The sequence below is a fragment of the Tinamus guttatus genome, unplaced genomic scaffold, assembly GCF_059628265.1.
Source record: "Tinamus guttatus ecotype Peru unplaced genomic scaffold, ASM5962826v1 Tinamus_guttatus_pri_ptg000002l, whole genome shotgun sequence".
Taxonomy (NCBI): Eukaryota; Metazoa; Chordata; class Aves; order Tinamiformes; family Tinamidae; genus Tinamus; species Tinamus guttatus.
This window is the reverse complement of record NW_028288536.1, coordinates 57,884-110,598: the sequence shown is the minus strand read 5'-3', so window position 1 is coordinate 110,598 and position 52,715 is coordinate 57,884. Positions and strand designations below refer to the sequence as shown.

Sequence of the window (52,715 nt, the reverse complement as noted above, 5' to 3'; positions counted from 1 at the left end):
GACTGGTAATATTGCTGGAATATTATTACTGTTTTATCTGCTGGAAAAGGCAGGCTTTCACCAAAGAGGAAAAGAGCTGCAGTGACCTCTGTTGATGGAATTAAGCAAATGTAGTTAGAATCAAAAAATCCTTTTAAATCCTCTTTTGAAATTAGGATTAAATTAGACCAAAGGCAAAAATGGCTTTCAGGTTGCATATGATAAAAGAATACTTTCCAAAATACACTGAAATCAATGTCCTCATCATGGTGGCTGTTTTATGAAAACTATTTTTTGAAGATTTGTTCTTCTCCCATGCGGGATTAAAACTAAAATAATCTCTTTACAAATGATATAAAGATACATAGGCATAACAGACTAGCAGAGATGTGGGTTTTTTTAGGTGATATCCTGCATTCCAGTTGTTTATATCACCAAAGAAAAACATCTCCCTCCTACGTATTGCGTGATCTGAATTTAGCGAGTAGTGCATCGCACCAGGCTGACACGCTGTTCTCTTGGACATATGAGGCAAAGAGGGTTTTCAGTTGGTGGGCTGCCTATTTTAGAGAGGAGTGTCTAGGAATTGTCATGGCTTTATGACCAAGAACTTGGAACACTTATTTATGTGCCAGTTCTGACCCAGGAAAATCATTAAACACGCAAATACCCGCCAAAAATCTGGACCTTAATGCTCAACTTCAAGGCTAGGAGCAGTGTCAGTAAACAAAAATATTTAAGCATTGATCATGTGCAGTTAAAGTTACTGAAATCAATAAGAAACCTTCCATTAAGACCTAACTATTTTGTTGGAAATGAGGGAATTATGTCCTAATTTTCTTCAGACTTAACTCTTTGCTTAGGATTAATCAGTGTTAAGCAGAGACATTAATGAGGATGAGGGCTTTGTATTGTCAAAGCTATTTTATGCTTCGATGCTGTCCTGTAAATTACTGGTACCCATGGTGCATGGCTCTTCTAGGAGCCACGGAAGCACAGACTAATGCACTTTTCTCTTATATTCAGTATTACAGAAGGTTGGACCATGACCACAAGGCTGCGTGTGTTCCCAGATCAAGCATTTTAGCTTGTTAACAACTACAGCAGACCCAAAGTGTTTTTATTTTGAGTATACCTTTCAGAACCAGTGTTGACCTTCTGATTCTAAACCACATCAGAAGAACAGATTACTCATAAATGAGACACATTACTCATAAATTAACACATGGTATGGACTATAGCACACTCACTAAGGCCTTGCTCAGAAAAATTAGTGGAAGTTTAAGGAGGGAAGGAAAGCCAAATTCATCCTGATTTGTCAGGAATAGGAAAGACTAAGCGAGCTGGGCCTGTTTAGCCTGGAGAAGACTGAGAGGGGATCTGATCAATATGTACAAACACCTGGGGGGAGAATGTAAAAAGAATCGGCCAAACTCTTCTCAGTGGTGGCCAGTGACAGGACAAGGGGTAATGGGTACAAGTTGAAACACAGGAGGTTCCGTCTCCACATGAGGAAGAACTTCTTTCCTGTGAGGGTGACTGAGCCCTGGAACAGGCTGCCCAGAGAGTTTGTGGAGTCTCCTTCTCTGGAGATCTTCCAACCCCGCCTGGATGCCACCCTGTGCCACGTGCTCTGGGTGCCCCTGCTGGAGCAGGGGAATTGGATTAGATGGTCTCTGGAGGTCCCTTCCAACCTTAAGCATTCTGTGATTCTGTGACATTATTGACTGCTTGTTAGATATGTGCCTGCTACGTAGTCTAAGAAAATAAAGATACAGAAGAAAAACAAGGTTTCTAAATCAATCTTACTTTAGGTATGTGATACTATAAATATTACCACATTTTGTACTAAGGTCAGAAGAAAACCAAATTCTCTAGTTTCTTATCTGAGGACTTTATGCTACTAGGCATCAAGGAAGTATTGCTGTATCTTCCACATAAAATTAATCATCCTGACAAACATCTGCATGGACTCCTGGGAAAATTCTATCTGTTTTTTTCCCTCTATACAGGCATGTGCCTGACTGTTTTTTTCTTGATTGTCAGTCTGGAAAACACATCGGTATACGTAGCATCCTATGAAGACTTCTACATTTCAAATGTCTCTAGCTACCCAATCTTCCAAAGATATCCCAAGAAGAGGCTCTATTTGCAGAATTTATACATTAAATTCATTCTATATTAGAATGGCATATAGAATCATTCTACATAAAGAACAAGTGTGTTCTACCAAGCTAAACTTGTGGTAGGGCTTTTTTTTTTCTTTTCTTTTTTTTTTAGGTTACCTAACATTATTCTAAACTCCACATTTGCCAAATTTCATATTGCTGCAACTTTTGCACTGACATCCGAATTCACCTATGTTCTGATAGCAATGTTGAAATCGAGCCCCAGTGCCACCTTTATTACTCTACCACCTCAGGCATGGTTTAGCAAGCAGATTATGACTCAGAAGGAATCAAAATACCTTATTGTCATTCTTCGATTGTTCATTCTTATCACTAATTATTCAAGCTTTAGATTTTAGGTTTTTTTCCAGTTTACTCTTGCACTACAATTATGAACAAGTTCCTGAGTAGTTATTTATACAACAGTCTTTAGAGGTCAGCTCTTTTGGCTTATCTTAGGGGAAAGAAAGGAAAAAGTCAGCAGTCATCTTTTTTTACATCTGGAAAAGTATCTTTTTTCATGCAATTATAACTCAAACTGTTTGACAGGAATTTGCTCAAAGTTAAAGAATATCTTTGGATCGAGATTAAAAATGGAAAATTACATCTTCAAAGATGTACTTTTCTTTAAATTACTAGTATGTGAAAACTGTTTTGGAACTTTAATTGCTGCTACAGACTTACTACAAAATAAACTTCGCAATAAACCCTGGCTGATCCTTATCTACAACCAAAAATCTCCACACTGGCAAGAATAATATAGGGTGAAATCCTGTTTGGATTTGGAACTTTTTGCCACTGAGTTCAACAAGGCAGGAGTTCCTCTTTCAAACATCTCTAAACTTCTCCTCCTCTGTGTATATAGGGATTATTTGGATCTTGCAATAATTGCTAGCTGGGTCAATTGCTTGATTTTTTACAGTGGGCAGGCTTACATACTTTCTGGTTTTGGCATCACACAGAAGAATGTGGGCATGATTTCTCAGAGTAAACTGGACAGTTCAAACCCAGAGTTTGACTGACCTCCTGAGTTAGAAGTCAACATCTTTGCTTAATGCCAGCTCTGAACTGTGACAATTATGCCCATTTCCAAAAGTTGCATCTGAACCTGCCACTCTTTTGACCATTCTGGTTATGGCAGTTTGCATCTCTTTGCTCAGTCCCATTTTAGCATGTCTAAGGTGGGCACACCTGCGGGAGGGTGTATACCAGGAGACAACTTTTTGTCAAAAGCTCCCAGACTAGGAACCACAACAAAATTGTTAGGTAAAATCCCCTCTAATGCGTGCCCCCTATCTCTTGTTACATGAGAGGTCACTTAGAGAAGAGATGGGAAATGTGCACAGTTGCAAGGTTGCTCCTTGCAACCAAAACTCAAATTCCTTCTTGAGTTAATCATGGGTTAATCAGGAAAAGAGGCATGAGAGAGATAGACAGTGAAGGAGAGGGGACCTCATTCAGCTGTGCCTGTTATTTTAACCGCAGCAGAAAAAATAAAGGGTTGGAGTCTGCCACATCTGACTTCAAACGTGAATGCAGCCTGTTAATCCTTGGGTCCTTTCATACGTAAGAGTTAGGATCTACAGAGTGACTGAAGGAGTCTATGCTGCGATGCAATAGTCAAACCCCTTGAAGGGCCTGCTGATAGTCAGCAGCCCTGCGTGGGGCCCTAAGTGACAAGCTGGGGCACAGATGCCTAAACTTAGGACTGATGAACCATGATGAAAATAAAATTATGACTGCCTTTTCTTAGTGAGTTGGAAGGCTTTGTTTAAATTTTGGTGTTTCCATGGAAAACCACATTTTTCGTGATGCTAGGTCTCAACTAACAAGCAGTTGTTAAAAGCTTGACACTTTTATTAGCACTGTTTCTGGATACTTGCATTTGCTTTAAAAACGCAAGTTCCACACCCAGCATCTGTATCAGTGTCTGTATGATCATTGTCATTTTGCTGCTGTTTTCTAAGCTATCCACAAATAGAGAAGTGAATTTGTTTATCCCTGTGTATGTAGAGATGATAATCTCTTTTGCCTTACCATTAGAAGCTTTCTTCATTCTGGTTTTTCAGCAATGCATTCAAGATTCTTTCCTCCTCCTATAGATGGAGTGTCACCCTGGAGAAGTCCAGAAAATGCTGATAATTGTGATGATAATTAGCAAGAACATAATTACCCCACCTTCCTTTTCCGTGATGTAATGTTCCAAGAAAGTCTATTGCACAAGAAAACAATCAGAAGCAGGTTCAAATACAAGGAAATGGATATAATCTTCTAAATAAAGTAATGTTATCCTGACACGGCTTCCGTGAGTACACTGGCTTGTTGTAGACATCACAAGACACTTTCCCATTTCTCCTCCCTTTCCTGAGATTTCCATAACAGCAGAAAAGATTTCACCACACACTTACCAATCAATACTTCTCTTTATATTATCATATATAGAAGAATATTCTCAAAGCTATTTATAAAACAATACCTCCAGAGAACATTTATTCATGTCAATGTCTTATATAATCCTGTTTTAGATGACAAAGTACTTGTTCTTCTTTGAATGTCCATGATCATGAAGGTAGAATAGGAAAGACTATGATACTGGATTTTAGAGTTTATTTTCAGATCACTTCCTAGGTTTTTTTTTTTTTTTTTTTTTTTTTTCCTAGCATGGGCCAGGGTCTATGCTCCAGCCTATGTGGGCTGTGGGCTTTTTTATTTATTTTTTATTTTTTTTAAACAGCCAGTTCTCTGATAAAGTATGCTTAGATTTTGATCCTTGTATGTAAGATCAAACACTTTATAACTTGTAAATGTTTTGTATTAAGTCACAAACTTTTATATATGTATATATACACGCATATATATACACAGTTGAATGGTTCAAAAATACAGGAGCAATTTTCAATTGAGATATCTGTGTTCATGAAAAAAGAGAAGAATCCTTTAAAATGTAGGAGGGCTAATAGAGGTAATTACATAAAAGTTATAGTAAATATAAATAAAATTATACACACAGACACACATATATATGTTAGCATATATCTTCATATGTATATGTGTATATGAAATGACAAAGAGACTGGCTAGTAGATCATGCAGAAGCAGTGAACTTGTTTTCTACCTAACTATAATTACTATGCCTGCGCAACTGAACACAGAGTATAGGTAGATGCAGAGGTTATGAGAGTCAAACTGCTACTGATGACCTCAAGAAGGATTCCATGGAGGTCACAGTAAATGACTGCTCTGTGAAAAGTTTCATCAGATCTTTCCAGTGGTGTAAGTTACATCTGTCTCGTGTCTAAAAGTTAGTCACTGAAGTCAACTAGAGTCATTCTACTGAGACAAATAAATTTGCCGTCTTCTTCATGCTAATATTCTGTGCATATATCATGCTGTGATTCTGTGATTCTGTGAAAACACCTTGTTTATGGATCCTGACTGGCACCAAGCTGACCCCAGACAAGATGGAGCCGATCCTTTTCATGTACAATTTCAAAACTTCATTCCTCTGATTCTCTTTAGTATCAGGCCCCATATAGCTTCAAGGTCATGCTGGACGTATGTGTGCAGAATTATAGACAAGGACCTAGAAGTTTATAACCAAGGGCAGTCTACTCACTGAGGCAGCCGAGCAGATGGCATAGATCAGGCTCCTTTCTCCTCAATCAGGACTTCTCACCTTATCTTGTGACCCAAATTGTAGGAGTCATTGTATGTTTGCAGCTGTATCTCACCAAATCCTTCTGAGGAGCTGCTGTGTGGAATTCCTCCACTCTTATGTCTTTAGCAGCAATTGTGAACACTTAAATGTGTCTGTGCACTTAAGTTTGAACTGATGAATTATGTGTTTTTTCCTGAAATTCAGAAAGAGTTAGCTAGATAAAAAAATTATTTGCTATTCACTTACATTTTTGACTATGTGTTTATAGAACCTTAAACAAAAGTTATCTTCTAACTCTCATAGTTTTACTGTCTATGTTCTCCCCATCACACTTTATATAGCATAGTACAGGGTGGAATTTTCTAGGATATTTCTTCTTCTTCTTTATGCTCGTGTTTGAATGCCTCTACCTTTCCATGTTTATCCCTCTGGTTAAGTGTCCTCTTTTGCTTCCTTTGTGTCATGAACACAAAGCCAGAACTCAGATACAAAGAAGTCAATTTGCATTCATTTATTTCCTGATGCTCACTTTTCCAAGGAAAGTATTACGTGAAGAGGTAAAGAAAGTTTACTTTTACACATGACCTTGGAACAATACTAAACTGGACTAACCTCTCTTGAAAACAAGATGTGGGTAACATTCTGGGTGAAACCTAAAGTCAAACTCCCACCAAGCCATGTGGAAAACCTGTGTTCACACCTTCTGCCTGCTGCTCATTCAACCAATCAGCTGAGATCAACATTTAAAGATTCTGCAAGGGATTATTAACCCTCTGCAAAGAAAACACAACGACATCAGAGTTATAAGTAATGGCTAATTAACTCCAGCAAATACTGGATAGAGAGAAATAAGAAGTAAAGGAAAAAATGCCAAAGAGAAACAAGACACAGGCAAACTTAAGCCACCAAAAAGAAGTAAAAATTCATCAATGCTTCAAATGTGTTCTGTACCCTAAGGGGAAGTTATACATGGTATACACAAAATATACACAAAACGTTTCCTCACGAACGTCTGCATACACTGCACTAGTACACAAGCAGTTAGTTCTTCGGCTAAGGATGGCAGCAATTCACCAGGTGCCCTATAGTTCAACTCAGCCACATCTGCAAAGCACCTACTTGGGCTGCTTCTGCTTCAGCTGGACAGGCAGCCTTTTCCTTGGCTTCCATGGGATATGTGCAGCATCATCCAAGACAGGAAATCATCTTCGAGGGCTGCAGAGGAGACAAGTTAGTGTTTTGTGTGATTCCTATAGGATGGTTCTTCCCCTTGGCTCTAGGATAAGGAGCTGCTGCTCAGCTGTGTCTGTATTTGTAGATCGCAGCTGCTCCCCAGGATAAAAAAAAGACAGGCAAGAGGCAATCAGAAACCAGGGGAAAGGTGAGAAAGGGACTATAGGATAAGCTCCCTGTACTTTTCACATATGCATAACAATTCCATCTACGATTTATAAAATGAACTGCAACATTTACTGCAGGATGATGCTTTATACGGCACTTCAACAGATGTTTCTAAACGCCTTTGATGGTCTGAGTCCTCCTATAAAAGCTCTTATCAAGGGCCTACATCTAACTGGCAGTGCTGGTGCAGGGCAGCTCATCACAGTGAAAGTAGAATCAGATTTTAAGCTGTGCTTGTGAATTGAACACAAGAGCACAGAAGAAAGCTCCTAGGCCAGAGTAACTTGTCATTAAAGGAGAGAGAAGCTGGGAATTAGGCATTTGTCTCAAAATAGCACACATCTTGGAAACATTTTTGCTTTCTTTAGAACTACTTGAAAAGCAATGTAACTTTTTTAATGACTTTTTTTTTGGTGGAAAAAAACCCAATAGCTTAGCATTTTTGAAAGGATCATATGTTCTACAAACTTCTGCCATCAATCTACTGATAAAGGAGAAGTGGGAAATATAGCTCATCAGAGAGTCTACTGGAACTCTAGGGCTAGATGACCCTACGCCTTGTCCTTTATAGCGTTTAGACCCTTATCATTAAAATTTGCCAGAGTTGTAATTGTTGGTTATAACACTAAAGCATGCTACTCAGTTACCAAGTCCAACACATGAATTCATAGGCAAACATTTAAACGTACATTTATAAACATCTAAAACATACATTTATAAATGTTTAAAAGCAGGGAAATTTCTTATTGTCTCTTAAGATACCACTGTAAGGCTGAAAGAAGAGACATTGTCTTAGCCGTTAAACTGTTTTTTGGAAAAAAAATAAGAAGTTAAACATTTAAATAAGTATTTCTGCATTCTTGGCAGTGACAGGTACTAAAGTTGGGAACGGTGGCTATTTTTGACGCCCAGTGTGAGGACATGGCCTCAAAAATCAGTCAATGCCTAAGCGCCCTGGTGCAGAATGAGCTAAAGAAGGAATTTACAGTTTAAACATTAAACATGTTGCTTAGCTAATAAACAATGAGATTGTTTTAAACCTTAAGGGAAGGAAACCGGTCTGTCATCCCTAGTTCTGGGTTTCTGGCCAATGTGCCCAACAAAGTCATTTTACAGTGATATGGTAACCCCCTGAGACATAAGTAAAGAAAGAAAGCAAAAACAGCACAAGAACCTCCAAGTCACCTCCTCGTGATTTTCTGTGTTGCTTTGAATTGAATAAGCAAAGTTATAATTCAAGGAATGGCAAAAATTAACTCAATGGGTTATTAGCCTTTCTGGGATGTAATTGTTCACCTGGAGCCTGAGACATTGCATAGTCCTCCTGCAATAGCTCATGGTGAGTCCCTTTCTCCTTCTGGGTAATACTTAATTCCAATGCCCTGCAGCATTGCAAAAACCTCTCTGCTATTTGACGCGTATGGCATAAAATGGGCTGACAGAATTTCCTGGCTGAACCTGTTAGAGCTGCTTGCTCACGCTGACCTGTGTCTGTGTACACATAGCATGGCTAGGGAAGGCCCTAGGAGAAGTCGTTGAGAAAGTGTGCATGTAGGTGCAATTACTCCATTACTCTGCTAACCAGATGGGCTGCTCCCTTGGGAAGGTGGCTGCCCATAAGCCACAGAGAGAGTCTATTTTTATTTTTTTTCCTTCCTTGGTGCCCCACACTTGTAATCGTGTAGTCTCCTACCACTGCCACTCCTTGAGCTCTGCCAAACTAGGCAGCCGACAGTATCTGTGTCCTCATCCTCAGCCCTTTCTGATTTAAAACCAAAGCTTGTGTGGACACAACGGTTAGCACAGTAAGAGCCATAAAATGGTTCACTAAAGTTCAGATCTGCACAACTAAATTGCTGTCATTAAAGTGAATGTATGAGGGAGATATAAAACCTCTAGTAGATGTGGTTTATGGTGAATGTTGCTAGGCAGCCTTGGAAAAGCCTATGGAAAAAGACATCTTCAATGGTCTATTGACTTCATATAATAAATCGTTTGATAGCCGAGGTATTCTTTCACTAATTAATGGATTTAGAGACAAGGTACACGATCAAGGTGACTACGTAGTCCTAATAAAGAGCATGCTACCCCTAACTGAAGAAATATTTTGAGAAATATTTGCTAAAATAATGTGCAAAGTGAGTGCCCCACTTCCCTCCTTCAAATTATAAACACCTATCAATCAAACATGCTTATAGCTTCTAATTCTCAAATCCTCAGTGCGGGAGATATTTTTAAACGAGTGAATAGCACATATCACCTCTTTGCTGTCTATTCTCTCATAACATTTTGAACATACTGGCTGTAAGTGTCATGGGCACACATCCCCTGTATTCCCATGCGATTCTAGACTAAACTTCTAGAGGAAGAAAACCTTTGTGTCCCTTTTAATGGATGGGTAGGAAGAAGAATGACATTTATAGGTTTCTTTTGAACCAGGAACAGAGATTTTGCAATGCTGCTATTCGGACTATGTCAGAGAAAATTCAAGCAGGAAGCAACTTAAAAGCTCCACTGCATTATATCTCCATTAAAACAAAATGCCAGCATTAGAATGACATTTTTTCCATTTGCTGAAAATGTCTATCAAAGCAAAACATCAGTGAAAATTACAGACAAATATCTATTAATATACCCATGAAAAAATATTTCTTCAATCATTTTTTTAAATCATATAACTAGTGAGCAGCTATGACATTATTCCTAGAGGATTCATTTATTGAAACATTCACTATGGCATTTTCCAGAAAAGTTTCCTTGGTATCAAGGAAAGGTCAGAAATTTAAAAATGCAAATATGATTACAGATCACATGCTTTTTAGAGAGTCTCTAAAATGGGGTTGAATTTATGATACAGTGAAAATTCTCATTTGTTTAAATCGGTATATATATATTGTTTTAATTGTGAAATTTGAGTTATCATCTCCATGATAATAAGAATAGATCTTTTCCTAGTATATAGATAAAGCTGTATGAATATTAACTGATGACATAGAAGCCTGCAACGCCAAGCCTTGCCTACAATGAAAAGGTTACCATCCTTGGCAGTGTTCAAGAAACATGTAGAAGAGGCATGTAGGGACACGGTTTAGCAGGCATGGTGGGGATGGGTTTATGGTTGGGCATGATGATCTTGGACGGTCTTTTCCAACTATAAGGATTCTCTGATTCTCTGGTTTTATGTCTACTATAGGGAAGATTAAACTGTCATAACTTTTGATGAGTCATGACACCCATATTAACGACCTGCCAAGATGTCCAGTGTGATTAGGGACAGCTCTTTCCCAAACAGAAATTTGTAGGTGTCCTGAACAATTCCTTGCTCTGGTAGCAATTAGAAGCAGCAATCAATAAATAGATTAAAACATAGACTGAATTATGTGAGTTACCATCCTAATGTACAAAGTGACATGCCCTTTGTGACACGATGTGCCATTAGCGCTGGGTCTTGTAGACCATGCCAAGCTGAGGGCGGGCACCAGAGGGATGACACAAGTGGCGTGGTACAGAGTGGGTGCTGTGACATTGCCAGGAATCCCACTGGAAAGTCCTCTCTGGATTGTTTGCAGCCCAGTGAGGGCTGTGTTCCTGCCACATGATTTGGGCGAAGCAGAGCTGATGGGAATATTATGCTCCCCTCTACTCCCTCCACTAAATCTCCTCCAGTCTTGCAAGGCCTTACACCAGTGGTCAATCCCTTTGACTCTTTGGGGATCTGGAGAGGCAGAGACTCAACTGCACGAGACTGGTAGCAACCATGAGCTGCAAATGATGTATGAGACCCTGCAATAGTTTCCACATCTCATATTGTGGTGGCCCACACCACTTCTAGTTCCAAAGAGCACTGAAGTCAAATATGGTCCAATCTCCTCCTGGGTCATATTGTGCAAAAAGGGAAATCCCATTCAAAAGCTGGATGTTTTAATTTTCAAAATCTATCTATATAACAGATTTTTTTAAAAAATCTATTTTGGTTTAACAATAAACATGATGAATTTAGTAATTTTTTCTTTATTGCTGCTCACTCCAGTTTTCTTCAGTCTCCCATTCATTTTGTCTCTGTGTCAATGTATTTATTTGCTATTTCCAATTCCACCACTGCCAGAATTAATGTCAGGATAAATGATGTCATTTCTTCATCTTATTTTTCTTTCCATTTACCAAATTCTCTTTTTCGTATTTTTTTTTTAAATCTGTTACCCAAATCGACAGAAATATCAGGGCTGGAAGGATTCCTGTTCTATGTGCCCTACAGTTTTGTTTTGTTTTGTTTTGTTTTTGGGGGTGGGGGGTGGGGGACAAATGATTGCAAATGCACCTGAACATTGCAAGGTATTGATGATGCCTGGAGGAATGGACCATATTTCTGTGTTAGGGGCTAGGAGATACTTTTGCCTATAAACACATGACCTGGGTATCAAAGTGTCTGTCTGGCTTTACTGATACACAGAAACTGCATTATCCGAGAAGAAAAACTAGCAGTAGCAGAGCAAAAAAAAGATCATTTTTTTTTTTTCCCATGAGAAGCGTCCTTCCTTCTTTTAAACACGTTAGAACTTTTCTCTCCAAAAGCTTCTTTTCACACCACGGACAAACCAAAACACCGGGCCAGCTGTTCAAGATTTCTAAATGTTGACCTAGTGGCTAGCAAACCTGCTGGGAAATCAGACTGGGTGCAGTTCCTGTTCTATAGCATATTACTTTTGTGACAGTTGCATAGACTTCCCCACCATAGAAGGGGATTATTAGGTCACGGGACACTATACAAATAATTATACTTCCAATAGCTTTGGTAAGCTTGATCTTACCATTGATTTTTCATTGATATCCATTGGGGATAATGCTTGTGCCACTGTAATATCCTGAAGCTCCAGAGCAGATGGCTAGAGAGGATCTCTATCATTCCTAGGATGTTCATGTATAGAAACGTTCCTAACAATATTCTTCAGAAAGGGTTTCTTCACCTGAAGGAAAGGTCATAAAATTGAACATTAAAGTTTCATTACAAACCATATGATTATCGATGGAGTTAAATTTATGATTTAGAGTTTGGCTTGTGTGTAAGAGAGAAGGCTGCATCCTTCACTGAAAGGCTGGATTTTTCTTCTAGTGTTCTGACAGATATTTTCAGGAATCAAGGATTCTTCTTGCATCTTTTTATTTTATTTTATTTTCATTTAAGAAGAATTTTCTCAGAGTTGACCAGGTTCAACTGTTGCTGAATACTGTTGAGAAATTCAAACTTTCTCTGAATTTATTTGTAAATGAAATACAGGAAAATCTTTTATTGGTATTAAATTTTAAAATTTAAACCATGAAAATCTTAGACTTAAAACACTGTTTTCAGGTTGTGGTGTTAATGGCAGCTACAAATATTCAGCTAATTGACTCCCTCCAAAACAGCAGGCATTTGTTTGTTAGTCTCTATCATTTATAGAGAAAAAAAACAAATCAAAACAAAAAGGAGAGCTCTTGCCACTGGCTTTCCTTTCACTTTAAGCAACATATTGTCATGCATTATACGGTTTGCTATACAGGTGTGCAGAATGGCATGCTATAAAGATTTTATTGGTTTGAACTTTGAAACACTGTATTACTCTTCAGTGGTGAAGTCGGGAGAAAATCACGGCTGTGAGCCTGCAAGAGTTGATGCTCAGCACTCTGACTAAATTCTGGCATCACTGAAACGAGTGACAAATTCCCATTGCCAAATAGAATTTTTCCAAACATGTTTGATACAGGCAACATATCTCTATGTGTGTGTGTTTGTATATGAATATGTGTTCATTTATTTACACATATGCATTTTTTTTCAGTGTGCTTTATAAGTCTCTAAGTAAACAATTTAACTCTTAATTAACAGGAAGAGGACATTGCCTGTTTTATTTGACAGAGGTAATACCCATATACCAAGAATACGTATCACACGCAAGCACGCGTATGTTTGTATTGATGCAGAGTGTCGTCTTTAAGTTCTCTAAGTTAAGAGAATCTATACAGCAGGAGCAGAATCTTCTCTTTCCTATATTTGATAGAGGCAGTGTGTGTATATATATGCATATACTTGTAAGCGTGCACATTCTCTACGTATAGAGCGCAGTAACTCTGTAAATTCTATAAACGCACACATGCATACAGGTGTGTGAACAAGCCTAGATACGATCGCCTGTAAAGCCATCCGGGGCGCTGCACGAACCTCCTCGGGCTGTTTTTACACCCGGCGGAGCCCGCGGCTCCGCGGCTCTTCGCGCAGCGCAGCCCTCCGCGCACGGGCGCGCAGCGCGGCCCGGCTGCGGCCCCCGGAGCCCCGCGCTCGCGGCGCGCGGGGCGGGCGCGGAGCCCCCGCCGGGGGCGGCCCGCGGGGGGCCGGGGCCGGCGCTCGGGCAAGTCACCGGGCGGGAGGCGGAGCCGGCGGCGGCCGCAGGTGCCCGCGGCGGCGGGATGGGCGCGGGGCCGTAGGGCGAGCGCGGCGGGGGCGCCATGGGCGGCAGCGGCCCCCGGCTGCCGGCCGCGGCTCTGCTGGCGCTGGCGGCGGCGCTCGGCGCGGCCCGGGCGGCCGAGGCGCGGGCCACGGCCGAGAGCCGCCTGCCCGACGCGGCGACGATGGGCGCCGATGTCGGCGGCACGGCGGCGAGCGGCGGCGGCAGCGCGCTCGAGGAGACGCGGCTGCACGTCTTCACGCTGGACTACCCGCACGTGCAGATCCCCTTCGAGATCACCCTCTGGATCCTGCTCGCCTCCCTCGCCAAGATCGGTGAGCGGCCGCCCCGGCGGCGGGACCCCGTGCGGGGAGGGCGGCGGAGGCTCCCCCTGCCCCGCGGGGACCGGGAAAAGGCGCTTTCCCTGCCCGGGAAGGGCAGAGCGAGCGAGGGGACGGGGGGTCGCTTTTGCTGCCCCTAAAGCGAAGCATCCGCGCCGCACTCGAGGTTTCGGCGAGTGCGGGGCGGACTCTTCCCCGCTGTCACTCGAGCACTGTTTTCTTCGTCTTAAAATAACGCCGGGTATCATGACAGCTCCATAACATAGCAGCGGATCGATGGGAAGAAAATATTAATGAGGGAAGAGTAAGCGTCTGCGCTGTGATTTCCCACTAGTCACTTGTGCGCTGTGAAACTAAAAAAAAAAAAAAATGCAGAACTGAATGAGAATAAGAAAGGCCACTTATTCCCTCATGTGGAAAATATTTGTATTGCATAGTTGCATTTTGTTCATTTTGTGTGCAGTGTTTTTAATTGGTTCTCTACATCCCAGACTGAAAGGATGGGTCCTATATAGTGATCTAAAGAAAATCAGATAAAGGCATACCAGCTATAGGTATAAAAATCAGTAAAAATCTCCATATGTGGCGACCATTGGACATTAACTAATAGATAACTTCAAGAAAAAAGCCGTGGGGAGTAAAGAAAAACACTTGGACGAAATATGAAAACTTTGCCTCCCGGTTGTGCCATTTAAATGTGTCACCTTCTGGCTAGGGGTCAGGTAGTTCTGATTCTGCCTTAAACACATGCTTGAAACTCACCTCCAATCACCGCCAGTGCTGAGGTCGAGGGTGATATGCCTTTCCCAAGTAACTGCTTATAGCTTCATTGCCATCTACAGAAATACTGCATGTTGCATCCTGTAAGGATGCAGATAACTTTATGTGTTAAAGATGCATTAAGATTTACCTATTTAGTCTTGAGTATGTATTTAGGCATTTGCAGAATCAGGATGGAGTTCGTATATGAAATACCCACATTGTTATAGCCAGAACATATAAAAGTATTATTAAGAATTAATCTTGGCCAAACTAAAATAATGTGCTAAAATTGCCCTAGGTTCTGAGTTCAGGTATTATAGCAAGACCAATGAAATGGATTTGTTTTATAAGACATTTCAGTGAAGCCATTTAAAACACCCCAACATACAGGCAGTATACTGCTTCTGTGGGACTGCAAGCATTCTAACCATCACAATGATTTCCTAGGGCATAGGCATCTACAAAGTGAGAAAGACAACTTGGCTACCTTCATTTTCCAAGCTAACTGTAGTAGAACAAATAAGCAAACTTATTTGAATATGGAGAATAGGTGAATAAGGAGAAATGTGTTTTATTTTTAGACCCTTTCAGTTATACCAAGCAAGAATGGGTGTTGTTAATGCAGGGCATTATCTCGCTTGTTTTAAGTGTGCACTAAGCACTAAGGGCCAGATCCAAGAGAGGCCCTAGGTGCGGCAGTGCTGAGCTTCACCACACCTCACTGCAGGGGCCCTGACTCCAAGACTGCAATTAGGAACGCCCAGTTCTTACTCCTGGAGCTCCTTTGGTGCTTCCTTATCCCGCGCCTGCGTCAGGCACACCTTCCCAGGACAGGCTCTCATTGCTCCCAGGGCACATTCCCACAGTGTTAATTTTTTTGCTCGTTTGTGCCCTCTCTTATATTAAAGATGGCCCAGATAGATAGTTCCCTAACCACCGAGATGTAGAAATATTGGTTCTGCCGCATCCTTCTCCTATGCAATCAACAGGATGGAGGGGGCTTCGCAGTCTGTCTCATGATGCGTAGGCTTGGGATAGGCCTGGGATTCTCTGACGTGTTTCCTCACAGTTTCGTGCTGGGCAGTGTAGGCAGCTTGTCCATGTCATGCCAAGGCGGCATGAAATCCATGAGGAGACTCTTGCACTACCCAGCAAACTTAGGTGCTTAGTCTGGCATTGCAAATTCCTTTCTGGGGCTAGGTGCTGGACATGTACACATTCATGTACACTGCAGACCTGCATGAATTTAGCCCTCAATCCTTTTCAACTGCAAGGATTTCAAAGGCATGGTCAAATTTATTAATACTTCTTGCAGTGTATGAAGAATCCTAAAGACAAATATATTACAAGAATTTTTTATAACTTGATTGGAAGATTTTTTGACAAATACATTTCATTTAATATGAAACATATAGTTTCATGTGAAATGAAACAAATATAGTTTCATTGAAGCAGAAATGTTCCAAAGATATACTAATTTTGCCAGAGTATTTATCTGATATTTTTCTCAGAACTTGGCTGTGATAGGGTCACAGTAGGCCCAGCTTAGAGAGAGCAAGAAAGAGAGTGTGAGACAGAAAACATGCAGCTAGTTGTCAAGGAAAACTTAAACATTTTGACAAGGCAGATCTTCATGAAGACATTAAAAGACAGTGCTTTTTATTCCCACACAGAACAAAAAACATTTTGAAACCTCAAAAGATGCCTTGAAAAGAATTATTGCTTTCTGACTATCTCTAGTTATTTATTATCTGGTGTGGTGATGCTATAAGATCTGTTATCAATACACTGATGGACTCTACCAGCATACAGGTGGGATTCAGTGTACTTAAAATATGCCATGGTGTCTAGACAGTGAGACAGTGAGAGTTTTGCTTAATCCTTATGCTACTAAATTTACAAAATATTGCCTAACTCATCCATGTTCCCATGGCTCCTACCTTTAATCACAAATGCATGATTAGAAATGCTTCTTCTGGAAACATGAGCCAACATCCTTCCTACAGTTCCCTCCTGAAAAAAAAAAAACTTGAATTGTTCAGCACCATATCTCTGAAAATACCCTTGGAAAACTCACTTATAATCAAAGTGTATCTGACAGTGACATTAGGAGCGATACTATTGAATTTTACCTCAGAAGTAGGAGAGCAGGACTCTAGGGACTTCTAAATTGAGAATTATTGCATTTGCACTTTAGGCAAGTGCCCTCATGCCCAAAGGCTATCTTCCATGCTGGCTGAAACTGGATCACTGTGTAGTCAGAGGCCAAGAACCAGCGGTCAGAGGATCTGAAAGCAGCTGTGGTCCCGGGTCAGATTCAGCAGCGGTCAGAGCACTCACGTGGTGCGGGGAATCCACTCCCATGCATCCGTGTTCCCAGCCCAGGTCTGCTTTCCCTCCAGCCTTGCAGGGCTCCTGGCCACAGGTCTGTGGATCCAACAGAGAGGGACCATGGCTCTCATTCTACAGGGCATCACTTAATGTGCACTGGCTTCTACTAGTTTCTTAAAGAGGGAGCCACAGCTCACCCCTTAATATTACCTGTGAATGCCTTTTATGAAGGCAGGCAGGTTTTTTTTAGGAGTTTTGGTGCAGATTGCATGGATAAAAAACACACACCTTCGCAGAAGCCTTGCCATTACCTTTACAGGTAAGGTAAAGCCCCAAAGACTCTGAGAGGGTACGAAACTTTCCAAATAGTGTTTTTTAAAGAAGTAAAGGAAACAATTGATTTTTTATTTTATTTTCATTATCAGCGTTTCATTGTTTAGAACTGTTTGGGGTGCTTCTCTTTCCGTGAAAACAGAAGTTTTCTCTACCCAGAGAGGTCATGGACTCTCCTTCTCTGGCGATCTTCAAAATCCACCTGGATGCAACCCTGTGTCATGTGCTCTGGGTGTCCCTGTTTGAGCAGGGGGTTGGACTACATGATCTTTAGATGCCCCTTCCAACCTCAAACATTCTGTGATTCTGTGATTCTGCGAAAAACTGCGTTAATAAAAATCCCCTCTTCTTCAATTTTATTGAGAAAATGATTTAATATACTATGGAAAGGCTTCTAAAAACTTTTAGCAAAGCCTGCTTATCTACTCAGGAGAAACTTCAGTCAGTGTGGGAAATTTTGGCCTCCTGCCACAGCAAAAACGAATACAAGTCATAAAATATTTATGTGAAAGTGGATGAAAGATGAAGAGTCAAGTCTCCAAATGTAAAATCTCCCGTCTTCAGGATTGCTACCTCTTCTATACAGCCAAGCGAATATTGGTGATTCCTGTTTGGAAGGATGATGGAAATTTGGCAGTCCTTCTAAGAAGTCACAAAGGCTGTGTTTATAAGTATTAAAAAGACAGTCTGTATTCATCCATAAAGGAAAAATACAGCTCAAGCTACTTACTTTAAAAACTGTAATAGTTATAGAATCTGTATGTGAAAAGCTCTCCCCTCCATCCGTCCTAATAATTTTTTTCCTAATTATAAGATGAGTCTTTATCTCTCCTGGAAAAAAACTACGATGAAAGGAGAATTAACAAAATAGATGTTACAAGATACAAAAGACCAAAGTTGGGAAATATGGTATGAAATACCCTGTATGCACTTATTTAACTGTTTCGACTACGGCTATGATTTTTACTGAAATAGTTTTACTGAAATAGATGTCCGTTATTGCCACACCCAGTGTTTCTGTGTGGCTCTCATTTAAAATAATTAAAATGCTTTTTAGTTAGTCAGGAATTGTAGGATCTTGTGGGTGTGGACAGTTTTCTATATAATTATGTGGGCTAAATATAGATAAGGAGGAGCCTGGAAAAGATTGTCATCTCCAGGACCTGAAATGTGACCTTGGTGCACAAGGTTGACCATTCCTTTAGACTGCTCAGAGTAACTTTCTTTAGATTTTTTTCCCTCTAATTACAAAAGTCATGCTCATTTTAGCAATTAAAAATCAACCTCTAAAATTAATTGGAATGTTCAAATCAAATCTGCACAGTTTACAGATTTTTTTTAGATTGTGCTCTGTTCTACAATTAAGCCATTCAGAATCTTTTTTATTGTGTCAATACTTTGTACAGTTCTTTAGTAGACATTACTGATGCTACCATAATTCATATAATACAGAGCAAAGGACATAATAAGACACAAGTTTCCATCACTTAATAGAAAATATGCAGCTTTGGAGGCTCCACTGAAGTTAAAAAAAATGATGGGTTTGTAGGAAGGTCACAGAGGAAGTGGGTCAGTGGGTGCTGGTCACATTCCTGTACCTTTGAGAAAAGACACCTAAAAACAAAATTATTGTACTTTTAAAATTCCATTGTGAAGCTGTGAATGAAGGCAGGAGTAGTTAATATGTTTTTTTCCCCCTATATAGATGTAATCTGCACAAGAAAAGTCTTTGGGGAATATCTTTCTGGAGGACTCCATGTTGCAGAAATAAAAAGCTTTTGCAAACAGAGCCTTTGCAACCAATTGCTCCAGCTAGCCTAGCTATTAGCAGGAAAGGACTGTTCACTCAATTAGCTGAACTAACGACCCTAACTGGTAAATTTATCTTGACTTATTGTTCATTTCAGTCTTTGCAACGAAAATGCCCTTGCCCTTTGATTACTGTTTGTTCACCATAGAGAGTAATATAGCAGAATCCAGCATAGTCTTTTGGATTCTGTACAAATAACTATTTCACTTTCTTGTATTTGAATTTCCTTTGAAGGCTTCCATCTCTATCACAAGTTGCCCTCCATAGTACCTGAAAGCTGTCTTCTTATTCTGGTTGGATTGCTTCTTGGTGGGATTATTTTTGGAGCACAGGAGAAGTCCCCACCTGTAATGAACAGTGATGTTTTTTTCTTATATCTTTTACCACCAATTGTACTCGACGCTGGATATTTTATGCCAACTCGCCTTTTCTTTGAGAACTTTGGTACCATATTCTGGTATGCTGTGGTAGGCACGCTCTGGAATGCCATTGGCATTGGGATTTCACTTTTTGGAATTTGCCAGATCAGTGCGTTTGGCTTGACTGATATCACATTGCTGCAGAATTTGCTTTTTGGCAGCCTCATTTCAGCTGTGGATCCTGTGGCTGTGTTAGCTGTTTTTGAAAATATTCATGTCAATGAGCAGCTTTACATCCTGGTGTTTGGAGAATCTTTGCTGAATGACGCTATAACTGTGGTAAGTTACTCGATAAATGATAAAAATTGTTTGCATGCCACTGTGCTATATGTCTTTAATTTTTAGAGTTTGCTAAAAGAAGGAAGTTAGTGAGTGCTAATGTGCTTATGCAATCCTCTAAACTTTAGACTAGAAACTACAGTCATTCAGGCTACACCAGATTAATGTGTAATGGTAGCATATTACCTCTAGTCATTTTGTTACCTGATCTCTTTAGTTTCGATACCTTTGGGTTCTGTTGCTTCAGTAATTTTAGACTAGAAGTTTTTCTCGCCTTAAGAGATAAAATGGCCAGCGTGGATGGCCATTCTGCACATGGATGTACAGCCCCTGGATGTACATAGGAAGCCTGAGTGAATCTGTGAAATGCTACAAGCCCAATGCCCAGCTGATGCTGACCTTCTGCATGTTCCTGTCCATTTGGAATTGCATGGAGAGCACCAACATGGAGAGCTCAGGTTACAGTTGAGATAGGACAGCCACCTGGAGGTAGTCTTTTTTAATCATTAACCAGCTAAGCTGGGCTTGTGGTGCTGACCTGAGGACAACAATCTGCAAATTTCATTAACACTCCCAGTGCCCCCTGTTTGTACCTGGTGACACCATGTCTGGAACGTTACTCCCATTTATCCATACCTTACTTGAAGTCCTGGATGTGTTGACTATGTCCTGTCATACTTTCTGTTTTATGAGCCATGTAAATCCAGTTTTTCATATGCCACAAAGATTTGTGAGCTGGGTCCATACCTTTCCTGTCTCTGTCTCTGGATTCTTGCTGGCTGTCCATGCAGAATTGTTCTTAAATTTGCATACTTTCTATGACTTTTCTTGACTAACTTTAATGTGTATATCCCACCCACTTACTCTGAGTTGATCATTTCTTTCTTCTGCTTCTTTGCAAACACTGCTTTTTTTTTCCCACTTAAGCTTCACACTTCATCTGATTCTGTTGTTATTCAGCAAACGGAAACACATCTTCTCTTATAGGCTTGTCGTAAAGACTAGCTTTTCTCATTAGTTTAGTGCTGAAACTGCCTGTCATTCCTATACTGGTATTTAATCCAGTGCTGAAAAACATTTGGTGTAAGGGTGTAAATACTGAGGTGCAATTGGCCTCATGGTTCAGCTATGGCTGTGTCCATCTCTCTTAATGACCACTCATGGAGTGGGGTTTTTTCAGCTAACTTTTTTTCTCAGGTGTGAGGCAGAAGATATTTTGTCTTAATATAAAGCACCTTCTTTGTGGATTTTCCCAAACAATTTTTTTTGTGACCACAGAATCAATCACTTTTTACCTTAGAAGAGCAATTAGTCTAGCAAAATTTCCAAGCAAAACACTGTGTTTTGATAATGTAACTATTTGTGCATGCCCTTGCCTGAGGAAGGATTGCTTCAAACTGCATTTTTTTAGGCATTGTCATGTATCAATAACCATGATACACTTCTTTCCTATAGGCATCATCATTGCCTTCTTGTAAATATAGTCCCTTCTCTCAGAATTTATGGCCAGATGCACTGACCTGGGGGGACATTCTGAAGAGTCTGTTGCACCAATCCTGCGTATATTTGTGAGGGAATAAAAGGAATCTGGAGTATGTTTGATCTTACTTCCAGGCTACCGCATAGAAGTAGTACTTGGCAGAAGATCAAGTGGTTGCCACATGCTAAGGATTGGTTTGCTAATGTCTCCTTGTTATGATTTTGCACACCTGTAATCATGTGATTTTACTTAAAATGCAACCTGAGCAGTCACAAATTCCCTGTGGATTAAAAGACCTTGCCTTCCTGCCTGTTGTGGTGCTGCTGGGCCAGTTTTCTCGGTTATGGCTTCAGTAGGATGTGGGTGCAGCATGGGAAGGGAGCTGAAGTTGGACCGGCAGTCAGCAGAAAGCTGCTCAGTTTCTCACCCTCAAACACTTGGCCACCACATCGTCCAAAACACAGAGGCTATCAGATGTGCAGTGCAGAATGACATGGCTTCAGTAAACATACTTTCTAAATAGTTTAATCCCTTCTTCCTGCTATACTGCTCACTGTACCTTTCCATTCCTAGTGAAAGCTTTTATTAGGAAAGCATTGTCATCTAGAAGTTGCCTTTCAGCAAACTTGCTACCATACTTTCATTTTACAGATAAAGCAACGTTTGCCTTGCCAGGAATTCGGGCTCTGCTGCACTTCTCTTATGAATAATCTGACTTCATCATTGTTGCATCCTTCATGCAGTCATTCAGGATTGAGACACTTCATGATATGTCTGTACATTTGTATGACGTGTTTCACCCACTGATGGAATTTTGGAGGTTGAATGAGGACAAAGTTTGCTAGTCAGACATAATACTTCTAGTTTGGGCTTGATGCTTTACCAAAAGACTACTTCAGTGATAACTAGCACAAAGGTCTTGATTGGCAGGATCAGAGCTGAAGTTGAGTGTTAGTAGCTCAAATTCCATTGCTGGGCTTAAGATCACAGTGAGGGAGCCAATGTCATTATAATAATATTATTCCCATGTTAGAAAACATTACAGCATTTCTCTGTATAATGCCTCTTCTAAAATCATTATTTTTGAGTACTTTAAAGCAATGTCAGAAATAAAAGCTAATAAGTGAAAACAGGTGAAAATAAGCAATTAGTGTCTAAGAAGAGCAGAGACACTTTGACAAAACATTGAAAGAATATTGGTGACTCTATATTCTGTGGTGTAAACTTCAGGGAGTTCAGCTAAAGGACACTGAATAAATGCAGATCTTGAACTTTAAAAAAAAATCTCATACCAAATGCATTACAAAATATGATGAGTGCTTCTGTTAACACACCTAAAAGCTTAAAGAGTTGTTAAACTGTAAAACTTTAAAAACCTTTAGCACAAAAGGGAAATGAACCTGATTATGATCTGATTTACACTAGTGTACATAAAGAACAATAGGAACATGATTAAATCATGTTCATGACATGCTGTAGTCCTTGTTTCTAGTGTGGCAGTCTGGTTTTGAACCCAGGTACAAAGGAGAACATTGTTTTTCTGCTTTCAGATAACTTATGGCATGGCAGCACGCTAAAGGTTTATGGAGCAGTCCGTGCAGAAGTAACAGCTTTATTATAGCTATCTGCAGGGTGAACAGTCCTCTGTGAAGATGAGAGGATGTTATAGAAAGACTGCTGCTTGAACAGGTCAAAACTGTATTTTTCTTTATAAGCAGCTCTCATTGGCCTTATTTCAAAAAAAATCCTATATATTTATACAGTTTCTTTTAAAATATAAATAAGGCTATTTAACTCCACTTAGACAAAGTAATCATCTTCCTTAATACGTTCCAAATGATCCTTCTGCAAGGTCAAATTCTGGAGGTGTCTTGAAGAAACAAAACTGTGGTGTAGTCACAACTGCCAAGAAGTGATTCAGGGAAACTGCTCTGCTTGCTTGACACAAAGAATAGTACTTGTCTGCAGGCTGTGATTCATGGAGCCTTGGGAGTCTGTGAACTGAAGGGTCTTTGTGAAGTGACCAACATGAGCAGAGCTATTGTCAATTGGCTTTATTTTGATATATTTTCCCCATGTAAATTCATGACAGCTTGAAAACCATTGGACCCTACAGTGAAACTTTCCAGTCATTCACAGGACAAGTTAACAAGGGATGACGCAAAGTAAGACGGGATCTGTCTCACCGCAGAAAGGTGAATGGGTTTTCACAGGTGAACACTGAGACTTTCCCGGGTGGACCTGTCATGAATCCATCATTCTTATGAAATAAATAACTCTGGCTCCTGCTCTTTGACCCTACTGGGTTTGATTTGACCTTTTTTTTTTTCATGCTTGCACTATATTTTTTTCTCCTCTTTCTCATTTCTTTCTTTTCACTTAGCCCAAAGGACCCATAATAAACCATATTTTCATATTTATTAATTTTTAGTGAGGACTTCTACCTGTGTAAGACCTCCACATTTTGTACAGGAAGAGCTCTACAACTTTCTTTTTTTTTTTCTGTCATGTAAGAGAGAACTAGACTGCTAACTTGACAAATCTTTTCCACTCACTGTTCAATATGTACATGTTGGCACAATGCAAGTACCGATAAAACATTGCTATCTCATTAACATTTCTGAGGGAGGAACTTGTTTGGTTTACTAAGAATTTCAGAAGGAAAGCAAAAGTTTAACTTCTGTAAGCTTTCCGAGCTGACCAGTGTGGTGTTTATTAAGAACATCACTGCTGGGTTGGTCTGTGAACCTGATTTTCATTTCTGGTGTTTATGAGTTCTGACAGGAAGAGGTGCACATGACCAAGCTTTCATGTGTCCAAGGGGACTCTGTAGCCCTCATGGTATCACATGGCTGGGGCATGTGGGCATCATCCAGCAAAACTTAAATCTCCCTGGTAGATCTGCAGTTGAGAGAGTTCGTTAAGAGTAAACTGATTTCACTGCTGAATGTATTGTCATAACTAGAACATTGGATATTACAGAAATGTGGACTTTGCATAATTTTCTGTAATATGGAAAGGACTGTTCGGCCAAGAAAACTTAAGTCCTTAAAGTTAGTCCTTAAACCATTGGACTCCTAATAGCTAGTATATCAGAGAAAAAAAATGCTCCATGCATGCCTTGTTTCTTGCACTACGTCTTGGGGCAGCCTCTGTGCACTATCCATGTGCCAAATAGATCTACGGTCTGATCACTACTTCACCTCTTGGTGTCTCATAGCTCCAACACATGTCAAAGTAATCTGATTTTTCACTGATTATTACTGAAGAAATTAGAGTTTGTAAATGAATGAGTTTAGATAGAGTTTTGACTAGGAATTTGAATCAGCCAGGTAAGGATTCTGTTCATGACTGTACTTCTGGCCTGCAGAATGATACCTCAGTATTCTGTCCCCACCTGCAAACATGAGAATAATGGTATTTACCCCTTTTTTTGTGAATCTCCCTAATATTTATGGATGACAAATGATATGCCAGAGGTACACATCATATCTCAAAATTGAGTTCAAGGTAGATATAGAAATACAAAGTCCAACATTGAAATGGAGGAACACAATGACACAAAATTAAGAAAAGTTCAGAAACATAACATGCTTTCTTTTTCCCATAGGTCCTGTACAATTTGTTCAAGTCTTTCTGCCAGATGCGCACAATTAAGGTTGTTGACATATTCGCTGGGATTGCTAACTTCTTTATAGTGGGGATCGGTGGAGTATTGATTGGAATCCTTTTGGGATTTGTAGCAGCATTTACCACCCGTTTCACCCATAAAATCCGAGTGATTGAGCCACTTTTTGTCTTCCTGTACAGTTATTTGTCATATATAACAGCTGAAATGTTTCATCTCTCAGGCATCATGGCGTAAGTACCCAAAACTTTGGTAATAATAGTACCCAAATAAGAATGCCAAAGGGAATTGCAGAGAGGACCAGATTTTGCAAACTTTGCCATATGGCGTGGTTCCATCGTGCATGGCAGTGAAGCTGGCTTGAGGATTTCCGGCCTCTCCCCTACTGTTCCCATCCCATTGTCTCCGCTTGCCACCACACCAGCTGTGTCACTAAAACTGTGCATGGCATCACACCATAAACCATATCTTTCAAACGTTCCAAGTTAAAAATAATCCCTTGCATTTTTGGTGGTGTTATTTTTAACCCAGGTCGGTTCTATGACCTGTGTCCTGGTCTGACCCCACAACTAGTCATATAGACATGACTGAGGGGGTGATGAATAATGATGTGGGGGTAGCAGTGGTTGGGAGAGAGTGGGACTGGTAGCTAGGATATTTCATGAGCTGGCTTTGCTACTGGGCCAGTGTATTGTGAAACTACATCTTCCCTTAGACACGTGAGCAGCCACCAAGTACCACGCAAGGAAGGCGATGCAAAACTGCTGCTGGATTACAAGTGCAGTGGGGATGGGATGAATGTAAGATTTGCAGAATCTAGTTCTAGTTCTAGTGTTGCAACCCTTTAGCTTAGCTTCCTGATACATGTGCCTGTGTTTTGTAATGCTTTCTGTAGACACAAATATATATGAAAATATATTATTATTATCACTTCTAACAGATAAAAATATTATGTTTTCTGACTCCTCGACTTCCACAGTCTGTTATTTTAGGATGCTTTTACTGTAACAACCTCAATTTTAGAAAGAGCTTTTATGATACTTGATATACTTAAATGGTTTTCTCAGGTTGCAAGCATTATTTTTAAAGGTAAACCTTCTTTAATATCTTTGTATTGTTCTAGTGGAAAATATGGGTAATTTAGGCATTAGAATCCTAGCTTTTTCTGAAAGCGCAGATGTTACTTCTTAGTTTCTCTAATATTTGATAATACCCTCTCAGTAATATAATATCTTTTACCATGGCCATGTCAATTTAAGGGTTTCTGGAACCAAGAAGCAGTTCAAAAGGGACCATACAGCTGATGATTCACTAGAATAGAAATAGAAATATGCCACAAAAAGGAAGAGTTTAGTACTTTAATATAAGTTAAGAGCTAAAGATTGCATGGCTTGCTTCCTCTGATATGAGCCTAAATAAAGTAACATATGCATCCACTGTGACCGAGTTCATAGATGTGCCATCTCTTTCCCTAGTATCTATTCATAGCATTTGTGTGGTTTCTAGTTTCCTCCTCTTCTTAAGTCAAACGTCCTTGACATCCTATGATCAAGTACTTAAAGGGCTTCTAAACCAAAAACCTGTGGCTAAACTTTATAAGGAAAAATTGTAGTAGTGTGCATGAAAATTGAATTGGACATTCTGCACCTAGGATAAAATGAAAAGGGCACCATGGGCCTGCCAATGTGCAAGTGTTATTACTGCATGATAGAGCCAGGAACCAGCACACTAATGCTATACATGGCACAAATACATTACTTCTTCATTTATGCCAGTGTCCCCTGAGAAGGTGAAAAACAATAGAGAAAATATGAAGTATTTTTTTTGCTCCAAAAAAGATATTTTATGTGTTTTGACTTTAAACATATTTTGTAATAGTTAACAGAGATGGATATGTCACTAACAGGGGGAGGAGAAAGAAGTGTCTACAGAGGTGCAGTGTCCCAGCTGTCATGAGCATAGAGCAGCATCCTTCCTACAAAGCAGTGCTGTTGAAGGCCTTAGACTTTCTATAATTTCCAAGTGCACTGGGAGTAAATCTACCCCACGCTCTTCACATTTGATTAGGTTTTTAACTGCAGAGAATATTCTGCTCTGTGTCACAAAATGCAACATGTACCGACATTGTATGCCATTTCCTGCAGCAAGTTTCATGAACATGATTGTGTTCACTTGGTTCTGGTTTCAAAGGCAGCCCTGCTTGGAGCGGGTAGTTGCATCAAATGACCCTGGAGAACCCCTTGCAACTTGTTTGGTTTGAAGGATCTGTAATTCTGTGATCATTTATAGTTAAGCCTACAGGCAACAAATGCCCGATTTCCCTCTTTTCACTCATATCCACTTGAGTCCTGTAAACTCTTGATCCTTCATAGCTTGATGCTTAAACACACTCCACAAGGCATCACAGTTATGCACTGCACGATACTTTAGATGAAGGTCATCGACAGGAACATACAGTATTATTTAATAACAAGGTACATGCATAGAGTGCGTCATTTCTGTGCAACTAGGAATTCACTGGCAAAGGAATAGAGGGGAAGGTGCTTGTCCCTCTTCTGATAAGTCCATATACTTGTTCTGGGGACAAATGATTCTTGAAACATCTGTGTATAACCCCTGAGTCAGGTGACTTGGCTTAAATAGCTGAGGGACTGAATCACATCCTTGTGAGCAGCAATGAGAATGTTCTCTTCAGGAGAGGAAATAAGTTCTCCTGTAATTAGAGCTGGGCTTGAATCAGGATCATGGGTGTGAAAAGATACAGATGTGCATCTGAACTTTATTTGCCTGGTTCCATTTCTAGTTATCATAGTGCATCTTCTGCTTACTTATTTCTTGTAAAGGCTGTGAAACAGCAGAAATATTAATGTGTTGCTTTTTCTTTTCCTTTTTTTTTTTTTTTTTTTTGCAACCATGAATTGCCAGGCTGAAAGGAATGAACATTGGAACTACTGTAAATTTAGTAGGTCAGGGAAACATGAGGATTGAACCCAGTGGCCTTATTTATTCCAGGCATGACAGAAACTGTACTGTTTGTACAGGAGAACTTTTATTCTTCAGAGGCACTGAAGGTTGCAGGTTAAGTGTAATTAATTAACTATTTTTTTTTTCTTCCCTTTCTTGACCAAGGTAACCACCTCAGGTCACAGAAATGGAAGCTAGAAGTAATCCATAATAGGACAAGAAATGTGAAACAAAACACACGTAAGCTTTTGCTTAGATTATGGCAATAGTAAGAACATAGTTTGGAAATAAGATATTATAATGATGTATATAGCATTGTGTATATATTAAGAGCTTGATTTTGTCACATATTCCAGCGTTTTATAACTGTATCATTATTAAATTGAAGAGACCTCAGGAATTTTTTTTTCTAACCTGAACAAATAAGCTGCAAAGACATCAAATTCTTAGGGCAAGCATTGATTATCTGTGTAATAGTACTCATTTTAAGAGTAAGAAATAGTATGCAGTGCTATTTGGTGCAGTGGCGAATCAGTTCAGTTGTTGGCTACTTACAAAATGCAATGAAAAAAATATATATGAGCATAGTCCCTTTAAATTCTTGTTGTTAAACATGGGAGGTGTTTTAAGTTACAGCTTGCAAAGATCCTGATTAATCCGGTGACAGATTCTTATCAGACATCTATTTACAGTGTCTCCATTACCTCAGGATCCAAAAACAAACTGTGCCCAGAGCATGCTCCCCCATTTCCCAGGTTACAGGACCTTCCTAAATTACTATAATTATGAAAATAATTTATTTTAAGAAGGCAATAAAGAGTAGTATTTTGTTCTGTGGACTTGACCGCCCTAATTTTACAGGCAGCAGGCCATAGCTTTGAGACCCTGGAATCACAGTGTGCCTGGGAATAGGTATTGTGCAGCCTCTCCATTGCATTCTTAGTATGTTGGAATTGCTGCCCCTGCATTTGCCTACCTTATTGCCTGTGCAACGGATTGGAGGTGGCCAGGATACATGGACTTGTTGTATTTGTGCAAGATTATCTGTTTTTACATAGGAGAGCTGTGTCCTCAGCAGAATTGCCACTAAATAATAGCATTAAGGAGAGGGAAAATGTTAAGATTTGAGATTTTTCTTCACATATTCTTTTGAGGTTGGTCACTGGAGCTATGTGTAAACTGAAGAACCTAGAAATGTTTCCTGGCTTCTAGCACTGTGGGTGTATGTCCTGACCTCCATGTTAGCGGAAAAAAAAAAAAAAAAAAGAAAAAGCATGTCCCAGGTCATCTTCTTCATTTTTCCCAAGATGTGCAAGTGATCAATCCCCAGGATTGTAGTGATTGAGCCAAATCGCTAATCTGGAAGATTGTAAGAGCAAAACGAGAAGAGCTGGAAAGAAGAACCCCTGTGACATGGTCTGCCTGTGCTGGCAAGTGCCAGAAACATCACCTAAAGCACGGAGTGTTGCAGAGAGGAAGTGTGCATGCTCATGAAATATGCATTTTTTCTTCCATACTGGTCGCAAATGATCATCATGAGCTCTGCTTCCTAGAGAGCATGCTACTCTTGGACCAAGAGGACCTTTCTGCTAAAGATCTTGGTGAAATAGGGTGACAATGAGAAGATGGCAGACAATTATGTCAGGACTAAATGTAGGTAGGGCAATGGAATTGGGAGTGTTTTATGCAGCTTTTCTTCTGCTCACTCCTGAAGTTTGTTTAGGGACTAAGCTAGCTTTCTAATAAAAATGGCCATTTTGTCTCGGGCTGACTTGACTTCCTTTCTGTCACTAACTGTAGGTGGGAAGAATGGAAGTTGAAGGCCAAGCTTAGGCACACTGAGAGTCTTCTGCTGCTCTTCGGCAAGCAACCCATCTGTTCCCATTTCTTTGGATTCCTCTCACCCTAATATGCCTGCAGGGCCCTTTACAGGGCCCACTTGGCCTCCCAGATTCATCAGTCAGAAGGAAATGCTTCTCAGGCACTTTGGGGATGAGGCTGTGCATGCATTGGTGGGGTCAGAGATCTACAGCTGCAGTTCAGGTCTTGGATTTTCTCCTCCAAACCAGATCATTCTGCCTCTGTATAACAGAAAGAAACTTCTGGACAAAAGAATGCACTAACTTTAAATAGTTAGGAGAAACATGTTAGGAGGTTATTAGCGACTACAGCCTCAGCTTCTGTTATGGACATCTAAATGTTTAAAAAGTGTGTTATTTTAAAGCACTTTTACTGTTTTTATGATTCCACTTTCTGCTTTGCAAAAAAAAGATCTATTCAGTCCCTGCTTTTAGAAGAAAACACTTAGACATTTCTGTTCATAGTATCAGCTACAGGAAGAATGACTCTCTAGAAAGGGGAAGGCCTGCAGGAAGTGAAATTATTCTAATTTTCTGATACATTTGGTCTCAATGATGGTCAGTGATAAATCCTCATCCTCTGAGTATAGCTCATAGACTATACTCAAAAACACAGATACAGCTGTCTCTGTCTTCACTTAGGTTTAATATGTATGTTTTGTCTCAAGATCCTTACATGGGTGTATATAAAACTGTGTGTACCTGAGAAATCCAGAAAGACCTAGCTGCAGGGAGGAGGGCACAGATGCTTTTGCCTTAAGTAGCGTAACCAGGAGGGACAGCTATTTCACAGTGACTCTTACCTTAGTTTCCCATCCTGATAATTATAGGTGATTTAGGTTGTGATTGCCCTACGCTGAGGCACAACCTCGAGGTTATCCTCCAGCCAGCACTGCTAGCCATTTTTAAGCTGTTAAACCTCTCTCAGTGGTCCTCAGCCATCTCTGCACCATGGGCAGCTGTACTACATGCTCTACAGCTGGTATTGTTATTTGCTCTTCCTGCTGCTTAAAAACCTGTGTTCACTAACAGGGTCAGAGCGAGGGCACATACACATGTATATACAGTAAATCCTGTCTGTTTTTTCACGTGTCACCTGAGAGGCCAGGTCCATTCATTTTTAGTCACTTTAAATCTGCAACTGCTCCAGCATGACTTCTGGCTGTGTTTTTCTCCTATGGGGACCATGGTCAGCCCTATGCGTAGGCAAAGCAAGCAGTAGCCTGGAGTGGAGGAGGATGACAAACTGTTTATGGCCTTGCTGCTGCCTACACTGCCTGGAAAAAGGAACTGGGAAAGGGGATGGCGTAGGAGGACAACTTTTGATGGGAAGTGGGGGAAGTCGTGTCCTGGGATTTGAGTTACCATCCTGGCTTCTTCTGTCCTGCAATGATAATAGGAGCAGCCATCCCACTCTCCAGGGCGCCCCCTGTCCCTCCCTTTTCCAAGTTCAAAATGTAGTTTCATGATCCCGGCAGGGACCATGTGGCTTTAGCATGTGATAAAATTATCCATGTACTAATGTCTTCTCAAAAAGTTGTGGAAAAAAAAAACCCTCATATCCAAAACTGTAGGATTAGTAAATCTATAAATTTAACATTGATTGGTGATGGGATCACTTATACTTTGTTATATTAAAAAGAACCATGGAAAAGTGATGGGCATTCTCCAGAAACTGAGATGAGCTAACGAAAAATCAAGCCAATGATATACAAGAAAATGTTTGCCTTTCAGGATTACAGCTTGTGCCATGACCATGAACAAGTATGTGGAGGAAAATGTTTCCCAAAAGTCTTACACAACGATAAAGTATTTTATGAAGATGCTGAGCAGTGTCAGCGAAACCTTAATTTTCATTTTCATGGGAGTGTCTACAGTTGGGAAGAATCATGAATGGAACTGGGCCTTTGTTAGTTTCACCCTCCTTTTTTGTTTAATCTGGAGGGCACTGGGTAAGTGTCAATGTTTTTTACATATGAAACTTTTAATCCTACCTCAAGTAGAAGACTTCAAATTTAGAAGACTGCTGTCTTACATTTCAGGGTCAGCTTCTGCCTTTCCCCCAAGTGAACGCTTTGTAGCTAAGTACATATTTATTTACAGATAAACACATTTTCTTAAACAACTTGTAGTCCAGGAACCATCAAACAGGTTTTTATTTTTTGACTAAGGTTTGCTAGGTTTGTAGGGTTTCATTAAACCAGGAAATGCTGTAGCTTAAATATTCTTCAGGAATATGTTTAAAGAAACAATGCTGCAAGAAATAGCTTGACCTCTCCTGTGTTTACAGTACTAGATCTTTATCTTTCACTCAGGACTCAGGTGCAAGCCAAGCCTATAGGTCTTAAGCCTTCCTCTTGCCCCAATGTAGTGTTTGGGTCACTTCATGCACAAGTGGCTCGTGCTCTGGTCTGCTTCTGCACCCAAACTTCCATCTACCAAGTCTCCCTCTAATGCAGATATCTCAACTATTTTCTCTCTCCACTATCTGCAATCTCATGATTGATACCTCATGCTCAAAACCACTAGTACAGTAAAATTACTAGGCATGTAAAATTAAGTACCTGAGTGAAAATTTGCAGAATGCAAAGCAAAACTTGTTGGAGTGGACAAGTAAAAGTGTCCAAAAGCACCTCAAATTCCAGTTTAAAAGTAGTTTAGGCACCTTGGTCTATGCTGACAGAGAGATTTATGGATATTCTGAAGATGCAGACAAAGTCTAGTAGATAGCTGTCTAGTGGAGAACACCTAGTTGCCTTGGGTCCTACATCTGGTTGACCTCAGCGGGGTAGCTAAATAAATAGTTGTGCCTTGAACATTTGAAATTTTCCTTATGTGGTGTTTTAAAGGTTCTAAGTAACATTTAATTTCTTAAAAAATATATAAATAGAAAACAAACAAAAAGGGTTTTAAATATGAGCACTGTAGAGAATTTTCATGTAATTTTATTTTTTTTTCCTTTTCCTTGTATTTCCATTCTTTCTCTTAGGTGTTTTTGTCCTGACTCAGATCATTAATGTGTTCAGAACAATTCCTCTCACTTTTAAGGACCAATTTATTATTGCCTACGGAGGTCTCCGAGGAGCTATTTGTTTTTCACTTGTATTTCTGCTTCCTCCTGCTGTATTTCCCAGGAAGAAATTGTTCATCACTGCTGTTATTGTGGTGATATTCTTTACTGTTTTCATTCAGGTAATGGCTTTTCTCTTCTGGACATTTTTCATTGTATTTTATTTTCTCAGATGGGTTGTAAATAAGCAGTAGGTAAAAAAACAGACATCACCACTCACTTACAGGAACATACTTGAAGGTACTCTTATACATTGCTTCATGGTCATATTTTTTTAAAAAAATGTGTGGAAGTAGAGGGGTAGTAAAGGTATGATAGATGTTAAGTACTTATGCTAACGTGTAAGTAGTATTAAGCTTTTAAGAACCAGTGAGGTTGGGGCAGAGATAAAATCTGGATGCAGCCTTAGCACTAAGTTCTTGTTAGAATATTTAAAATTACATGTTTGCTCAATAGTTCAGTGGTGAATATGGAGTGCTGTGAGCAAGGGAATGGGAAGATACTTAAGACACTGAGAGATGGAGTGTTGTGAATCCAAGTGTTATGCAATAAAGTTGAAAAACAGCCGGACACCCATCCAAAAGCACCAGGCATGGAGGGGAATGTGCAGAACTTGTCTCTGGCTTCATGCTGACTATGGGGCCCTGGTCAAAATGACTAAGAAGAATGATAATAAGGTAGGGATCATAAACATCAAAACTCAGAGCTGCTTAGGCCACTCAAATCAAAATATGGGGCTAGTAATTATGTAGAATTGTAAGAAACTTCTGTGGAACTAGTACATGAGATTTCAAATATGTGGGCATTTTTTTTAATGTGTTCTTTGTATGAAGGAGGGTATCATGGAAAGTTGCAAGTATTTGCCCTCATGCTTCAAAAAAGAAAAAAAAAAGTGGTTTGAGCAACTGCATGTTGGTTAATTGACTTTCTTATCATGTGAGCTGTGACAATTGATTTTGAAAGAAAGAACAATTAAAAATATATGGGTAAATGGAATGTGTTATGAAATGCAGCATGGTTTTTGAAAAGGGAAAGCTGTTACTCTTTTATAAGACAATTACTTTTATAAAGCAAGGCAACACTATTAACCTCATTTAAATGGACAATTATGAAACCTTTGTGGTGAGGCTACACAGGAAATTATGAGTTCAACTCTTAGTTAAACTGATTGATTGGGTATAGGTATGGTAGAAGTAGATGAGGAAGGGGTTGGTAGTTTCTCCTGTAGAAGGAAATAGAAATATAGAGCATTTGGGATTGGAAAGGGCTTTTGGAGGTCTGTAGTCCAAACCCTTGCCCAAAGCAGGGCTGAGTTAGATCAGGTTGCCTGGTGTCATGCCCAGTTGTGATCTGAATATCTGCACAGATGGAGATTTCCCAGCCTCTTCAGGCTTCATTGTGCAACCGTCAGCAGATAATATTCTGGAGAGACATGATTAAGCGAATTTCTTAAGGATGTTTCATGGGGATGGCTTCATTTAGTATTCTCATTATAGACCAAGGCACAGAAAAGTGGGAATTCTTTTGGTGCTGATATTTCTTGAGCACAGACGTTGGGCACCATTCTCAGGGCGACAACGGTGTGGGATATTACATAAGAAGAAGAGACTCAGTGAAGAATAGTATGATGCAATACATTGAAATTTAACAGTAATAAGAACGATTTCTTGCTAGGAAGTTTTTACTTATTAGGAGCTCTCCTGTGAGATGGGGGCCTTAGGAAAAAACATAGAAAGGGAGAAAGAAACAGGTACAAGTTTAAACCACATGCTGTTTAAACCATCAGTGTAATGGAGACAGAAAAAAGGCAAATGTGATTTTGAGACATAATGAAAAAGTGTTTGCAGCGGAGAATAATGCCATGTTCTAGAGCAATCACAAGAGTGGTAAGCCTGTTGTGTGAAAGGAGACCAGAATGTCTTGGCCTTAGCAAAATGAAGGAGAAGGGGGAATGTAATTACTGTTTATATCAAGGGGTAAACACAAGGAGTAAGGGAGAAGGAGAACTGTTTAAGCTAAAAAGACAATGTTGGCACAAGAACAAAGTGGTACAAAGGGACCATGATGCAATTAAGAAGAAGATTTCCAATTATCAGAACAATGAGTTTCAGGATGAATGTTCCAGTAAGAGCAATGGGGCAAAAAAACCTAACTACTTTTACGATAAAGTTCGATCCGTTTATGAAAAGAAATGCATGGCGTGGTTGTCTGGAATAGTTGGGACTGATGCGAGACTGATGCCTTCCCCAGCTCAGTGTGCCTATACAAATAAAACATTATGTTGACTCTTCCACAAGTAATTGTGGAATTTGTAATTTTGGCCACCCCAATACATGAGGTGGCCAAAACTTTCTGTTCTTTTACGTATTTACGAACAATCTGCTTGTCACTGGTCTTGGACAGTATTTTTAGTGCTACTGTTCAGACATCTTTGTGTTCCTGTGTTGAAAGCAACCACTAGAAAAGAGGTCTCCATCCTTCTGCTTTGTAGTGAATGAATATTTAGTTGTTTGTTTATTCATAAAACAAGTGAGAGGCTTTTTTAATACACAATAGCATTGGAAAAAAAATCTGAAAACCTGAAGGTTGTTTTAAGTGACATATTCCTTTTTGGATTTATCAAATTGCCACACACTGTCTGGGGCAGCAAGAGGTAGGGACCTGTTACCTCTAGAGATCCCTTTCACTTCTCTAATGTTAGCAGAGCCTGCGGGCTGGCAAGTGCAACACCCACTGACCATAAAAATGAATTCACTATTGTAACTATAGTTTCAGATGTGCTTGTGGAGTGCTAGGAAGGTACCCACAGCCGTTACAACTGCTCTGACAGAGACAGAAAAGACAAGGAGACTAAAAGATATTCAAGACATTTTTTTTCCTTTTTTATTCATGGATAAACACAGAAATATTTGCTATTTTCTTCCCAGGGAATAACAATCCGTCCACTGGTGGAGTTTCTTGATGTCAAAAGGTCAAATAAAAAGCAGCCTGCTGTCAGTGAAGAAATCTATAACAGGGTATGTTGGAGCTTCGGTGTCATATATGAAACCTTCTTATAGACAAAACTCCCAGTGGCTTTCTGCAAGGCAAGGGAGACACACAGAGGGAGATGGGATCTTCTAAATTTCTTTTCTATAGATGTTGTGAAGTCAGTAACTATAAACTTATGTTTAACTTTTGATCATTATCAAAATTTTTGTTATTGTTTAGCATTATTTTAAAATATTCATTTTACAACTTATTCATCTGCTGAGATAAATTACCTTCTTATGGTTTGTTTCACATAGGAAATATGCTGTTTTAAAACCTAACTACGTTAGGAAAGCTATGGCAATTTAATTACATTACATTTCAGGTAGTCTAATTAAACAAATGCAAACTCCTTCTAAAGACGCACCTAATCTTATTTATCTCTCACATCATCAGCTCTTTATGGATTTGTCTTTGGTGCTTATGCCTCTCCCAGCATTGCAGTTTACTAGCCATGCACATTCTTCAATGTGTTTCTCCTTGCAGCATGTCTATGAGGGTGGTTTTAAATCCCCCAAATGAGCAATAGTACAGTCCAGATTCAAGGAAAAGAACTGACTCTGGGCGTCTACAAGTCAGTCAGCTGCAGAGCTTATCCTATCTATAGGATTTTCCCCTGAATTTGAGAGAGCCCTATTGAGGCGCTTGAATTAAGAGCACAGCTGCTCTAGGAAATGTTTCAGAGGGAGAAATGCCTGTGGACTGATTCACCTTTGCATCGCTGGTGACAGACTCATGAAGAGTGTATTGCTAATATTAGGTGCTCATAAAGCTCTGAGGCCAGGCTGGACTGCAGCCCCTGAAATTGGAGTTTGGGATCGTCTGCTGGGGATCTCAGCCACGTCCAAGGCACGCAGAGTGCTGGCGTGGGGAGCTGCTGCCCTCTTGGCATTTCTCCTCTGCAAAGTCATACCTGGCTCCCTGCCAAGCCTGGGGAAGACCCTGGGGAAGTCCCAGGCGTAGCCCAAAGCTGATAGGGAACTTTCGAAAGTGAAAACTTGGAGAAAAAAGTTGCCTGCAGATTTAGCTAGGAGCAAAGCAGTGGTGTTCCAGAGACAGGCAGCCAACTTGTGTCCTTTTGGGGGTCTGACCTGAGGGAGCTGCAAGGGAAAACAGCAGAATCTAGATCTCTGAATCTGGCCAAAGACTGTGTGCTATCCTCTCCGAGCATTTGAACTAACTCAAAGTCTGAGCCTTTTTAATAACCGTAAGCCAAATCACCACTAGGTTAATTGGACTGTATTTAGTTAAACTGAAGCATTGTCCTAAATTCTTAATAGAATTTTCCATTTGAACTTCGTTGGTATTAGAAAGTAATAATATTCAAGTGTAAACCAAATGATGTTTTATAAGATTATGTAATGACCCGATATTTTCCCCTTAGTTCTTCGATCATGTGAAGGCTGGAATTGAAGATGTATGTGGACACTGGGGTCACAATTTTTGGAGAGATAAGTAAGAATGGCATTTCAAGCTCTTTGTTATACAGGGAAGATGAAAGTGGCTCAGCCACAACAAATGAAGGCTGTTGGGCATCGTATTTCATTTTCAGCGTTTTATTCCTGAAAGCAGATGGTTGTTTTTAGAATGTGTGGGTTACAAAGAGAAAACAGGAAAACAGAATCTTTTTACTAAACCACAAGCAAGTGCAACAAAAACTCCAGCTGGGAAAAAACACAACCCTCTGATCCCAGGGTAAAGAGTTTTACCTTCTGAGGTCTCCCTCTTTCTGGCTGTTTCAGCACATTTCCTGTGTATCCAATGAGTCTTTCATCCACAGGCTTTTTTCCTGCTGCAAGTTGTGTATTCCTCTGGTGTTTAGTCAGGGGTTATTTGATGAGAAATGCACAAAAGCTTTGGGGTTTTCTACAGGAAGATCAAGGCATTAGATGACATGAGGTGCATGAGAGATCTTAATGGCAGGCAGCTCCACAGTTCTTGATGGTATTATTTAAGACTTAGTGTGAGTTAAGAAGATTATCACTAGCAATGCATGAATAATACATGTGTTCAGTTCAGCTACTGAATTATCATAATCACTGAAGCACGTTATTCCCCCCCAAATACTTGTCCTTTAGGCCCAGAACACAGGCATTACCCACTCACCTTCTAGTCAGTGCTTCAACAGGAGTTTCAGTGTTTCATACCAGTGGAACTGCATCAGCAGGAGGGTCTAAGAACTCTCTCTAAATGACCTGAGGGCGTGATAGTGAGGACACTTACCTGACAGGTACATGATATGGGTACAACTCTGTTTTACTCAGGCTAGTTCTACTCCAGTCTGTGATCTCCTATCAACGGGTTATAGAGAAAGATAGGTCCGCCACCACATTACCTTCAGAAATATTTTTGACTCAAATTCAAGAATAACTTCAAGATGACCATAGGGCAAGATATTTTCTGACCAAGAAAATCACCCCATCTCTAATCAATATTATTTCACTAAGCATCCAGAAGGGTTGCATTTGTTTTGGAGGAATGGAGAACTTCCAAGATTTTGCAAGAACAGGCTAAAATTTCAAAGCAAAAGCAGTGGGTGCAAACTTAGACATTTTATTTGTTTTTACAGTAAATATTTAATGTTCTCTTTGTCTTGATGAAAATGGAGAATTAAAAACAATATTGTTTAATAACATGGAGTACCTAAAAGTTCCTGCTAGAGATACCAACCATTAACATATTAAACAAAATACAGGTCAAGATCATCTGCAGGAAAGATGAACTTGACTTTTGAATAGGTTATTCACCAGTAAGTTATTAATATGAGTAGAAATATTCCCAGAGAATAAGCTCCTTCACAATTGCTTTAGAGATGGTATATTTCCTTAACTGTGCACAGTAAAAAATTAACTTGCTGGATTGGTTTGCCTCATATACAGGTTTAAAAAGTTTGACAATAAATACCTGAGAAGACTTCTAATCCGGGAGAACCAGCCCAAATCCAGTATTGTTTCTTTATACAAGAAGCTGGAAATAAAACATGCCATTGAGATGGCAGAGAGTGGGATGATCAGCAAGGTCCCGTCGTCGGTGTCTCTCAGGTAGGGAAGTGAGGCCAGCATGGCTGAGCATCACGTCTGGTTAGGTACTTGTACCCAGGCTGTACACAGGGTAATTACTTTGACAAGGCCCCCCACATGCTAATGGCATGTGAAGAAGTGAGTAGATAGAAAACTAGAGCACTTGCAATGCACCTACAAAGCACTCGGTGAACTCCACTCTTCCGGAGAGCCTGAGTTTATAGGGTTGGCGGCACACAGCTTGTGGGGAGCGTTACTTGGCCATGTAGGGCTGAGCTGGGTTGGAACCACTGCCACTCACCATAACTACCGGAGAAGCTTGAGGGGCATTTACAAAAGTACCTTAATCAAATTTATGATTTAATGTAATTTATATTAAATTTTATAGAGTCTTGAGAACCTCTAGTAACTTTTGAGGATTGCCAGTGACTGAAATGATATCAAGGTTTCATTTTGGTGCGTTACATTATTACATCTTGCTTGACTGGTTTAAAAATTATTTTTCCAGCTCTAACAAAGGAAATAATAGTTCCAAAGTAATTCCAAATGATATAAAAATAGAAAAATCCTCTCTCTCTTTCCTATATATCCCCCCCCTTTTTTTTCTTTTGACACAGTGAATATCATGAAGGAAAAATAAAGCCACTTTCTCCCACTGAAATGGAAAACATGCGGGAAATATTAACAAAGAATCTCTACCAAATACGACATCGAGTAAGGATAAAATTTTTACATAGTTAATTATCTTTGAGTGTACTGATTACTTTTATAGTGTATCTTTTTGCTAGTTCTGTGTCTGCTGTGCAACAGCAAAAAAATGGAGCTGTTTCTGACCTATATTGCCCATGGATCCGTTCCCTGTCACATGTGCAGCAACATGTCTGTACTGCTTTACATGAATAGTTTACTCGATCTTACACTATTGATAAAACTAAATGTTTGTGTTTTATATGTATTATATAATACATAATATGCATTTTATACATATATATGTATTTATATATAGTATGCTTTTTACTCGCCGTGTACTTACTTTACTGTGAAGCAGATCATAGGTGTAGATTGAACCCCAACATAGTCCCGCTTATATTGGCATTTTAGTCAGTTCTCGCTGTGGGATTAGGTTTCCCACTTGCCCCCAGTTGTGAAGTTGCTTATATTAAGAACAGAGGTGGTGAGCTGGAAAAACAGTGAAATAAAAGCAAAAGGCCATTTTACCCTCCTGTGGCTAAGCATTTTGAAGGTCTGCATTTTGAAGGTCTGCATCTTTGGAAAACATTCAAAAGTGGAGTTTGCTTCAGTTTGCTGGAGGTAAAAATGACTTCTCCCCTGTGTGACTGATCTTATCGCTTACAAATATGCATCTTCTATTGATGTATTGACTGAGTTGGTGCAAGGCTGGGGTATATACTGTATCAAGCCAACTTTTTCCAATTTCTCTTCCATTATGAATAGCAGCATTAGAAAAAAAAAGTGCTGGTGAAGCAGATGACTAAAAAAAGATGCTGGCATAATTGCTATCCTTGTTCTTAATCTTCTTTAGTATGATTTTGTTTGCAAGATTTATGATGCCTATTAAACCATTAAAGCAAAAAGCCTGTTTTGATCAGTTTATATAGTTCAATGCATTTGACATTGTGCTTTTTGGAATGTAACCACTGCCTTTATATTTCAGACAATGTCATATAACCGACATAGCCTGGCTGCAGATGCGAGTGAAAAGCAGGCCAAAGAAATTCTGATCCGTCGACGGCACAGCCTTAGGGAGAGCTTGAGGAAAACTAACAGCCTGTCAAGAGAAAGACCGGTACTTGCACTTTGGTTTGTTTATACAAAGTAGCTCTCTAACTAAATGTTATGTCAAAAAAAATCTTCTGAAATGTAGAAACATAAATTCTGAATTTGGAAAATAACCACACAAACATGTCATACTTGTATCCTGAGTTGCACACATCCACTCCTGATTTGTGTTGACCCCTTCAGCAAAGCTCCAGTCTTTGCTGAGATGTAGGAACTGGGTTTTCTGCCATTATTTTAGCTTGGAGGAGTGGAACAAACTCCATGCACAATGTACCTCTGAGATCTGGGCAGAATTCTGTATCACTATTTTGATGGGGCTTGTATGACTGAGGTAGAAAATGACATTGAGATAAATGAAGTGCTCCAAAATATGCAAAAGAAAAGCATTTTTGAGGAAGACAGGGTGAGCACTTCATTTAAAAAATGTCAGAGCATTTTTAAAATGCTCTTTAGTATCCATAAAATGTAGTCAGAGCTTCAGGTTCTGACACAGAATAGGAAAACTTTTTTTTTTTTCCAAGAAATTTCACGGCATGATGAGATTTGGTGGTCTGAAGCAATCCTATTTTACCGTTATTGTAAAGCTCAGACCATACTAGAAGGAACATGAGGATGTAGACAGCAGAGAGGTTGAGCTCCCAAATCATCTTTCTGTTTCAGGTGACAGGGAAATTAACCATCTTATAAATATGTATTTCCATGTTGCAAGATTCCTTACTGACTGCTATCTTCATGGATATAGTTGTCCTTTGACAGCTGAGACTGGAACTGGACTGGAACTCCTGTAAACACTGTATCTCGTCTGTGATCATTACCTGAGCTACTCTGGCATTTACTTCAACAACATCCCTCTTCCTGAATGACTTTTTCCTTATCAGCCACAGATCCATGTTTTCTTTGTCATGCTAATCAATGATTTACTAGGTACAGCAATGAAGAGACTTTGCAGGATTTAAGTATTTAGTGGGCAGGGAAAGAAATAGGTTTTTAGATTGCATAGATCATTAAAAATAATGACCCTTAAATGAATCCATAGTGATGCTGAGTAGCCCTACCATATCCAAAGAGGGAAAACAACTCATGGAAAATGGATTTTTCTTTCATGTTCCCTTTGAATGTGCAACAGCAAATGGAACAAGCACAGGAGAGCTGGTTGACTGTAAAGGTGTTTTTTTTTTTTAATATTTGTAATAATTAAAAGAGAGGTTACCCTTGAGAAATTTATGAACTTAAAAAAATGTGCCTCCTATGCTGCAGGACGTATGAGGTGTGCTCTGCACTCTGGGCTCTTAAGAGTCACTAGGAACCTAGACTAACATATCCTGAACCTGCTATCACACTGGTGCTCACCTTTATCAGCAACTTCAGTGTGGCTAGTCTCCCATCATAATGTCACTTAAGTGTATTAAGCACTTTCAGGATAGAATGTAGTTTTGTTCTCATGCTCAAGCTTCAGTCTCAAGCTGATTTTGGCAACTGACTAATAAGGCTCCACACTAGAGTTATGGAGAAAGATGCAGTGTTTGCCTACGCCCCCCAAAAAACTGTCCAAGTCAGGTTGTTCTGGTATGAGTCAACTATGTAGAATGTTATTTTTTTTATTTGTATTTATTCTTTGTCTTGCCCTTAGCATAGATCTCAACCAGCACAAAGGCATTGACTATGTAGTAAAAGATAACACATTAGATAATCCCAGACTAGTCTCTAGCTTTGGTTACATAATCCCTTTCAAGCCTCTGTGGTGTATCATAACATTCATTTCGTAGGTACTCCAGTCTGCTTTAACTTAACTTTTCTCATATTTATTTGTACAGGCTGCTGCAAATACAAAAAGGTTTCTCTCACTTCCCAAAAACACTAAACTTCCAGAGAAACTACGAGTAAGAAATAAAACATCTTCTAAAGGTAATGGAAATTTTTCTGCTCTCTCTTACTCTGCTGCTGCTCATTTTGCTTATGCAGCTGAAAAGCTTTTCCAGGGATAATGTGGAGAAATCAGCATATTAATTTTCAAATAAATATTAACCATTTTATGCGCAAGCACACATTCTAGAGTAATGCATTCTTAGCATATTTCTAGGTGTTGGATATTTAACAGGGGTTACAGAATGTTCAAGTGACTGGGCCTAACAGCTATTTTAGTGTAGAGAAATGCCCCAGCAAGCACAATAGTTTTGCAGTTCAAATGCCTCAATAGCGTAGCCCACACACCAATACCCCCTCATGTGAACAACTGAAACACTTTTGCACCAGTAATGCTGCTATGGTCCCTGCTCCCTTTTTTTCTCATATAATTTTCAGATCTCTTTCTTGGGTTATGACACTGCGATTCTGCTTTTTCACCAGACGGGTGAATGAGAAAGTGATCTCTGATCTGTAGACCTCAGGAAGATCTTCTCAGAATGCTAAAAATTAGAACTTTCTTTTTTCTGTCTAAACTCTGTCTAAACTTCTGTCTAAACTTTTTGGAGATCTTGAGTTTTATAAAAAAAAACATTTATGAAGAAAGAAAAATATATTATATGAAAACTCTGACTAATACTATGCATTATTTTTACTTATTACCATTTGTATTACCAAGCTTGCTTATACCATGCTCATGATCATTCCCTTTCATGCCACATAACAACGAAGATCTCCTCTTTCTGGAAATATTAAAACTCTACTCAATCAATAGTTCTTAATTTTTCTGCCCCTCTTCCCCTCAGCCCCCTATTAGCTGGCCTCTTTCAAATTAATTCGGAAGAGGTTGTGCCCTTGTCTGTTGATAGTTGCATCTTTGTTCTCCTGAATATAGGATGCCTTCTATTTTTTAGCTATGTCTACAGAGGTCATCTACTGTCATCTAGAATTAAATATGAAAATGCAAATGTGCCTCTAGATTATGCAATTGTCAAAAAAATATACTATTTGACATATTTAGGAAAAAAAAAGCCTGCCAACACAGTCTGAAGAGGAGCTTTCTTGATATAAAATTATCTGGGTGAATGAATATGATGATATGTTTTGTTGATCCCTTCCTCATCTTTCTAAAACAAATAACATGTAGGTTATTCATGGAATTTCTTGTTATGACACAACACAATCTATAATTTGTTACTTTGATACATTTAAAACACCATGTCTGACTTAAATCTAAGAACAAATGTGTATCATTCATAAATGATTTTTCAGATAATTATTAGGTGACCGAAGCATGCAAGTTTTGGTGAATATTAGATATTTTACCTAATTAGGTATGTTACTGACCCAGTATGTTCCAGCTCAGTTTACCTGATCCTTTAAGAATTCATTCCCTGAGTGGTAAAGCCAACTTTCCCTTGGGCACTTTCTGTTCTGCTGGGGAGGGGTGAAGGCATCTGCAGCACTTGCAACCTGTGGGACCTGTCCTACAGATTTCTTTGAAAACTTACATGCAGGTGTATTGAAGATTGGATGTTTCCATCCATCCGTGCATTATCCTTTCGGAGACCCGTTGGCAGGAAATTGAAGTTCTTTTTCCTAAGCAAAATTCCTGGCCTCCCTTGTAGTATCCAGTGCTCGGCAAATGCCTCTCAGATTAGGCCTCTTATGGAAGTGGAACATCTAATTTCTGTGTCCTGCTTCATTGGCTAGACCCCAGGTAGCCAAGACGGAGTCAGGTTTTTTGTGCCCAGAGACAGAACAGAAGAGCTTGGGAAATGTCACCAGAAAACAGGGTGGCAGATGAGTGGGAAGTTTTTAAAAGCCTTTTTTTTTTTTTTTTTTTTTTTTTTTTTTTGCGGGGGATAGGAGGTCGGGGGGAGAATAGGGTAAGTCAAATCTGTCCTCCAACACTACAGGGTAAGTATTTGTTACTGAGTCCAGCCAGAAAAGACTGAATGTCGGAAACACAGTAAGCATTTTAGTTTTGTTTGGCTACTACTGTTCAGTATGCTGTTATTGTAGTATTCCTGAAACAGCAATATTCTGTACCTAAAATTCAAATTTTGTTTTAAATAACAGTGGGAGACAGCAGTGACTCTGAAATGGATGCTTCTACCACAGTGCTCAATTTAAGACCCAGAGCAGGGAAAATTTTGAGAGACCAGAGACAGAAACAGCAGAGGCCACTGCCTGAGTTTAGGATGGAGTGGAAGAATGAAGTTGATGGGAAACAGGATGGAGGAGGAACGAGCCAGGAGCCGAGCAGCCAACCTCAGCCATCCGTTGGGTTCAGGCAGCCACTGCTGACGAGACCAAGATTTGGCACATTGACCGGGGAAGATTTGTCTACAGACCATAGGTCAACAAGACCTATGCCACCACCACGATTAGTCAGGCAGGCGTCACAGGGGGAGAGGCAGAGAAACAAGCCTGAGAACCAGCCCTACTGAACATAACCACGATAGAGCTATCAGTAAGAAGTCGTGGACAGAAAGAATTAGGATTCTAAAGCATCTCATCAAGCAATGGGATCTAGTAAAACAAAACAAACTCAATGAGGATATAAGTGTTTCCCTTGGATAGAACCGATGACATTAACTAAATGAATGGAATACTGGAACGATCGCAAACCTGAAGATATAAAGCAAAGATCTCTTTTATAAATAACTTATAGCAATGATTTAATTATTTTATTTTCACTATTAAGATAGGATGGAAATGTGCCTTATCATATCATCTTTTCTGGAATGAAGTCATCCAGTTCACGATCCAATTATCTGTTGAAAACAATTGTTTAAACTCTAGTGATGGAGGGAATATATTTTTTAAAAAATCTATATAATTTCAGATTTTATTTATGATCAAATTATACTTGTTTTGACCAGAGCTTTAGTAAGAGTAACACTGAAAATTGCACAATGCACCTATCATACAGACTTTGTAAGAAGACTAAATGTATTTGTGAAGTTGAATTTGAAGAGCTGGGACACAGAAAGATAGTATCTTCTTACTTAAGAAGAAAAGGAATAAGCTGTAGGAGCAAAACTGCAAATACAGTTTATAGAGAAAAGTTGCAATAGAGACAAGACCTGAATACCTTGAATTTTTACTTCCTGAATTTCTGGCAATGTGTACCTTTGAAAGGTACTGAGGATCACCAAGAAAAATCTGAGTGACTTTGACTTTTATTAATGCCAATGAGAGCACGTAGCACTACACCAGAAGCCCTAAAAAGGAAAGCTTTAAGCCAGTAAATAATGTTCTTATTTAAAATTGCCTTTTGCACCTTAGTTCCTCAGGCGCAGTGCAAACACAGCAGTAAAATGGCTGTGGAGCGCTGCACATAGACAAAGCGAGCAGAGTTTCCTGGTTGCATCGCTGACTATTGAGATTCAAGAAAGCTAGTTCACCTTATGCTTGTGAATCTGGTCTGCTCATTTGCCTTTTTCTTTTCTTTCTCCTCTATAAAAGGGAAAGATAATCTTTTCTTTGTCTGGGCTATACACTCCCTGGAATGAAAATATTCCTCCTGATTTGTTTGTACAGAAAAGTAGCACAATGGGGCTCTGGAGTCGGTTGAAGTCACTGTGCACCTTAATAGCACTCGTAAGAAACACAGATTTTCTTCATCCTAGTGTAAATGTCTGTTATTTGTCTGCATATGGGAAGGGAGGGTGCTTTAAAATAAATGGTACTTAACTGTAGCTCTCAGGAATTTGCACTTTCTGTCCCACTTAGCCTTTCCTGGGTTTTGAGCTTGCTTCAGAACTTTTGCACTTCAGCACAAATCATTTTCATTCTATTTGTAACAAGATTCATAACTTTCATTTAAGAATGTACACTGTGAAAATCATAACTTTCCTTTTTGATTAGCACATTTCTGAATCAGTATCAGTGGGCAATAAGTTTTTTTTATTTAAGCTTGTTTTGGAAGAACTATTAAAAGACTATTAAAATTGGCTATTCCGTTTAAATCATGAAGTAGAACTCTTTCAGAGGTTTGGGGGTGGGGTTGAGTTTTATAAATAGGGATTAAGTCTTTCACTCATTAAAGAACTGTTCAGTAATATTAATTTTATTTATTTATTTGAAATGTCAAACTTCTCGAAACTCTTTTATCAGTGCAGGTGCTTTAGTCTTTCTCCTGTGTTCAAGCTATGCAAATTTCTGCTGTAGTTCAAATACAAGTTCTAAGCTTCAGAGAGATGGCTATATGAATCCTAGAAAATCTCAGTCAAATGTTCACGCTGAGGCAGCGTCTCTGTAGTAAACTGATTATTTTTGTGGAAGAACCATGACAATACTTAGATATCTATGAATAATCATCTCCTATTTGGAAACAAAACTGGTTCAAACTCAGTAAATTTTTAAAACAAAGGAAAACATACATTTCATTAGCAAAACCAGACATGAATACTCTGTCATGCTTTATCATGATCATGTTTGAATAAGAAAGAAACCGTTAAGTTTGGATTTCAGTTTTGAAACCAGGTACTCCTTGCAGATCAAATTCCTTAGATTAGCAATTTTATATCAGTGGCCATTAAGTAGACCCCAAACTTTGCACATCAACAATTATTTTAGTCTCTGAGAAGCTTTCTCTTTCCTAGCCTGGAATGCCCAAGCAAATGGCCTGTATCTGGAGAAGGGGCCTTTTATTTATTTATTTATTTATTTTCAAATAACGGTCAGTTTCATTGGCACAGCTTTAAATAATGACTGCAGGAACCTTATAGTTTTATTTGCTCTCTGCTGGAATCGTGCATACTCAGATCACTGCTTTTTAAAGTGTATGTCCCACAGTCCAGGCACGTGAAACTGGAGGACATTGTTATGAAATCTGGTCTTAAGCTCTTGGTGCTTCAAAACATGCTAATACTTAAGTTGCTTTTTCAAAGCACTTTGAGGTGAGACCATAGCCACATTACACTGTGAAGCAGAGTCACAAGAGTCCTGGGAGTCTCTGTCCCCATGTGAATGCTTTCTTGCTTGCCCACCCCTGCTCCTACCATATTTTCCAGGCTCCTTTCCACTATGATGGATGGGGAGAGATCCCCATCACCTTTGGGAACCACTTTCCTGGATGTTCGTTCTCGGTTTCAGTAGCAATGACAGCAGTGGGCAACTCACACTGTGTCCCAGCTGGCCTCTCTCATCTGACTTCTGCTCTGGTTTGGGTCTGAGGCTTGTTTCTTCCTACTTTTTTTTTTTTTTTTCTTACTACAGAGGAAAAGCAAGTTCAGCAAGTTCAGCAGCACTTTTCTAAATGGACAGTTTAGTTTCAGTTTGCAGAGGAGAATTTTCTTAATCTCGCATTGAAGAAAGATTCTGGTTGTCGGAGAATGAGAAGCCAAATAAATCTGTCCTCGAGCACCATCTGATGGGGAAAACCATGTAGTGACTGTTAACATGATTTTCACATTTTCCGCAAAACATTTCTGTGCAACTGCAAAACTTGCCAAATTCAAACAGAGATTTTTTATTGCCTGATGCTCTGATACACTTTGTAGTATTGATATTTACAGCCCTGAGGGAGAAGGTCAGTGCCCAACTGCTCAGTTTCAGCGATGAGCCGGTGGAAAATGTGTGCTTTCACCCTCCAGTTGCTGAGTGACATATAGATAGAAAGCAAACAGGGTCGTGTGGAGGTATTGCATGGGCAGAGAGTAGATGACAGGCACCCAGTTACCTGTTTTAGGGAGATATTGGGAAAAGAATAATTTGACATAAGGGATCAAATCTTAAGGGAAAAGAATAATTTGACATAAGGGATCAAATCATATTAAAGTATAATACAAGCTCCCCTCAAACCACAGGTGTTCGACCGAGGATGATAATGCTGCATAACACTTTAGAAACTTGAGAATATCCTTCCCTGCTGAAGCCGCAAAGTTTTTTTTTTTTGCCTGCATGACTCCTAAGTTGAGAATTCGGTCAGAATAACATACATGCTGATATGAAGAGTATCTTGGGATCTTTGGGAGCAAGCGCACTGTACGCTGGACCAGATTTTCCAAGTTGTGCCAGCTTCACCAGCTTCAGTCACATTTTAAGGCTGAAGTTTTTCAACAACTCACAATTTCCAAAGCTGTCTAAGTTCTGCCAACATCTCCAGGCTCCTGAATAGAAGAAAAATTTTTAAATTATCTGGAGGAATGCTTTTTGTACTGCAGGAGCTCTGGTCCTTTAAAAAATATTCTGAATATACTCAAAATACGCCATCTGCCATAGGCAGCCACAGCCAGGCCAACATTGGGCAGGAGGCTCAGCCCATGAAATACGAAGCAGGAGGTGTCAAGGCCTAGCAGAAGAAATAGGAACGGCTAAGAACATAGTGGAGAGAAGTTATGGACTGTCTGACCCATCTGACTTAGGTGCTACTTAACTCCAGGAGAGAAGGGAAGACCAATGGTCCAAATCCAAGTCATTTTTTATCCTGCTTCTTACTAGACCGTGATGTAACTTACACTTTCCAGATAAACCTATGGCTGTGCTTGACAGACCCATCTGTGTGAACCACCATGCTCTATCTTATCACTTCCAAGTCAAAGAGTTTCATTTCTTCCTAACTTATCAGCCAGCCAGTTAAATCGATAACTACCAGAAGAATAAAATAAAATAAAATAAAATAAAATAAAATAAAATAAAATAAAATAAAATAAAATAAAATAAAATAAAATAAAATAAAATAAAATAAAATAAAGACTTGAGGTAGTCATAGCATTCAGAAGTTTTCCAAGTTAGGGCTGAAGATTCTTTCCCCTTGATACTGTGCATCTCCACTTGAGGATTTTCTCCATCAGAAGCAATCCTCCTGCAGGTGGGAGACTGCTTCCCATAGGGCACCATCATGGGATAGTGGGTTTGCAGCATTTCTCTCTCAAACAGTGGTACAGTTCCTGTACATGGTTTAGAGATTCTCTAGACCATGAAATTGTGACAGAATAGCAGGGATTAAGATGACAGGAGAGGAAGTAATAGTAACACCGGCAGCTCTGTTGAGCCTCACTGTTTCAGGATCTAAAATGTGCTCAGGTTTACATTTACTTCTAGAAACAGCTCTGCAAACTTTCATTTTACAAGAAATCTGAAGACCACTCAAAATTCATAAATATTCAAATTCAAGGCTACAACAAACTCCCTTAAAAGATTCATGATTAGATCTTTGCAAAGAAGCCTGCAAATTTATAGCGGTGACAGCATGGTTGAGTCTGGGGTGTTTTAAACCCTAAAGAGCCAAGCTGTAAATATCCACTTCCATAAATCCATCCATAAATCCATTTATCCAGGGGATTCCACCCTTAGCTGAATAGAAGGATTGGCAGTGAGTGGTAATATCCACAGAGGTGCCAGTCAGTTAGAAGGAGGTTTTTATACAGTTATGTTTCTATGCCCTGTGTGGGTGGGCCAATGGTATTAAAAAGTGTTTGCAATAAGCAGCAGTTTTGTCCAGTTTTGTTTCCGCATTTCCTGCTCATAGGCTGAGATAGTGTCAGAAAAAAGAGAATGCCCTCACCTGTACAGCGGTGCTGCGGGAAGTCAATTCAGAGGATAGAAAACAAGGAAGGAAAACAAACTTGGCCGAAATGGCACCTTTAGGAAGTAGAATATACGCAACATACAGCAATGCGCAACACAAGTTTTGTGTTTAATCATCTAAAAACAACATCTGAAGAAATTACCCTACAGAATGTGTAGACATCATGCGCTACCAACTATATTTTATAGAAAGAAATTAGTGCATTGTATATGCAGCTCCTTAAACACCAGTTGATAAGGATCAGAAAAGTGCTGATGCTCCTAAAAATGCTCCTAAAAAGAAAAATGCTCCTAAAAAAAGCATTTTCAAAAGGTAGAAAGGCATCCTACAAAACAAACTCAAAAATAAGTAAAAGCATGGGGAAGTCTTAATTTGTGGAATCTTGCAGGTGCAAACTTTGTTTTCCTTTAGTCCAGCACCAGAACCTGCTTTGTTAAGGCCTTTAGCCCCCACCGTGGGACGGGGTAAGGTGCTGAGGGAGTCGCCAAGGCCTCGAGCAGGGTCACAGAGCCCTGCAGGGGGGCAACATCCCTCCTGTGCCAGGCCGGCATCTGCTCATCGCTCTGCGGAGCCGGGAAGAGACAACACCGGGATCCAAACACGTCTCCAGACCCCAGCAACAGTTGCCTTTAATGTGCCATACCAAAAGCGCTAAGTTCTCCCTTACCTTCGTTATTTTTATTTTTATTTTTTTACCTGGCAATCCACTTCTTGCCTGACTCGTAGGTTCCTTTGCCTCTTAAATGAAAATATTCGCATTCAAAGACTCATTCAGGGAACTGCATTCCCTGAAGCAAAAAAACCTGCACTTCAGTAACATATTGAATTGGTCACCCGTATATATTTGCAATAGAGAAAAGGGTAAAAAAACACTGTGAAAAAATCGTAGGAGTGAAACACCATTTCATTTTATTAGTATTCCTTAAAAACAATTTTAGTGCAACTTTTTTTTTTTTGTAACTGCAGCTTTACAAAAAAGAAACATTTCTATTGCACTTCAGAAATCATTTTGGCAAACAAGTGAAAATTTTTCTTCAGTAACATCATTTACAACACGTCCCTGAGACCACAGGCTTCCACAGTTTTACCCACTATTAGATATTTAATTCCATTTTTATTTACGAACATACATAGAATTATTTTTCAAAATAGCTTCATAAAACAAAAATAATCACTTATTGTGGGTAACACATTTTTCAATTGTGCATAAACAAAACCAGGGAAGCTTAAGTTTATATGCAGAAAAAATATTCAGGCTGCTGTATAGTGTATCCTGAATTTTATAGTGTTTACAGAATTTAGCTTTAATTGGTGCATTGACTCTAGAAGGGTCAATGTTATCTGTTATCTAAGACGGATAACAAAAATTGCCATTTTTCATATATACAGAATTAATCTGCGTTTTTTTTTTTCCTGCAGTTACAAACTAGAAGTCTTTGTTTTAGAGAAATATGATTTTAGGAAAAAAATGTTTATTTTAGCTAATGGAAAGGAATAGGACAGGAAATTTTCAGAGAGTGCTTTACAGAGTGCTTTGAGGCAACCGCTGACTAAAGTAAGGGCACATAAAAAACCCTGAAAATTCCTCAAGTTCATAAGGACAAATGAAACGCAGACTACTGGAATAGGTGACTCCTCTGCGTGACCTCTACCTATCACGCAGAAAATGAGGCTATCAACTGAAACGACACCAGTAATAAGAAACACATTAATTATCTTATTACACAAAATTAAGAGAACTGGAAGTTTTGTATTTATTCTCATGATGCTTCTATTGGAATCACCGAGTTTCAGCAAGGACCTTTAATTATATCGGATGCTCTTGAAAGGGAAAAGAAGAAAAACAGCAAAATTATCACTCTCCTGAAGCAGCAACATTATTTGCAGACAGGTCTTTAGGGAGACATCTACATTGCTTTTACCAAAAAATAACATTCCACACAGCTGTCTTTTTACATTCATCGAGCACTGCTAGGGAAAGTAGACGGGACTGATGGTTCTAGATAAAAACAGACTTTCTGTGCATTTCAAATTAAACCCCAAAAGGCGATGACTGCTGAGTACTATGGGTCTGAACAACAAATAGCAGCCAGTCAGTGCTGCAACTCTCACTGTAGCTCTGTGTGTAACCTTTCCCACAGAGAAAAATTAGTTAGGCCATACAGACAAGTGATGATTACAATACCAACACGTAAACAGTTTTCTCTTGTCTCTAAAATGTCATTTATGTCTCTAAAGATGAAAGAGAACAGATTAGCCCACCACCCCCTTCAAACTACTGCCTTTTGCTCCACCATACCCTTAACAGTCATCCAAGAAATTAAAAAGGAAATGTATTTTTAAAATGAAAGTAGAAAAAAACATGATAAAGTCCAGAAATTATAATTGATACAGAAAGCACTAATGCAACTTGCAATAAAGTTCATGTGCTCAATTTCTGTGTGAAGAGCCCGTATTATTTTAAAACTATTTTAGGACAGCTAATACACGAAGTTAGCATATACTCAATTCTGTTATCT

At 39.5% G+C, this 52,715-nt stretch overlaps 1 protein-coding gene across 1 annotated transcript; it reads left to right on the top strand.

Moving 5' to 3' along the window:
• The first annotated feature begins 13,789 nt into the window (after positions 1 to 13,789).
• On the top strand, positions 13,790 to 46,723 carry SLC9A2 (solute carrier family 9 member A2). The gene is made up of 12 exons (XM_088531694.1): positions 13,790 to 13,960; positions 19,437 to 19,900; positions 24,991 to 25,241; positions 31,566 to 31,783; positions 32,821 to 33,023; positions 35,829 to 35,918; positions 37,316 to 37,386; positions 38,811 to 38,972; positions 39,569 to 39,665; positions 40,627 to 40,758; positions 42,566 to 42,656; positions 44,736 to 46,723. The coding sequence occupies exons 1-12, from the start codon at positions 13,810 to 13,812 to the stop codon at positions 45,104 to 45,106; spliced, it is 2,301 nt and encodes a 766-aa protein (XP_088387820.1). The 5' UTR covers positions 13,790 to 13,809; the 3' UTR covers positions 45,107 to 46,723.
• The last annotated feature ends 5,992 nt before the right edge of the window (positions 46,724 to 52,715 follow it).

Excerpts from the sequence above, each read along its gene's own strand:
- SLC9A2 (XM_088531694.1), top strand. The coding sequence starts at position 13,810 with ATGGGCGCCGATGTCGGCGGCACGGCGGCGAGCGGCGGCGGCAGCGCG. Across the intron at positions 33,024-35,828 it reads TCTTTACTGTTTTCATTCAG|GGAATAACAATCCGTCCACT; the intron begins GTAATGGCTTTT and ends TTTTCTTCCCAG. Across the intron at positions 40,759-42,565 it reads GCCTGTCAAGAGAAAGACCG|GCTGCTGCAAATACAAAAAG; the intron begins GTACTTGCACTT and ends TTATTTGTACAG.